At 34.8% G+C, this 72089-nt stretch overlaps 2 long non-coding RNA genes across 2 annotated transcripts; both read left to right on the top strand.

Annotated features, from left to right (window-relative positions):
- The first annotated feature begins 14573 nt into the window (after positions 1-14573).
- On the top strand, positions 14574-19156 carry LOC130047156 (uncharacterized). The gene is made up of 3 exons (XR_008796200.1): positions 14574-14726; positions 18503-18619; positions 19029-19156. It is a non-coding gene; the product is annotated as an uncharacterized LOC130047156 (long non-coding RNA).
- A 13239-nt stretch (positions 19157-32395) lies between these two features.
- Positions 32396-35228, top strand: LOC125645595 (uncharacterized). The gene is made up of 3 exons (XR_008796199.1): positions 32396-32500; positions 34773-34886; positions 35122-35228. It is a non-coding gene; the product is annotated as an uncharacterized LOC125645595 (long non-coding RNA).
- The last annotated feature ends 36861 nt before the right edge of the window (positions 35229-72089 follow it).

Here is a 72089-nt window from a genome sequence, read left to right as displayed (position 1 = left end):
TCATGCTAAAGGCTAAACGCGATCCCCAGATTCAGGAATGGCTACAACGCAAGACAAATAAGTATGTTGCTCCAGATATACAAAATGAAATTTTGCAGGTGATGGGGTTGCAGGTTCTGCGACAAATTGTTGCTTTCATCAAATCGTTTGAATTCTTTTCAATGATGGCAGACGAAACACGAGATATATCCAACAAAGAGCAACTTGTTTTATGCATTCGATGGGTTGATCAAAATTTTACCGCTCATGAAGATTTATTAGGGATGTACTGTCTTTCTGACATTTGGGCTAATTCAATAGCCCTAGCAATTAAAGATGCCCTTTTGAGGTTCGATCTGCCTATCAACAAAGTACGAGGCCAGTGTTATGACATGACTGCTTCTATGGCTGGTTCAAAGACAGATGTTGCAACACAAATTCATGCACTTGAACCCAGAGCCCTTTACATACACTGTTATGGTCATGCTCTTAAACTAGCTTGCAGTGATTCTATTAAGGGATGTAAGTTGCTTAGAGAAACCCTGGAGATTGCAAAGGATATAACAAAGTTGATTAAAGAATCTCAAAGAAGGGAGATGATTTTCAATACATTAAAGAATGCCCAAAATCTAGAGAAAACGTCAGCGGGAATAAGGGGTTTGTGTCCCACAAGATGGACAATAAAAGCCGACACATTTTTGAGGATTTTGTCAAACTATGAAATTCTAAGAAATGTTTGGGATGAAAGCCTCCAATACGTGCGTGAGGTAGAAATGAGAAACAGAATTAGGGGAGTGGCTGCTTATATGTGCAGGTTTGATTTCTTCTTTGGGTGTTTACTGAGTGAAAAACTTTTACGTTATAGTGATAATTTGACAAGGGCTCTGTAGGCTCCAAATCTTTCGGCAAGTGATGGTCAAAAAATGGCATCAACGACAATGAGTGTTTTGCAAAGTCTCCGAGATGAGACAATCTTCACTCAGTTTTACGAGGAAGTTGTTGAAAAAGCAAAACAGATGGACATCGATGATCCTGTTCTTCCTAGAAAACGCAAAATTCCTCGTAAACTTGATGATGGGACAGCAGCACATACTTTTTCATCGTGTGCAGATATGTATAGGAAATATTTCTACGAGGTATTAGATCTGCTTTTAGCTGGCATAAAATCTAGATTTGACCAACCAGGTTACAAAGCTTATGTTAATCTTGAAAACCTCGTAATTAAGGCTTGCACAGGTCAAACGTTTGAAGAAGAATTCAATTTTGTCACGACCCTATATGATACAGATTTGAAGCCAAAGGATCTTCACTGCCAGCTTATAATGTTAAAGACTTTTGCCAAAAGACTTTACGCCAGATAAACCAAGTGTGGTTGAATTTTTCAGACATTCAAATGAAAAAAGTCTGTTTGCCGAGATCCTCAAAATTCTCAAACTAATTTTGGTACTTCCTGCAACTAACGCTACCAATGAGCGCTCATTCAGCGCCTTGAAAAGATTGAAAACATCACTGAGATCAACAATGAGCCAAATACGAACAAACAATTTGCTTTTATTGCATGTTCATAAAAATGAGACTGATGAACTGAATCCAGAAAAAATAGTTGAGGAGTTCGTAAGTGAAAGTGAACACAGACTGGCGATTTTTGGAAAGTTCACCGAGTTCTAAATACCTTATGACTCAAAAATGATTGATAACAAAATGATAAAGATATAAACAAACAAAAATTTTTTAAAAAAGGCATAACACCCCCCCCCTCCAAAAAACAACAACCAACAAACAAAACTTTAAATTAAAGTTGAGGGGTTTTCTGGGAAACTAATTAGATTTTATGTACATAATTAGATTTATGTACATGACGTACACCTCAATGCTTGCACACATTTATACAGTTATCTTTTTACTAAGGTTTTGTCGATATCACTTTTTTGTCGTAAATTACTTTGGTGTGGTGCCCCCCCCCCCCCCCCCCCCCCCCCCCCAGTGAAATTATTTCCTACGGGCCTGTGTCTAATATAATTTCTCAATCTAGTTAGATCCGCTTTTTAGTGCCGTTTATGGCGTGTGAATATATAATTTGATACATTCCACGAACTGCGTGACCTACTTCAAGACATTGTTGACATCGTTGGAAAATATGTTTTCTGGTTTATTTTGAATAAGTATAATATATATTACAAAACTTTAGTGCTGGCGGTCATTGCGAATATAGGCCTATCATACCATAAAATATTGTGAACCTTGCACATGAACATTTCCGAGATCCGCTCCAGACAGAAAGAAGAACTGAGCAAAACAATAAGTCTCCACGTTTCGTTTGATAGATTTAATGAAACCCCAGTAACGTAACAAATGCGAACACCTTCCGGTCTCTCTCCATCCCCCTTTCATTTTATTTTCTGTTGGTTACAAATATCATGAAATTTTAAAGTTCAAATTGCACATTTTTTTCTGGAAATATACTTAAATACAGGAATAACTATGCGTTACTTACCGCTGTGCTATTCTTGGGTTTCAGTGACTTAGACCAGTTTTGAATATTTTAAAGAACAAATACCCCATATGATATAGCATGATGCTATGCATGGTCGAATAAACCAAACCTGTATTTGGTTAGAAAATTCGTTCAGTAGACTCAGAGTGTCAAGTCTACTTCTCATGGATGTCATGCATACGAAACTTGTAGCCATCATACCAACATTGAACTTCAGTTCTGTTGACACTGTGAATCGGTGATTCTTTACAGGGGAGGGGGTATGGCGTGTAAAACGTTGCACTATTATACTAATCTTGTTATTCATATTCGATAATTTTATCATTCATATTCAAAAACATGTCATTCTTATTCAATAAATTGTTATTCATATTCGATAATCTTATCATTCATATTCAAAAACATGTGATTCATATTCGATAATCTTATCATTCATATTCAAAAACATGTGATTCATATTCGATAATCTTATCATTCATATTCGATAATTTTGCTATTCGTATTCAAAAGCATGTAATTCATATTCGATAATCATGTCATTCTTATTCGAAAATTCAATATAATTTGCATTGTGGGTAATATTATCTTTTGTAAAGTCTCTGCTCATTGGGTACATGTATTTGAAAACGAAAGTAGATTATGGTGTTACCATATCTGATGGTAAGTGTACATTCTTTATGTTAGTTAGTGTAATACGATGAACATTTACCAAACGTTTATCAGTCAATAGACATTCATTACCTATGAATGTGCTGCGTACACGTGGTTCAGATATGGTAACACCATAATGTACTTTCGTTTTCACATACATGTACCCAATGAGCAGAGACTTTACAAAAGATAATATTACCCGCAATGCAAATTATATTGAATAAGAATTAAAAAATTATCGAACAAGAATGACATGACTATCGAATAAGAATGACATGATTATCGAATATGAATTACATGCTTTTGAATACGAATAGCACAATTATCGAATATGAATGACATGCTTATCGAATATGAATGATAAGATTATCGAATATGAATCACATGTTTTTGAATATGAATGATAAGATTATCGAATATGAATCACATGTTTTTGAATATGAATGATAAAATTATCAAATATGAATCACATGTTTTTGAATATGAATGATAAAATTATCGAATATGAATCACATGTTTTTGAATATGAATGATAAGATTATCGAATATGAATCACATGTTTTTGAATATGAATGATAAGATTATCGAATATGAATCACATGTTTTTGAATATGAATGATAAGATTATCGAATATGAATCACATGCTTTTGAATATGAATGATAAGATTATCGAATATGAATCACATGTTTTTGAATATGAATGAAAAGTTTAGAATATGAATAACAATTTATTGAATAAGAATGACATGTTTTTGAATATGAATGATAAAATTATCGAATATGAATAACACCTTTTCGAATATGAATGATATGCTTTAATATATGAATTACAAGTTTTCGAATATGAATAACAAGATTAATATAATAGTGCAACGTTTTACACGCCATAAGGGGGGTGTAAAGAGGAAACGAAAAATAAACCTCGCGTCTTACGTTCTTTTGTTCAAGGCCAATAAAATAATTAGATTACATTTACATAGAGTTTCACGACAAGAATATGACAATGACATTTTAAACAGGAAACAAACTATTCATTTAGATTAATGATATAAGCATTTAGATTAATGACATAAGCATTTGAACGAGATAAGAATATAAAGTAGGTATAATTAATACTTTTCAAATACCTGAAAAACATCTGTGATTATTGGTTAGAAAAATGAAATTGGCGGGAACAGAAATATGTAATTATAATTCGCTAGTAAAAATAATAAAATGAAAATCTTAATTCAGACTATATACAGAAATTCCGATCCCAAAACAATGTCGAGTGCATACTATCATAACAAGCATTAATTAGTTAATGCATGGTTACAGTCCATCGTGAAGAGTAGAGAATGGTTAAGAATTATCAAATCCTAAATATCAAAGTGCATTTGTTATGCATATTACCAAAAGCATTTTTTCAGAAATTTTATAATTTTAAAGGGTTACATGTACCTAAACTGAAACTCGATGTAAAATACCATTAATCAGGGAAAATTGTATATGAAGTGACAGAAGTGTAGTTGACCCTGTTTTTGGACGTAAACTCTTTCCCCATATAGATATAAGCTCAAGTTTAAAGGTTAAACCACAAAACCGCAACGGTTTTTTTGTAGACAAAACATCGGGGAATTTCAGGCTTCAAAAAAACCATAACATTATTGATATTCAGAGCTGAAAGTCATTAGCATAGATTTACATTTCCAATGTTTTTTGCCTTTGATATTTTTTCATTAGAATATTTCTGAAGATGATCCATCTAACACTAATTAACGTTTATTACTTATTTACACGCCTCTCAAACACCAATCCATGTCGGAATGATCTTAAATTTACCAAACAGTAAGAAATTTAATTCTTGGGACTAACTCTTTTCTACGGCTTGAAGCTTAACTTTAAACAAAATAAGTCAGTTTTTGGTGTTGCGATTAAGCACAATAGATTTCGTCAACTAAGAGCAATTTAAAGAAATTTCAATTTAACACAGCATCGTGCAATTGATAATGAAATCAAGACTGTCAATGAAAGCAACACATTTCTTGACATAAGATCAGTATATCTGCGATTATTCGCAAAGTCAACACAAAACTGCGTTTTACTCGCAAAGGGTGTATTTTTAGTGTTTTTATTTTATCCCCCTCCCCGTTTTTGATCGCAATGCATTACATTTTATTACAAGAATGTTAGAAACAATTGCCGATCGTTGCATTTATTTGTAATAAAAATTCATGAAAAGATAAATGCATTCATTATCCTTTATCTAAAACAGTTTGTTCGAAACCGTGGCTTACTTGTTCAAACCATGTCACTGGTGTGATAAGTGCCTACGCATGATAACGAAAATAGTTTCAGAGTGTTCTCCCCTTGAATAATGATAGTTAAGCATCTGAATTGGTCCCTAGAAAAGCAGCTAATATAAAAAGTTGTACAAATACTAATAATGTATTCCCTTAGATTTGGTGAATTGTTTGATCTTTGATATTATTATTATTAAACAGGCATTGCTTTATTTTTCAATAACGGGATTATTTTACAACTCCGCCGAAAATTCAGTCTCATATAACTCAAGATCTAAGTCCAGTTAAATGTATGTATGTAATTACATTTATTAACAATTGTAAACAAGGAAGAAAAAATGTGGCACCGTGACCTATTTGTTAAATATTTATATTCACTTGTTAGAGTTCAGACAATAACTCATCCTTAAAGGACACATCTCATGTTTTCAAAGTATACAACATTACATGCATTTCGTCTTCTTTATGCTTATAGTAATTAATTCTGATAGTTCGTTCGCCAAAATTTTGCGATATTTAACCACAATACAGACTTAAATCTAAGGCCCGATTTCAAAAAGTCTAGTTAATTAGGTAGACAGTCACGAGGTACAGTGACGTCACATGCGCCCTTTGGATTGTAAAAGTACTGCCTGATATTATTAAAAACTCAACTTTTAGGGGCCTAATTTATTTATTATGTTTATAACATGATAATGATACAAAGGATACAAACACATATGGAAATGTGAACTCCATTCAACTAATTCAACACAAAGCAGAGGCTGTGATCAAGACAGTCAAAGCTGGAATTAGCATTCTAGGCCACAGAAAAACCGTAATTACTGTAATAAATACTCTGGGAAAACAGAAAAACTGTAATTACTGTAATAAATACTCTGGGACAGAGAAAAATCGTAATTACTGTAATAAATACTCTGGGACACAGACAAACCATAAATACGGCATTAAATTCCTGGGGCACAGAAAAACCGTAATTACAGTAATAAATACTCTGCGGAACACAAAAACCGTAATAACTGTAATAAATACTCTGAGACTCAAAAATACCGTCATTACTATAATAAATACTCTGGGACAAAGAAAAACCATAATAATTGTAATAAATACTCTTGGACACAGAAAATCCGTAATAACTGAAATAAATACTCTGGGACACCGAAAAACCGTAGGTACTGTAATAAATACTCTGGGACACAGTAAAAACCGTAATTAATGTAATATATGCTATGGGACACATTTTAAAAAAAAACCTGTAATTACCGTAATAAATACTCTGAGATACAGAAATACCGTTGTAACTGTATTAATTACTCTGGGATACAGAAAAACCGTAATTACTGTAATAAATGCTATGGGACACAGTAAAAACCGTAATTACTGAAATAAATACTCGGGGACACAGAAGAAACCGTAATTATTGTAATAAATACTCTGGGACGCAGAAAAACTTTAGTAACTAATAAATAATATTGGATACAGAAAACCGTAATTACTGTAATAGATACTCTGGGATACAGAAAAACCGTAATTACTGTAATGATTAATCTGGGATACAAAATTACCATTGTAACTGCACTAAATACTCTGGAATACAGAAAAACCATATGAACTGTAACAAATAATCTGGGACACAGACTAACCGTAATTACTGTACTAAATACTCTGGGACACAGAAAAACCGTATAACTGTAATAAATACTCTGGGATACAGAAACACTTTATTTACTGTAACAAATACTCTGGAATACAGAAAAACCGTAAATACTGTGATAAATAATTTGGGACGCAGAAAAACCGTTTAAACTGTACTAAATGCTCTGGGACACAGAAAAACTGTAGTAAATGTAATAAATACTCTTGGATACAGAAAACCGTAATTACTGTAGTAAATACTATGGGATACAGAAATACCGTTGTAGCTGTACTAAATATCCTGGGATACAGAAAAACCGTATTACTATAATAAATAATCAGGGGTATAGAAATGCCGTAGTAACTGTAATAAATCCTCTGGGATACAGAAACACCTTATCTACTGTAACAAATAATCTGGGATACAGAAATACCGTAATTACTGTACTAAACACTCTGGGACATAGAAAACCTTAATTACTGTACTAAATACTCAGAAAAACAATAACTTCAAGGCAGAGCATCCCCTCACAATATGGCTCTTCTATTAAGCCCCCTAATAACCTTAGTCCTTTTGACAAAAAATGAATTTATAACAAAACTATATGTGAAACATCAAATCAATCAAGCCAAAAACACCGCCTACATATCCAGATTCCCCTCAAGCTGAGCGTTACATTCACACCCGTCCACTCACGAACGGTCCCGTTACATACACACCCACCCACTCACAAACGGTCACATTGCATACACACCCACCCACGCATGAAAAGTCCTGTTATAGACATCCCCGTCCACTCATGAATAGTCCCGTTACAGACACATCCGCCCACTCATGAACGGTCACGTTACAGACACACCCACCCACTCACGAACGGTTACGTTACAGACACATCCGCCCACTCACGAGCGGTCACGCTACATACACACCCACCCACTCATGAACAGTCACGTTACTATATCTCCTCCCGACTTTTGTTTTTGTCAAAGTACAGTTTCTTAAAATAGCAAAGTAGGTCGATTTATCGGCAGATTTCCCCTCCCTCTTCTCTGGCAGTCGTAAACGAGAGGAAACGGATGTCTGAACCGTTGGATTACATGTAAACCATCTATGGATGGATGGAAACCCCCTCCTCCCATTATTTTTGATTTTGAGGTTTCAATAAAAGTACTTTTATTGATTGTTCACTCTCATTATTTTCTTTTCTTTATTTTTACTTACTAATGTTGTAAACACATGCAACCATTGTTGTTTTAATTCTACTGGTCCCTCCGGGAAAGTACCAAGGCAAGAGTGTACGAAACAACAGCAACCACAAGAAAACAAAAACAAATATCAACAAAAGCAAACAAAAACTTTCCACCACACAGTAATGAATCAGGTAAAGGAGTGTCACCGAATTTTAACGTATTTTTGTGCGTTGCAGAATTTACAATTTGATTGTAAATGGTTGTTCTTGACGTGGGATCTTTATAACATGAGTAGAAAAACCTAATATAACATGTATTGTTATCAATATTGTACACTTATATAACACTTTATCTAATTAGTACAGTTACCCTAAAACGATTTACATGTAAAACAAACTATACACAAATAAAGAACAATTAATACCTGAAATAAGTTAAAGGCATAAAATAATATTAAACTGAGGTTAACAAAGTAACTAAGAATAGGTAAAACTATAGAAGTTTTTTTTTTGGCCCTCACCGCAACGCGGAAGAGAACATAAAATACTGGTGTCCATCCGTCCACCAGCTCGTCTGGCTGTCCGTCCGTCCCACTTCACTTTGGGGATGCAACTCCGACAAAACCGCCCGGCGGATTTTGTTCAAATTTTATTGGATTGTTTGTCACAATATGTACTTAATCATATTGCACCACCATTTTGATTCGACAAATGTTACAGGAGTTATGGGACTTTGTTGAATGTGCACATACTACAATATAGGAACACGTTGTGGACGCAACTCCTCAGAGACCGCTGAACTAATTTTGTTCAAATGTAGGGTTATTAGTCACTATAAGTAGTCGGTCATATTGCGCCGCCATTTCAATTCGATAAATTTTACACAAGGAAGGGGACTTTTGTGTTTCAACTTATTTTGTTGCGGTGGGGAACAAGGCTACACGTAGCAATCTTGTTAAAATGTTTACAAAAATATTGAATTACAAATTAAAGGCAAGGTTATATTTAGAAACAGCTAATGATCCAGTGGGAGACAGTGCCACAGGGTTGACGAGGACGCATGGAACCGTTTCACCACACGGTTTAGTAACATAACATAAACAAAGCAGGAACTTTCCGATGTGTTCAAAAGTCTCCTAAATTATATATCTACATGCATGATGTAAGCAAATCGAAACAAAATATAAGAAAAACTTATTTAAGAAGTCACAAAAAGTCTTAAAAGGAAGTAATTATCTAAAGTATATGTAATGTTGACTTTATTTATAACTCTCTTCATGAATGTCCATCCTCCATCATTCACTTTTCATATAATCTACAGCGTTTTGTTTATATTTTGTCATTTACTGTGTGTCGTGCTGTTGAGTCGTAAGGCTTAAAGCCAATAAACAACCACAATAACAAAAATAAAGACAGTCATTAATGATCTAATTACGTAGGTAAGCAGGTATGCTAAATACATGACAAAAAGAAAACCGAAAAGAAGGTAATCAATCATTGTGAAATTGATTTGAAAGTCTAATTGCACTTTTTTATGTTTCAACATTTTGTGGTATAAATATTTAATGAAGCAGGAAAATCCTTTAATTCGTCATTTACTTGGTCTTTGTTTACCAAACATTATCATTTGTAGTTTTGTTGAACAGAAAAGTTTGTTAGATATTCGTTTATGACCACACAATCTATTACCTACTTTCAAATATATGACAATGATACAAAAAAAATCAGTACAGGTTCCAAATGATTGTTTATTTTGGAATTCCATAATCGGAGAATGGAAGAAAATGTTGATATTAGTATTGGTCTAGATACTAGTTATGGGCATCAATTCTGTAATTTACTATTATAGAGTTTGTGACTAGACAGAGATGTACGTGCATTCCACAGAAACAAAACGGGCATAGATAATCTCAATCATTATACTTTCTATACCCATAGCTGCTACATATGTTGTAATAATAATAATAATACCATATTTATATAGCACCCTTTTCATACACTATGTACGCTCAAAGGTGTTTTACAATGCATATATACCTTACAAAAGAATGTTATACACATAATACATAGAAAATAAATAAAACATTATCCTCATTGTACATATAAAACATGAAAACACAAGTTACCATAAATATGCTAGATAAGAATAAACATCAGTTTCAGGGCGTATTAAAATAATCATGAAATACACACATGCACACACACCATATAATGTCTCAGGTATAATACATTAAAACATACCCCCCCCTTTTTTTTTTTATAAAACATCACAAAATGGTACTCAAAAGCTAAGACACACAGTCTTTAGTTTTCACAGTTTTTCACAGAATCTAACCTACACGAATGACTTAAATGATAGAAACTAGTCCTGGAAAACTTGATGGAAAAAATGTTGTAAATGATGTACGTACATATATGTTGTCTAACATTATACATTCTACTCACACCTACTACAAATGTTGTAAATGAACTAAGACCTATATGCAAGGTGAAGATAACGAACAGTGATCAATCTCATAACTCCTACAAGCAATACAAAATAGATAGTTGGGCAAACACGGACCTCTGGACACACCAGAGGTGTGATCAGGTGCCTACGAGGAGTAAGCATCCCTTGTCGACCGGTCACACCTGTCGTGATCCCTATATCATGATCAGGTAAACATAGTTATCCGCAGTCAAAATCAATGTGCCAAGAACGGCTTAACAGTCAGTATGAAACACGTCAGACAGCATTTGACCCAATGATAGGTTGTATTGACGAACTAGATCGTTATAACGACCATAGAATTTACAAAATGCTGACTTCAATCGAGACTGTTGAAACCCCTGTACCATCAACTTGTTTGTCAGTAGCTTACCTCGATTTAAAAACTTTCATTCATATGTCGATTCTATATATCCCCGTGAGCTCGAAATAAAAGACATCATAAAGTCCTCCACTTTTACTGCATACTTAGATATTTTATTGCAAGTAGACAGTAACGTCAAACTGAAAACTCAACTGTATGACAAGCGGGATGATTTCAGCTTCTCCATGGTCAACTTCTCATATTTATGTAGCAATATTCCATTATCACCTGCATATGGTGTTTATATCTCTCAACTGATTCGATATGCAAGAGCTTGTGTAAAGTGTACATTTATTTTTATTTTGCATAAATAAATACCCAAAGCCATAATCTACAGAAATTTGCACTTACAAAGATGAAAGGAAAGAACAATATACGCTTTTGGAGGAAATATGCTGCGTTTTTAAACTCCATGAGTTACTTTGCGAGAATCATTGCTAGTGATATTGAAAGTCTCATTAGAGTTGAAATAGACGGATTGTTTACATTAGAGAAAGCGTTTCCGTGCATGCTACAGGTTCAACACTGAATTTATATGCTTAAAACCGTAAAATAACTTAGTTTACAAAACAATCATAGAAAAAATACATCTTTGATATGTGATATTTGCTTTGTAAATCAATATAGATTTAAGTCTTCGTTAATCAACTAGTGCTTACGATTCTAGAATCTTACGAATATAATACATTGTATACAACAAACGCAAAATAAATAACCTAAATATAATTCATCAGATATTTAACAATTGAAATTGTTCATCTCTCACGTATGTCTGTCAGGGTTTGGACTGAGGCGTGAACTTTCCTCACGTGACAGGAATCATTAATTAATTTTGACAGATAATGACTATTAATATCTGTCAGGTCGAATGATAAATGGATACATAGATTCTTTATTTATAAATTAGGACCCATTCTGTAATATGAATGATCGCAGATCTATGACAACACAAAAACAAAATATTTATTCAGGGCTTTCCATCACTGAAAACACCATTGCTTTTATCACAGGGTTTTTTCTTTTAAAAAAAAGTTTTGTTCTCGATGAATTAACAAAAGAGGTATTTTCATTTCATCCGTAGACCACTCCAAAGTAGTATTGATGGTACAACAAAACTATTCATGTATGATGTACGTAACTCGGGAATTGATAATATTGGTAGAGTTTCTCAGATGTATTTGTAGATTTTCCCAATTTGGATGTCCTATCAAACGTTGGTTGCAGTTCAGTAACTTCATAAAAATAACACCTAACACCATCTGTTGACATCCCAGTTTATTCTAGGGAAGTTTTGACTATCTTCGTTTCGAGCGGCGATCTCAAAATGTGCAATGGTTTTGTTATAAAATAAAAATGATCATAAATTATCTCTAATGCATCTAACCCCTCCCTATTGATTTTAAAAAATCTCATCGAAAATCTGAAAATGTTATAAATTAATACCTGATGAAAGAAGTCTAGGATTAAAATATACAAATTGTACCAGCACGCAGATTTGATGTAGCATGCATGGTTTATATAAATCTTTAGGCATTTATGTTGTAAACCTACAGCAAATAAGTCTTAAATGATAAAGTGATGTCCATTTCAGTGCAAACAGTGAAAGAAAAGCAATGCACGTGCATGCATGCGCACGGAAGTATGACTCAAGACTTTTGTTTATATCATACCTATACACTGAAATTTTCGTAATGTTTTTTTTCATTAATAAGAGAGTTACGGGGATTTCAAAATCGTCCAATCAGAAATCAACACACGTGCATGCACATGTAAGTTGAAGAGAACGAACAGTGATCAATCTCATCAATCTCATAAGCAATACAAAATAGGTAGTTGGGTAAACACGGGCCCCTGGGCACATCAGAGGTGGGATCAGGTGCCTAGGAGGAGTAAGCATCCCCTGTTGACCGATCGCACCCTCCGTGGGCTCTATATCTTGATCAGGTAAACGGAGTTATCCGTAGCCAAAATCAGTGTGCTAAGAACGATGTAACGATCGGTATGAAACACGTCATACAGCATTTGACCTGTTTGACATGTTTCATTTTATAGATAAATGTAGGTAAAATTAATAACGTATAACATTTTGATGAGAAAAAAAAATATAGAAATTTTATTTGTGTCTTTGATTTTATTCTGAATTGAAAAACTCTATCTATTTACATGTATATGTAAATCCATCACTGACAGATGTGCAACTGCATTTTGACCCCTCGTCGATTCGGGTCCGATTTTATTATTTAATTCGCCGAAACAAATCTGTTCTCCGGCACATTTAAGCTCAGAATTTTGTGTCATTCTCATTCGTCGTTTCAGACATCTTGCAACAATCTGATAACGGACATATTAAACGATATTTTGAACACTCCCTCCATGGCCTGACCACCAGACCACGACGCCACGGAATCAGATCTCAGCACCTAATAATGTTATAGTAACCAAAACTGAAAACTGTAAAGAGTTAATCTATACAAAACCTCTTATTGTGAATGGTATACTGATATATATCCAATTATTTTTTCTCCACATAGTTTCTAATATAGGGTATCAGACCCCAGTTAGAAAAAGGTGAAATCAAACTTTCCTGATAAGGATATACCCTATGTAAAAATCATCTATAGATATTTTACAAAAATGGATAATACTTTTTATAAAGCTGACCTATTTGTTACAAAATCTCAACAAAATATATTGTAAAAGCTCTTTATGTGGCCTTCAAATCATGAAAAAGTCCAACAAATCTAAGCAGTAGCAGCATGACAAATATATGTGTGCAAACCTGACATTGACAGAGGAAACACGGTCTACCTATTATAGCACTGAATTTCCTAAGGTTTAATAGATTTACTTTGCAAAACAAAACGAAATATGGTGTACTGTAGGACAAAAGTAGTAATGTATTACAAAGACACTGAATCATACTACTACACCAAATGAACTGCACCGTTTTCGATCAGAATTGCTCCTTTCACACACCAAACCATTCCGTTAAAATCGTTCATATTTCCATTCCCAGACCTAAGTGTCCCGTTCTCATATTAAAGCATTCGGTTGTCACCTATAACAGTTCATTTTTGATCAACTGTTCGTTTCTTCAAAATATTTGTTCCCCAAAGGTCATTTGGAACTCAACTAGCATAAATTATCAGGTCATTGTAGATCAACATGTTTCTCGATTAGGGTGCAGAAAAATATCACTCTAGCAGTAAAATCAAGTTACTGGGTAGAAAAAAAAATGAAAAGAGTTGTGAAGTTTGAATCAAGTTTTAGAAGATCAGAACAGTAGTTCTGAAAACTCATAAAGAAAATCTGAAAGTACAAAGAAATTGGACGATGTCTCAAAATTCCCTATTTTCAGTTCTCTACCAAACATACAAATAAATACAATAACGGATATTGATTAGATAGGTAACTTAATTGTAATTCAGTGTTTTCCAGAACATTTAATGCATCTTAATTTATTGACAACTGAAATTAGACAAGAAAATAACTTTTAAATCGCATTGATTGGTGGATGTAGTGACTCCGATTGTATATAAAGACATTGAGTCGATCAGATGTTATCTGCAGCGTCTAGAATCAAAATGGGAAAACTGTTTGTTGTTCTGACTCTCCTCGTCTGTCTGGTTGCCCTGTCAGCCGGTAAGATTATCATAATTCATCCTATCTCTTCAAATTCATTAATCTGGGGTACCGGCATTTGTTTGTTTTATTATTATTATTCAAACTATACCAAATTTCAATTCGTGCGTTTATATTTCAATTCTTTATTTCGTAAAACAAATTAATTTTTACATAATCTTATCTATTCCTCTTTGTTTTTGTTTTTTTTGGTGGTAAATATTTGTCAGCAAAAGATTTGATAATTTAATACGGCTCTAGCTAATCTATTCAAACCTGATTTCGTTCCTTTGGGAGGGTGGATGGGGATATTCTGTATTTGACAAAAATACTCTGTTACACGAGTTGGTCCACATTAACCACTTTCCTTTGTCTTTTGGTCTCTATGCCTTAATTCAAATTAGTTCACATTACAAAATTAGGAATCTCACAGGTTGTGATTGCAGGTTGATTTTTGAACTGACCACCATCAATAATCCGCTCGTCCTCCTGGATTTATTTTGTCAATCAATATCACATTGCCCATTTTGGATCAGCTTATTGGGTGTATCGGACGTGTTCTAATTCGTTTACGAGTTAGCATATTGAATAGTAAGCCTAAATCAACATGTAATCCGTCTGTATCGTTAGTGTTCATTCAATGCTAACTCTTGCAGCACATTCCACTACCTTTATCCATCTAAATTAAAGATATTTTGTTGCCCTGATGAAATGACAGGTGCTTGTCTCAAACATTTGGCCTTCTAATTGTTCGTGTCGGTCACTTTAGTGCTTAATATAATTCTTATACGCCACTTTTTAGATGGGGATGTTATGTACTGTATCTGTATACATATGTCCGTCCATCCAGGAGTTCTGTTTTCATTTCTCAGTCACGTACAGAGCTAAAATTGCAGTGTAGTGTTTGGTGGGTTACTGTAAATTACATTGAAAGTTTGACCAATTTTGCAGGAGTTTTGCTCCTTTATTTGAAATAAAGGTACCAAATTTTTTCGTCTTATTCTCCCATAATTTTCAATTGAGAACTTTTATTATTCTACAGTGTTTGTATGAACATGTGACAAGGATTTTGATTTTCGCCCATTTCTGAGAAAATCAGTTTGTAAGAACTCAGTCAGTTTTGACGTAATATTACATAGATAGTATATGATTTGTCCGTCTAATTCCTCCCACAATTTTCAAGTGAGGACCTTATTTGTTAGAGTGTTTATATGTGTATTGAAGATTGCATATTGCAAGAATATTGAAAAAAATTAATGTTTGTTGAAGTTGTCTGTTTTTACGAAACATTACAAAGTGAGTACTTGTTTGTCTATTTAACTCATCTTACAGATTTCAAACTAAGGTTGGTTGTATTGTTTAACGTCCCGCTCGAGAATATTTCACTGATATGGAGACGTTACTATTGCCTGTGTAGGGCTGTAAACTTTAAGTAAAAAATCAGTGTTTACAGCCTCTGAACACCGGCTTGAAGATTTGCATATAACAAGGGTTTTGATTTCCAGCAATTTTCTGGTTGTTTTTTATGTTTGAATAAAAATATAGGATGTTGAACTTATACTAATCAAATTTAGGGAAGCACCTGACACATATATCTCTTGGTTTGTCTATCTAACTCCTGTTAATTTTTAAGCAAATGTATTTTATTTATAGGATGCTTCATGATAGCTGATACTACCTTAAGTAAAGTTCTACAACTCGTGCTTAAAGGGGCATAGAGACGATTTGAGCTGAAATTTTTTGAAATTTTATTTTCCCATTTTTACTGTTTACAATGCTGAACTAAAGTGTTTTTAATGGTCAACCAAAATTTGAATAGCAGTTGTTGAGTTACAAGTGAGATATATCACTCACAATTCTTTGTAGTTTAAACAAGGTTCGTGCCATGTTTTTATTTACATATGGATTACTTAAGAGAAAATAGCATGTTTAAACCAAAATGAGACGTGCCGAACACTAGAAACTATTCAATTGTGTTCAGAATTAACTTTAAACGAAACTTTTACTAGTATATTCAATCTATGTAAACAAGAACATGACACGAGCCTTGTTTACATAACAAAGAATTGTGAGCTCTGTATCTCCCTCGTACCTTGACAAGTGACACTCAAATTTTTGTTAACCATTAGAAATACCCTAGTTAAGCATTCTAAACATTAAAAATGAAAAACACTCTACCTAAGTTAGTGACGGGTGTACTGTGAAATTTTCCAGTACATTTGTTGTGTCTACTTTGTGGGTCCGACACTTTTCCCAGAAAGCTAAGATCTGCAGATAAAGAATCATTCTCTTCAATTTAGAATCAAACTTCGAACTCGAAGTGCTTTAACGTCTTGAAACATGTAATTCCGGAAAAAATCCCAGAAATTTTATAACTGTAATATTATAACTCCGTTTACCTGATGCGGATATAGGGCTCATGGCGGTTGTGACCGGTCGACAGGGTATGCTTACTCCTCCTAGGCACTTGATTCCACCTCTGGTGTACCCAGGAGTCTGTGTTTGCCCAGCTGTCTATTTTGTATTGCTTGTGGGAGATATGAAATTGATCACTGTTCGTTATCTTCACCTTTCATGATGATCATTAGATTGATTTAATCTTAATATTGTAAAAATATCTTCCTAGCCTTTCCTTTTTTTTTTTTTTTTTTTTTGTCCACCGATGTATATTTTGTAGTTTAGTCTTAAAATCAAACACAATTGTGTTTTTTAAACATTACCCAATACATTTGTTAAATACTTTTTCTAAAACATGTAGCACTACACATTTATCCCTCCCACAAACGAGGTGTCTTTTTGTTCAGTATGTTTCCTTAAGTGAAAGCGAGGTTTATCATAAGACGCGGATAAGGAGGGATACGTCAAGGGTCTGTGTTTACTGTATCCACCCCCCCTAGGCATCTAGTTCCCCTTCCGGTACATCAAAGCGTCCGTATTTACTCTATTCTAAATTTTCTATTCTTTATAGAATTACGAGATTGATTGATTGGTCACTGTTCGTTATTTCCTCTTTTCCACAGACGCTACTTTGAATCGAACTCTAGAGATCTGAAGGATAAATTTTACATTAAAAGAAAAATACATTCAGTATTTATAAAACAAAGTTGTCTTTTGACTCTTTCTTCTGTATCTTGTCTATCATATACGTCGTCTGACGCATGGGGTGACCCACTATTGTTTCACCACAGGGACTTGTGTAGAAAAATCAAAATACTCCCTATGAAACATAAACAGCTCAGTAGGTTAGCACGTCGACTTTCGAACTGTAAATCGCGTGTTCAAGTCAAACGGGGGTTTCTAATTTTTTAAAGATTGCTTTTTACTAAAACTGCATTTTTTTTTTTACAAAATAAAGTAAATTTGAAAGTTTTCAATTTCAAAATATTGTTGTACATATCATCCACTTTTCATCCATTTCAAGTTTACTCTGGTGTGTATTTAGACAGTTGCCTTTGATTTTTATACCTCCTGTTCGGATTCCCCTGACCCGCGTGGGGCTATTTATAGATGCAAATTTATGCGTACCGCTACTATTTACTTTTTAAATAGTATTTTCACTGTTTTCTTTTACATGCACATGTTTTCAAGCATTTAATTAAGGAAGAGTTAATAACTTTAAAAACTAATTTAACTGTGTGCAAAAATAATACATGAACATCGGATAATACAACTTTAACTATACTATCAATGATTTAGGTTTTAGTCACGAAATTCAAACCATATTCTGTGTGCTCTGTATGATCTGTATGATCTTTGAAATGCATTAAGATGCTGTTTAATACTGGCCATCATTTCAGGTTATTATCAAAACCAAAACTACTGTTTTCCTAGACAACATTGCAATAATTGGAAGCGTTGTTACTCTCCACAATACTGTGACTACAGATTCGGGTATTCGGGTTGCTGCGTGAAGTGTAAGTATCTTAGAATGTATAATTTACCTATAAATAATTGTAGTTATAAATATTAGGATACTACAAGACTCCTTTGACCTTTACCGAATAGAGTGTAAGCTGATACGATGTCGTGGTAAATTTATACAAATTACACCCCTTCTCTTTTCTTCTTTCTTTAACAACTGATTATTGAATAGATGCATAGCTCTTATACTTGGACGAATTCGGCTCAACTTTTTTGGCACGCTGTTTTTGGCTATATTTAGATCTAAAACTTCATAGTTATTTCGGATTTCAAACATTTCGGTTGAGCATCACTGAAGATACATTAATTGTCGAAATGCGCATCTGGTGCATCAAAATTGGTACCGTATAAGTTTTACATGGTGAATATGTTCTGATTACATGTATATTATTCAAATTTCAGATCATGGGGGTCATTACTGACAGTGACGCCAGATCATCCGGAAATGACGATGCAAGCATATTTCACAGACATCTTTAGAGATTTCAGTCATTTTCCTGTCTAATATTAAAACATGCATATAACATTAACCTTTGTGTTGTCTAACATTATCCTCATCCCGACACAGGCAATTGTGGGTCATATGAATACAAGGTGAAGATAACGAACACTGATCAATCTCATAACTCCTACAAGCAATACAAAATAGATTGACAATTGTGCATCATATGAATGTATTTTTAAAAAAAACTGAAATTCGCCACAAGGTTTTAACATGAACTTCAAACAAACGTGAAATTCGTGGGAGGTTTTCGCGTTAAATTCACGTAACACAACGGAGTTGTGTTTTATTAATACCCTGCATTCATATTTTTAAAGTCTACTAGACATTAACTTGTGCATACGCGGATGGATATAAGATAATTATAGTGAATTTGAAACTACAAACCCAGACAGATTTATTAAATGATTAAAAGTATAAAATACTTACTGACAGGTGAAGATAACGAATAATTATCAATCTCATAACTCTTATAAGAAATACAAATGTATAGTTGGGCGAACACGGACCCCTGGACACACCAGGTGGGATCAGGTGCCTACGAGGAGTAAGCATCCCCTGTCGACCGGTCACACCCGCCTTGAGCCCTATATTCTGATCAGGTAAACGGAGTTATCCGTAGTCAAAATCAGTGTGTCAAGAACGGTCTAACTATCAGTATGAAACACATCAGATAGCATTTGATCCAATAATAGGTTGTATTGCCGAACTAGATCGTTATAACGACCATATAATTTGCGAAATGCTGACTTTAATTTAGACTGTGGAATCCCGTATACCATTAACTTGTTTGTCAGTAGCTTGCCTCGATTTAAAAACTGACCATACGAAGAACATGCTCTTGCATATCGAATCAATTGAGAAAGATAAACACCATATGCAGGGTTAGTGCATAATGCATAAATGTGAAACGAATTAAAGATAGGTTAAATTTGAGGAATGAATGGAGATTTGTTCAATTCAATTAAAAATACAAATTACTTACTGAAATAGACCCATCATCAATAGAATGTATCCCTTTAAATTCTTTAATTTATTCAGAGATAGGCTAATAAATCGAAGACTGTGTCAAATATTTAGTTTAGAAATATTTCATGTTCTGTAATAATTTAATTAAGTTTCGATTTATACCCATCTTCAAATAATTGGATATAAGTATATAAAGATAAATTTTGTTCAATAAAAATAGCTTCAATTATATAATTTCGTGTTGGTTCAATTGAATAGAGTTTTACATACGGTAGTGTCAAGTGAATTAGATATGTCCAAGTCCATTGTAGTTAAGTTCAAACTAGTGGAAAACTAAAGACGAGTTTTAATTAAACGTTGAACGTACAGCGAATTCAATTAGAGATAGTACCGTGGGAATCCGGGATACAAATGTCCTCAGTATCCCTTGCTTGTCGTAAGAGGCGACTAAAAATGAGTCAGCCCTACGGATGAGACCGCAAAAACCGAGGTCCCGTGCCACAGCAGGTGTGGCATGATGAAGATCTCTCCCTGCTGAAATTTTGCCTACTTTACGGCAATGGTCACCAGGGAGAGATCTTTATATGAGTTATCCATATGAGTGAACAATTATCGAACGAGACATGAAACAATAAAAATCAATCAATCAATTATAGATAGTTCAAATCCTTGGACCTCAGGGACATCAGGAGATCGAGCTCTCAAAACGAAACATTGAAAAGAGAAAGAGAGTAGCAAAATGTTTACTAATTACTTGGTTTGTAAATAAACATGTAATTTACACAAAGTGATCCCAGACAATATACATCTAAAATACTAATAATATAAAAAAAGATCGTGCACAAAAAGGCAAGACCGCGTCATAATGCAAAAGGATATATACAATAAGACGATTTTACATATAAATGGTATATTAAGCACAAAAACTATAAATAAACCCAACTGAATGGGGCAAAGGGGTTGTGGGGGTCGCCTACAAATTCAGGGTTGTTTTTTTTTAAACAAATGGCGAAAGCTTCAAGTGACCGTATCATTGGTTTCGGATTGGCTGAAAATTGAGAGGCACTTCTAGGGAAATTTGTAACACAGTGATATTGAGGTATTTGAAGGAAATACTAACGAATTATAAAATTGTGAATATAAAACAATTTAGTATTCCATTAAATACCTATTTACATTCAGCAATTTTGAGGTAGAAAAGCCACCTGAGAAAATAGCTCTGGCATATAGTAGTTACTGAATAATGATTGCATCGTTGGAAACCCACAGTCGATCGCAATTCTTTTACCTCCAGTGGGACACAACGCCGATATCTTCGGTAGAAGGTGTGTCTCGGCTTCTTTATCAGATTGATCCCTTTACCATTCCTTATTGTGATATTCAATCGATGAAAAATCCTCCCACCTCTAGTGTGCAGGAGCGTATAAAAACATGGCTTTTAAAACAAAGACTTTGACAAATTACAACAAAATGCTTTACAACAGTTTGTTTTGAAATTTATTTTTATTCCAAATGTAAACATATCACTTTTCCCTTTCCTCCTTCATCTGGTCCACTTTCGTGACCATTGACTCGTTGAGTTTGCATGCCCGATTTAGTGTATTCATACAAAGGCTGCACGCAAATAATACGTCTGTTGGGTAAAAGTTGAGTCACTCTAGAGCATAGATGTACTGTTCAAGTAAACGTTTTGACGACAGAGCTTTGTAACCTCCATCTTTAATAGTGGTACAACAAAACGCACACTTTCATGAACGCCGCCATTACTGCTGACGCTTAGAATTGCGGGAATACTTATGGTGATTCCCATTGGTCCTCGATAGGTCACGTAAAGTCATGTATTTCAATTTGAGTTATGCAAAAATATTGGAGTTTTGTCCCACAGGAGGTAAAAGAAGTGCGACCGACTGCGGGTTTCCGACGATGTAATCTTTGAAGTGTCTAATGTAATAACAAAATTAAACTCGTTTTAGTAAACATCTCATTTATGATCATGATCAAACAAAACACATAATAAATCAAAATCAAGCAAATAGTATATATAATTGGCAGGAACAACATAATAAATAACTCTTTACTAATGACTAAGTTTGCAAATGAGCAAATAAAAACTTAAATTACACAAATTGGTCCAGCCAATATACATGTAACAAGACTTACCTTGGCCTGCCATTTTTCAGCTGTTGTGATTTAAAAACACAAACAAATTTATCAATCTTTATACCCATGGAAATTCATTACCACATATTATGACCACACCGTAGCTCCAAATGATCATAACATAACGGAAAACGAATTCACATAACCTTAACACCAATATCACTCACATAATCTTGCTGTTCTAGATAAGACCAAGGTCACAAGGTCATTGATCATGTCATGATATTTAGACCTTGTTATAAGAAATTCATATAAAGAATTTGAAAACTCTATCTTAGATAATTCAGGAGATATCAAATAGGTAAGATTTTCATTAAAAGTGTTAAACTTTCAAGTTAAGGTTACAAGGTCAAGCTTTACGAAATGATAAAGTATCACCATAAAGAACCTACATACAAAATATGAAAACCCTACCTTAAATAGTTCAGATATATTTAATAGGGCAGATTGTTTTCAAAAGTAGGTCAAACTCCAAGGTCAAAAATTTAAGCATCGTTATACAAGGTGAAGATAACGAACAGTGATCAATCTATGTACAGGTCTTGCCACAAAGAATCTATATCCAATATATGAAAATTTCACCTAAAATGGGTCCGAATAGAGCTGACAGGTTATTCTTAAAAAGTATATCAAACTCCGAATTCCAAGATCACAAGGTCAAAGATCATGATATGAAATGTCTTACCATAAGAAATATATACAGAAGATATGAGAGAGATACATGTACCTTAATAGTTGAAGACATGTCGTATATGTAAGATTTTTATTAAACGTAGGTCAAACGTCCAGGTCAAGGTCACAAGATCACACACCATTCCATCACATGATTGATCGTTCCTTAAAAGACCAAGTATAAATGATGTCACGTTTGATTCAATTTTACCTTACGTTAACAGACAATTAGGTCCACATCATATTCGCACAAAACTTTACTCTATTACAGTGAGAGTTTTGCATACGTTATTTGAAGAAGCCACATCTAGTCTATACTTGGATTTTTCAACGCTTGAATACAGACTGAACTCTATGATTATGGATGTTGCCAATCACAGGCTCTTTAAACTACCACGGGTTATAAATGATATTACTTCCGAGTCATGCAGCCAGTTCCTTAAGGTCAAATTACAAACAAAGGAATATATGCCGTCAACATAAACAAATGAATGTTGTCTTCGTCATAAAAGATTTCAATCGTGTATTCCAACTTATTTCAAGTTCGAGTCTACACCCAGTATTTCCTACAAATATACTTTTACTATTGCATCTGAACTTTTAATCATAAAAACATTTTGCAGAGCCTAGATGATTATACACAATCTTCTACTTAATCCACCTACGTGTTTTTAACTGTAGTCCAGCCAGACATGTCATTAACTGTCATAGTTTATTATTTTTTGTTATTACGATATGAATTGAAAGAAATATATTCCAATTATTTATGACTATCAATTATCACTCATAGTGGAGAAAATTCTAAAGTATGAAGAGATGGTCTAGTGCAGTGGATTCTGTTTAAAGCGGTCATGATGAAAATAATTGTAATTGTTGAATGACCGCTGAACTTAGATCTTCATGCAAAATAGCCCCTAATCGCTACACATAAAATATTACTTGGTTTTATTTCACATTCAAGATAATAGACATTAAAATAAAAAAGCTACTGAAGCATGATATCACTACATTACATGTATATCACATTTAGTTAATGCTCTGTGTAATTTATATATTAAACATATAGGCAACAATATAAGTTTTAGAATCGTTGGCTGAGAAAATTCACATATAAGTACTAAATAATGAATTAAGAAACGTATATAGTTTATGTTTTTGATTTTAGCTGTGGTGGCGTAAAAAATCTTTGAATTAAAATGTTTTTTCTCAAGTACGACCGTGAGTTAAAGAAATTATATGTTTTAGGTATATAAGGAATATTGAAATCCTTCAATACTATTATCAACATATTGTAATAGGTATCAAAATTTCGTTTTGTCTAAATTGCTTCTAAATTTACAAAATTTCTATCAGGTTTTCCGTTTATCGTGAAGATCGTTTATCGTGTTTTGCGTTGATCAAGTCTATCGTGAAGATCGTTTATCAAGTTTTGCGTTTATCAGGTTTACCGTGTATCCTATCGTATCGTGCATGTATCCTATCCAATCGTGCGTGTATCCTATCCTATCGTGCGTGTATCGTGTTCTATCGTTTATCATGTCAATAGTAAGAACTAATATGTTTTTCACACTTGTCCACGCAGCAACGACTGTGACGGAGCTACCGTTAGCGTTCAACTTAACAAAGTTCCCTACAAATTACGCATTTTCACGCACTTTGAATATTATTTTCTCAGTGATCATAGATTTTTTTAATCCAATAATATGCAAGGTGAAGATAACGAACAATGATCAATCTCATAACTCCTACAAGCAATACAAAATAGATAGTTAGGCAAAGGCGGACCCCTGGACATATCAGAGTTGGGATCAGGTGCCTAGGAGGAGTAAGCATCCCCTGTTGACCGGTCACACGCGCCGTGAGCTCCATATCCTGATCAGGTAAACGGAGTTATCCGCAGTCAAAATCAGTGTGCCAGGAACGGCTTAACAATCAGTATGAAACACGTAAATAATATATTAAGATATATATAAAGTATACATTTATCTTTATTTTGCATCAATAAATACCAAAGCTTATAATCTACAGAAATTTGCATTTCCAAAGATTAAAGGAAAGAACAATATACGTCTTTAGAGGAAATATGCCGCGTTTTTAATCTCCATGAATCTCATTGTGTATGATACAATGCAGAGAGATGAATCTTAAATCTTTATCGATGACACGATCTTTAATTCACACTATATGTGGGCGAACTACAGAAAACCAGTGACACTGAGATTTACAGGTTGTTGTTCAGGTGAGCTTATATCCACTAACCTGTCAAAGGTAAAACATTGACACTGAGATTTACAGGTTATTGTTCAGGTGAGCTTATATCCACTAACCTGTCAAAGGTAAAACATTGACACTGAGATTTACAGGCTATTGTTCAGGTGAGCTTATATCCACTAACCTGTCAAAGCTAAAACATTGACACTGAAATTTACAGGTTATTGTTCAGGTGAGCTTATATCCACTAACCTGTCAAAGGTAAAACATTGACACTGAGATTTACAGGTTATTGTTCAGGTGAGCTTATATACATTAACCCGTCAAGCATGCAACTTTGTACTCTACTGTGGTAAATTCCTCGTGGAATTTACAAGAAAACTAAATAAATTTGTTGTACGCTTATGGTTCATTTACTTACATGTATATATATCATGTTTGATTTATCAATATTCGCATTACTTTGAGAGAATCATTTAAAAGTCTCACTATATAACAATTTCAATATTGTTATTGTTGTTATTTCATAATTTCCTCTATTCCACTTAGTGAGATTCCATTTGTTTAAAACCTTGTAATTGAAATCGACTAATTCTTTACATTAGAGAGAGAGCGTTTCCGTGCATGCTACAGGCTCAACACTGAATTTATAGGCTTAAATAACTTGGTTTACAAACAATCATAGAAAAAATACATCTTTAATAGGTGATATTTGCTTTGTAAATCAATAATAATGAATTTAAGTCTTCGGTAGTCAACTAGTGCTTGCTATTTTAGAGTCTCACGAATAGAATACATTGCATACACCAAACACAAAATGTATAACCCAAATATAATTCATCAGATATTTAATAATTGAAAATGTTCATCTCTCACGTATGTCGGTCAGGGTTTGGACTGAGTCGTGAACTCTTCACACGTGACAGGAATCGTTAATAAATTTTGACAAATAATGACTGTTAATATCCGTCAGGTCGAATGATGAATAGATACATATATTTTTTATTTATAGATTAGGATCCTTTCTGGCGCACCATGTAATATGAATGATCGCAGATCCATGACAACACAAAAACAAAATATTTATTCTGGGCTTCCCATAACTGAAAAAACCTTTGTTTTTATCACCGGTTTTTTTTTTTAAAGTATTTGTTCTCGATGAATCAACAAAAGATATTTTCTCAGATACCTTTATTTCATTCGGTAAACCATTCCAAAGTAGTATTGTTGATGGTACAACAAGACTATTTATGTATGGTGTATGCAGCTCGGTAATTGATAATATTGGTAGAGTTTCTCAGATGTATTTGTAGATTTTCTCAAGTTGGATTTGCTATTAAACTTTGGTTACAGTTCAGTAACTTCATAAAATTAACACCATCTGTTGTCATCCCAGTTTATTCTAGGGAAGTTTTGACCAATTTCGTTTCGAGCGGCGATCTCAAAATGTACAATGGTTTTGTTATATAATAAAAATGATAATAAATTATCTCTTATTCCCCCAACCCCTCCCCATAGATTTTAAATCATCTCATAGAAAATTTCAAAATGTTATAGATCAATACCTGATGAAAGAAGTTTAGCATTAAAATGCACAAATTGTACCAGCACGCAGATTTGAATTAACATCCATGGTTCATATAAATCTTTAGGCATTTATATTGTAAACCTACAGCAAATAAGTCTTAAATGATAAAGTTATGACAATTTCAATACAAACAATGAAAGAAAAGCAATGTACGTGTATGCATGCGCACGAGAGTATGACTCAGGACTTTTGTATATATCATACCTATACAGTGAAATTTTGAAATGTTTGTTTCATTCATATGAAAGTTATGGTGATTTAAAAATCGTCCACTCATAAATCAACACACGTGCATGCAGATGCTGGTCAGTTTAGACTACAGCAAATTGAAAAACAAAAACGTTCTGGTCCTTAAATCAAACCTTCAAATCAAACTCTACCATGAAAACAGTGGCAGAAAAAACACCTAAAAGTCCACAGACCTTACCATCTTAGTATTAGTTAAAAATATCACTAGTTTCATGTTTTATTGGTCATACAGTTGATGCATGAAAGGTGAAGATAACGAACAGTGATCAATCTCGTAAACCCCATAAGCAATACAAAATAGATAGTTCGGTAAACACGGACCCCTATACACACCAGAGGTGGGATCAGGTGCCCAGGAAGAGTATAAACATCCCCTATTGACCGGTCACAAACGCCGTGAGCCCCATATCTTGATGAGGTAAATGGAGTTATCCGTAGTCAAAATCAGTGTACCACGAACGGTCTAACAATCGGTATGAAACACGTCAGACAGCATTTGACCCAATGATAGGATGCATTGGCAAACTATATCATTATAACGACCATAGAATTTGCGAAATGCTGACTTTAAACAAGACTGTTGAAACCCCTGTGCCATCAACTTGTTTGTCAGTAGCTTGCCTCGATTTAAAAACTGATCATACGCAAAACAAGATTTTGTGTATCGAATCAGTTGAGAGATAAAATGCATGTGGGGTGTTTTAGGGATGAAATAGCCATAGTCAGAACTCTATAATTTTTAATCCAATTCATAGACATGTATATATTTTAAATGTCACATTGTCCCGTGGGGATCCGGGTTAGAACAGGACCTCAGTATCCTCTTGCTTGTCGTAAGGGACGACTAAATGTGCCGGTCTTTCGGATGAGACTGCAAAAACGGAGGTCCCGTGTCTCAGTAGGTGTGGCACGATAAAAATCCCTCCCTGTTCATTGACTATAAGCGCCGAGCATAGACCTAAATGTTGCAGCCCTTAACTGGCAATGGTGACTTCTCCATATGAGTGAAGTATTTTCGAGAGGAACGTTAAATAATATTCAATCAATCAAATGTCACATTGGGTAGAATGCTGTTTGATGTGTTTCATACCGATTGTTAGGCTGTTCTTGGCACACTGATTTAACTACGGATTACACCGTTTACCCGAGCATAGGGCTCACGGCGGACATGACCAATTGACAGGGTATGCTTACCCCTTCTAGGCACTTGATCCCACCCCAGGTATATCCAGGGGTCCCTGTTTTCCCACCTCTTTACTTTATATTCCTTATAGGAGTATGTTCGTTATTTTCACCTTTCATGGTAAATTTGGAATTATCAAAACAACCAAGAAAATTCAGTATTCCGTCATCGAATGCGTAGTTTGCGTAGTTTCGATATAGTTAAAAACTTCCAAACTGGGTCACCGTCTTTGAACAAAATCTGCAAATGGAACACACAAACAACACACCGATAGAATATTCGTATCTGCATTTTAAATACTTAGATTAAATCTTAGATTACTGAAGTGGATTTCTACAGTCTGTGATCGAATATCGTCAACTGCCGCTATTCAGATGTGATACCTTTACAGATTTTCTATCGGAACACGATCCCGATGAATTCAAAATTGCAAAATATAAAATTTAATTTCTTTAAGACCTGTCCATTAAACGTTTCATAATTCGAACTTGGTCTGTAGTTTGCCGCTCTGTAACTACATATACATTACAAGTTTCCACGCAAGCAAAACGGGGAAAGTCTGAAAAACCAATGGGACAGACTGACAGACAGACAGACAGACGGACAGACAGGGGGACGGACAGACAGAGAAGAGACCTATCGCCCCTTCGGTTTTACCACAGGTATCTTAATTCTAATCAAAAAAGAAAACAGAAAGAAAATATAGTCTTGGTAGGATTGCAGGTTCCTCCGTTTTCTAACTTTTAGTGCTCGTCTATAGGTATTGTACCTAAAAAGGAAGGTGGTGCATTTGGGTGTTGCTAAAACATGGAACGGAAAACTGAAAGGAATTTAAGAATTAGAATGATTGATATAGCTCAGATAACACCAAAAAATCGGGAAAATATTCTTTATTTCAAGATAGTATTAAACAGATACGAAAAAGTTTTCCTAAAATTAAATTTCTTTTTAGGTCACGATAAAGAAGAATGTTACAATAAAACTTGGATGAGAATGCAAGATGAAGATAACGAACAGTGATCAATCTCATAACTCCTACAAGCAATACAAAATAGATAGTTGGGCAAACACGGACCCCTGGACACACCAGAGGTGGGATCAGGTGCCTAGGAGGAGTAAGCATCCCCTGTTGACCGGTCACACCCGCTGTGAGCCCCATATCCTGATCAGGTAAACGGAGTTATCCGCAGTCAAAATCAGTGTGCCAAGAACAGCTTAACAATCGGTATGAAACACGTCAGACAGCATTTGACCCAATGCGAAGTCGTATTGACGAACTAGATCGTTATAACGACCATAGAATTTACGGAATGCTGACTTCAGTCGAGACTGTTGAAATCCCTGTACCATCAACTTCTTTGTCAGTAGCTTACCTCGATTTAAAAATTGACTATACCCAGAACAAGCTCTTGCATATCGAATAAGTTGAGATATATAAACATATAATGAAATGGAAAAACTGTTTGAATCCTGGAAAAGAATAACATTAATACTTTTTTGGTAAAGCATGCATAATAAATACACTTGCCATTTCAAAAATTAACATATATATCATCAATTCTATGTCTTCCTGATAAAGATTTTATGAAAAAAGTACAACGATTAATCTTTAATTTCATTCCGGGATAAAGAAAAAAGAATCAAACGAAACATTTTGATTGGAGATCTAACAAGAGGTGGTCTTTCAATAGTAGATGTAGAATGCAAATTAAAAGCATTAAAGGCAGCATGGATACCGAGATTATTAAATTCAAAGAGAGTCTTACTTGAAATTTTAAATAATTATTGTAGAAAACTTAACTTTGATATATACTATATGTTAAAATGTTCAACTATTGATGTGGAGAATTTAAACAAAACTAAATTGCCATTATTTTATAAAAAAAAAATGTTGTGTTGCTTTAATGAATGTAAAAGCGAACTTAACTTTGATAAAAGATTACCTGATGATATTTTACAACAACCATTATGGAATAACACAAATCTGAAATATAAAGGAAAACCCATTTTCTTCGATAATTGGGCAAAATCTGGTATCTTATATGTTAATGATTTGTTTGATGATGGAATTTTTAAACCGCTAGAACATTATACAAATATTAATGACAAATCTAACTGGCTATGTGAATACAAAATTATTCTGACAATCACGAGAACAATTCGAGGACTAAACGATTTTTCAAATTCAAGCTGTGCAAATAAACAAAATGTCACTAATTTTAACTTCCTTCTTGGATTTACCAATATACTTAAAACATCAAGTAATATCTTTTATAAAAATTTAGTTGAAAAAAGGTTTTGCAAACCCAATTTTCAGGTATTACTGTCTGAAGAATTCAGAATATTCGGTGATTCAAATTGGATAAACATTTATTAATGTAAAATTAAAGATTTGAAAGACAAACAGATAGCGGAATTCAGTTATAAGTTATTGAATAACATATTATGTAATAATGCATATATTAGCAAATGGAAAAAAGATGTAAAGAATGAATGTACACATTGTAACCAAGCTGAGACTACAAAACATTTGATTTACGAGTGTGATGATGTTTTAAATATATGGAACACTGTTAGCAGTTATCTATCCTTCAAAGTTCAATGGAAACACGTTGTTGTTGGATTTTTTCTAGAACAAAATGATAAAACCAAATCTTTAAATTTACTTATTACTTATATAGCCTACAGAATATACAAACATAAAATGTTATGTAGATTAGATTCTTTAAGAGAAACGACGTTTAATATGTATAACCATGTTAAAAAATCATTATGTTTTTATACATCAGTATTGAAGCATATAAATGCAAAAGAGCATAATTTTTTGAACAAATTTGTAAATTAATGTAACTTGATTGCTGTGAAGAGACCAGTATATACTATCCTTAAATATTTATCATTATAACTATACGGTCAACTTAGGACTACATTGTTTATATATTATTCCTTGAGTAATTTCTATGTTATTCTACTGTTGATAAATCTACATCAACGTTGTATATGATATTTTTATGACTTCGAAAAATATTTGTTATTATACATATAGTAATATTATGTATTTTCATATTGATATATATGCCTTATATAAAATAATAATCTTAATAAAATACATTCAATCCAATGGGCCCCTGGCACCATTGGTGAGAATTAAGAGGGAGTATCCGAGGATATTTTATCCCAAATAGTATGTATACCTTTTAATAAATGATGAAATTATTTTTAAAAAAATCTTTGAAACTTAATGTGAATGATATAATGAAATATATCCAATTATTTTTTCTCCAAATATAGGATATCAGACCCCAGTTAGAAGAAGGTGAAATCAAACTTTCCTCATAAGGATATGCTCCATGTAAAGATCATCTATAGAGATTTTACAAAAATGGATAATACTTTTTTTTTTTTAAAAACTTACCTATTTGTTACTAAATCTCAACAAAATATATTGTAAAATTTCTTGATATGGCCTTCAAATCATGAAAAAGTCAAACAACAAATCTAAGGTAGCAACATGACAATTATATTTGTGCAAACCTAAAATTGACAGAGGAAACACGGTCTGCCTATCATAGCTTTGAATTTGCTAATGTTTATTAGTTTTGTGCAAAATAAAATATGCTGTATTATAGGACAGCATTAGTAATGTATTTCTAAGACACTGAAGCACACTGCTACACGAAATGAACTGTACCGTTTTCGATTAGAATGGTTCCTTTCACACACCAAACCATTCCGTTAAAATCGTTCATCTTTCCATTCTCAGATTATAGCATTTTGTTGTCACCTATAACAGTTCATTTTTGATCAATCGTTCGTTTCTTCAAAATATTCGTTCCCAATAGGTCATTCGGAACTCAACTGGCATGTTTCTTGATTAGGGTGTAAAAAACTATCACTCTAGAAGTAAAATCAAGTTACTGGATAGAAAAAAAATGAAAAGAGAGTTATGAAGTTTGAAACAAGTTTAAGGGGATTAGACACAGTAGTTCTGAAAACTTATCAAGAAAATTTGAAAGTATAAAGAAATTGGGCGATGTCTCAAAACTCCTTATTTTCAATTCTCTTTCAAACTTACCCATAAATTTAATAACGGATATTGATTAGATAGGTAACTTAATTGTAATTCGGTTTTCCAGAACATTTAATGCATCTTAACTTATTGACTACCGAAGTTAGACAAGGAAATAACTTTTAAATCGCATTGATTGGTGGATGTAGTGACTCCGATTGTATATAAAGACATTGAGTCGATCAGATGTTATCTGCAGCGTCTAGAATCAAAATGGGAAAACTGTTGATTGTTCTGACTCTCCTCGTCTGTCTGGCTGCCCTGTCAGCCGGTAAGATTATTATAATTCATCCTATCGCTTCAAATTTATTAATCTATGGTACCGGCATTGGTTTATTATTATTATTCAAACACTGTCAAATTTCAATTCGTGCGTTTACAATTCAATTCTTTATTTTGCAAAACAAATTACGTTTTACATAATCTTATCTATTCCTCTTTATGTTATGGTAAATATTTGTAAAAAAAACCTTGATACGGCTCTACCTAATCCATTCAAATCTGATTTTGTTTCTTTGGGAATGGTGGGTGGGGATGTTTTGTATTTGACAAAAAATACTCTGTTACACGAGTTGGTCCACATTCTTTACTTCTCTTTGCATTTCGGTCTCTAAGTCTTTATTCAAATTTCTTCTCAGTGCAACTTGACGAATCTCACAGGTTATAATCATTTGATTTTTGAATTGGCCACCATCAATAATCAGCTCGTCCTCCTTGATTTATTTTGTTAATAATTATCACAATGTCCATTGTGGATCAGTTTTTTGGACGAATACGATGTTTTCTAATTCCTTCCCGAGTTAACATATCAAATTGTAAGTCCAAATCAACATGTGATAAGTTTGTATCATTATCGTGCGATCACTACTAAGATGAAATGTGTTTCTATTGTTAGCGTGCGTTCAGTTCTAGCCTTTTCTACATATATTTTGCTACCTTTATTAATCTTTTTTAAAGCTATCATGTATCATATTATGTAATATAATTCTTGGACGCCCTTCTCTAGTCGTAAGGTACTGTGTACTACATTGTATACTGTATTATGTACTATATTATCGTACAGGGGTGTCTGCATACATATGTCCGTCCGGGGTTTTTAAATTTTCGTTTCTCTCTCACCTACAATGTATTAAGCTGAAGTTTACAGCGTAGTTTTCTGGTGGGTCACTGTAAATCATGTTTGAATTTTGATTGATTCTGCAGGAGTTATGACCCTTTTATTCGAAATAAGGGTACATGATTTGTTCATCTTATTCCAAAATAGTTTTCAAGTGATAACCTTGATCATTTTACACAGTGTTTGTATGGGTATCAAAGATGAACAGGTGGCAAGGATTTTGATTTTCGTCCATTTCTGAGAAAATCACAGATTGCTGAACTTCGTCAGGTTTGACGTAATATTACATAGAGAATATACCATTTGTCCATCTAATTCATCCCATAGTTTTCAAGTGAGGACCTTATTTATCAGTGTTTTTATGGGTATCGAAAATGTGCATATTACAAGAATATTGATTTTATTCTTTTTCTGAGAAAATTTCTGTTTTGCTGAACTTAACTGTTTTGAGAACACACTACAAAGTGAGTACTTGTTTGTTTATTTCACTCATCTTACAGATTACAAGCTAAGGTTGTTTGTATCTTAATTAACGTCCCGCTCGAGAATTTTTCTGTCATGTGGAGACAACACTATTGCCGATGAAGGGCTGTAAAATTTCGACCTATGTTCGGCGCTTATGCCCTCTGAGCACCAGCTTGAAGATGAGCATTTAGCAAATAGTTTGATTCCTAGCAATTTTCTGATTGTCTTTGATGTTTGAATAACAATGTAGGTTGTTGAACTTGTAATAATGAACTTTGGGGGAATATTTTACAAATAAAGCTCTTGGTTTGTCGATCGACCTCCTGTCAGGTTTTTAAACAACGACCTTTTTATTTATATTCAAAATGCAAAAGAAAGTATACTGCTTCATGATAGCTGATACTACCTTAATCAAAGTTCTATAACTCGTGGCTTAAGAAAACACTCTACATTAGACAGTGAAGGGCACACTATGTACTGTACCTTTCTGGTACACGTGTATCCATTTTTTTTTATTGAGGAACTCAACAGGATTGGGCAACAGGCATAGCCTATGTAGGCCCAACTATATATTTTGTATTGCTTGTGGGATTTGTGAGATTGATCACTGTTCGTTATCTTCATTTTTCATTGATATACATGTATTTACCGAGAATATGAACTTGTATGTGGTTGATCCTCATGCAAATAACTTTTTATAACCCGTTTTAACAATACTATCAATAAATTAGGTTTTTGTCCCCCAAATTCACACCATAATGTGTGCTTTTTTATATCTTTGAAATAAAAGTAATACATGTGCATGCATTACATCTACAGGTGTTAGTTAATTGCGGTCATTGTTTCAGGTTTCTACTATCCCCAGCGCCACTGCTATGACAAATAAACATGCACTGTTTGGAATCGTTATTGTAAATATGGATACTGTGACTTAAAATACGGCAATTGGTCATTGTTTCAGGTTATTCCCAGCGCTACTGCTATAAAAGTCGAGAATGCAGTGTTTGGAATCCTTGTCACTATCCATTCGTCTGTGACTACAGATTTAACCGCAGTTATGGTTGCTGCGTGAGGCGTAAGTATTTTATAATGTATAATTAGATTCTAATAAAAGTGATACCTATAAGCTATTGTAATTATAAACATCAGAATACTACAAAACTACACGGACCTTTTCCAAATATAAGCTTTTACGATGTCGTGGTTAATTTATACAAATTACTTTTCCCCTTTCTTCTCTCTTTAACAATGGTGGTTCTGATTATTGAATAGATGATGAAATATATTCTGATGATATTTTTAAATTTCAGGTCATGGTGGGTACGGATATTGACGATAGATCATCGGGAAATCACGATCAGCTTTATAGATTTCGGTCATATTCCTGTCGAATTAAAGGCATGAATATAACTTTAAACTTTGTGTTGTTTAAATATGAATACGTTGGGTTGATTTATTATCATCCTCATCATTACACAGGCAAATGTGTGTCAATGGTCGTATAGCAAGCTCATTTAGTGAGTTGAATTTGTAGCAACACGGTCGAAATTATTGATTTATTAAGCGAGGTTGAGAAGGCAACATGTGTATTTAGGACCGAAGGACAAAAATTTTGCCTGGGGTTGAAAACAACAATTTAGTCCCAGGGTCCCCCAAAACACATGTTGCCGACGTCCCAGTCAATAAAAAAATTATATTCTGATAATTTATAACATAGTAAATGACTATCCTTTTGCTAGATGTCATTGGTCGAAGACATAAAGTTTGCAATGTTCCTAGAGGGGTAGGAGTATTCGAAAAATCATCCGAACATAACAGGAATTACACGTAACTAGCTTGGCTTCGGATGAACATCGCGGGTGATTACGAGTCAACCCGAGTACCAGATGAAATATGAAGATAACAAACAATGATCAATCTCATAACTCTTATAAGGAATGCGAAATAGAGATGGACAAACACGGACCTCTGGATATATCAGCGGTGGGATAATATAATAATAATTCTTTATTTAGACAGAATAGCACAATTAGTACGAATGAATAGTTTACATTGTGGTCTTGTATAAAACATATTCACAGACAGATAAATGAGAGAATAGAAAAATAGATAACATAATATAAAATATATACATAAAATATACACACGATATCACTGGGGGGAAAATAAACAGATATATATTGATATATCACTTATTTGAGTAATAATGCTGCAAATATGCTGATTTAAAAAATGTAATAGAACCACAGCTTCTGACAGACTCGGGCAACTGATTCCATAAAATTATGGAGGATACCTTAAAAGATCGTTTATAATATTCAGTTCGAACTTTTGGTAAATATAAAATGCCACTATCGCTACTTCTTGTTGTTCTGGAACTAACTTGGGTGACAAAACTAAAAACGTTCATGTATTCTGGTGTCATGTTATTAAAAACCTTAAAAACCAGCACTAGTTTTCTATATACAAAATAATCATGAACAGGCATCCATTTAAGAACACTAAAATTATCAGCTATAGAAGTCGGAATTACTTTCACTTTCAATATAATTCTGGCTGCCCTTTTCTGTAATTTAAAAAGTCTGTCAATAAAAACCCTGTTTTTGGATGAGCACCAAACTGTACAACAATGAATAAAATGAGGAAATATAACAGTGTTATAAATTTTCAATAATGCTGCATTTGACATAAAAGTTTGCAGACAACGTAAAATGCCTATTTTCTGTGAAAGTTTCTTGCATAAAGAATCAATGTGTACAGACCAGGTTAGACATTCATCTATTTGTACACCAAGAAGTTTGGCCGGTTAAACAGTATCTAAAACAATATCTCCTACTTTGATACACATTTTTCTACACTTTGAGAGTTTTTGTACAGTACCAATTAACATACATTGTGTTTTCTTTAAATTCATCGTAAGTTTATTACTTTCCATCCATTTCATAGAGTTTAAAAGATCATCATGTAACCTTTGCTCAATAACATCAATAGATTGATGTGAAACATCCTGAGATATATCATCTGCATATATAGATACATAGATAAGGTGCCTAGGAGGATTAAGCATCCCCTGTTGACCGGTCACACCGGCCTTTAGCTCTTTATCCTGATCAGGTAAACGGATGCCTCCACAAAGGGTATAATTTAAGATCCCTACCCCTTTTCAATATACAATGTACATTTGCATCATGCTTAGATATTTTATTGTACATAAATGTAAAGTAAAAACTCAACTTTAGGACAACCTTCAGCTTTGAAATCGTCAACTTCCGATATTTCTATCGCAATATTCCATTATCACCCGCAATTAGTATTTACATCTCTCAAACCAATTCGATACACAAGAGCTTTTTCCGCTTATGATAAGGTTTTTTTTTTAAAATTAAGGCAGTCCATTAAAACAGTTTTTTTTTATCTTTTATTTAATTCAATATCAACAAATATATAAATAATTCATCAACATAATGCAATTTCATGCAATAAAGTTTACAATAGTTAGATTGAATTGTCAAGTCATACTATTCATAAATACACACACACACACACAAAAACACTATTATGTATCACATGAAAGGCTACCCTTGTTTACCTGTAAGGCACACTACCACATATACAAAGAGTCCAATTGCCTCCAGGTAAACAAAATGTGAAGGAGCCGCCTCCTTCCACATCGGACCTCTCATATACAAAATTCTAATCAAGAAGTATCAAAAGTTGTACAGACTTTCTTAAATATATTTTTAATACATACATTTGAATACGATTTTTCTGCAATGTATTGATATGTATTTAAAGCCCGTTTCACTGAGATATATAAATTTTCACTGTTACAAGAGGTTTCAATTAGTCTACATTTCATTTTATATTTATAAATCTTCAGTGCAATGAAAGAAATAAAAATATTAAGAGTCTCTGATAGATTTGTTTCATTATAAAAACCTATGACGATATGTTTTCAAGAAATATCAAGATTTAGTACATTATTAATCCTTTTCCATATTCTTTTAGACGATCTGCAGGCATATATAAGGTGTTCTATGTTTTCAATTTCACCGCAGTTTTCACAATATTTTTGTATGTTTGGATTCCATTTGCTTACATTCAGATTATTATTCAACTGTTTATGTAACAATTTATAGTTAAACTCTGATATTTGTTTATCTGAAATTTTTGCGACTTTTAAGAGATAAATTGTCTTCCATAAAGATTTCGGAATGTCAAACTTTTCCGTCCAAAAGTTTTCTGTGATTGGTTTATTGAACTTGTTATCAACTAATATGTTATAGAAGAAAGATGATTTGATATTAAATATGTTTACAAAGTTATTTCCTTTAAATAATACATGCATGTTGTCTTTAATATTAATATAGGGAGCTTTTTTGCAATCAAATATACGAGTAAAGCGGTTGAACATTGTTTTTAAAATATAGAATTCACAGATAATATTGTTTTTATGAGAGATTAAATCTTGAAAATATTTTAAATCTCTAAATACACCATTGTTATCATCTAAATCTTTGGTGTATAGAACTGACTTGACCCAATTGGGAAAATAAATTGGATGGTTTTTGAACTGAAATAGGTTATTTTTCCAAATTGGTAAACATAAGAATTCGTTCGAGGTAGTCATAGAGATATCTTTAATCATTTTGGTTTTGTTAAAAGCGCAAATTACTTCTTTATAGAACAACGGCAGAAATGGAATATCTTTATATTCTTTTACATCTCTTAAGTTTGTTTTAATTATATACCTCAGCGATATATTTTCTTTTTGAAATTTATGTTCAAGAAATGTTAAGAGACTGGATTTAGTACTTAGCAGACGTGCAATCCAAGACGCTTTTAGTGAGAAAAAATTGGATTCAACATCAATAATATTTATTCCACCTTTCAATTCCTTTCCAATAAGTGTATTTCTTTTGATTCTTTTCCTGCTATTACATACGAAATTAAATATCTTTCTGTTCAGTTGCTTAAATATTTCATCAGACGGATTGGGAATTATCGACGCATTGTATTGCAATTTAGAAATAATGAGATTATTGATTATTTCTTTTTTACCAAAAATTGTTAAATATCTTTTTCCCCAGTTATCGAGTATGCTAATAATTTGATTAATTTTTCTTATCCATTTTATTTCTTGATACAACATTTTGTTATGTCCTATAAATATACCAAGTGTTTTAACTGGATTATTTGTTGTAATTACATCTTCAATCTTTTCACATGTGTTTTTTAAAGAACCTAGCAATATACATTCTGATTTCCTTAGATTAAGCTTTGGACCTGCGACTCCAGAGAATTGTTTTACTGTTTTAATTACTTGTTTTACTGATTGCACGTCCTTTAGGAGACTCGTGGAATCATCTGCATGTTGTATAATTTTTATCTCTTTGTTAATTCCAATTTCAAAACCATGTATTATGTCAGAAGATCTAATTCTTGTAGCTAACATCTCTACTGTGATGATGAACAGTAATGCTGATATTGGACACACTTGACGAATACCTCTAGTCATTTTACAAGATTTAGATATGTAACCGTTATTTTTTGCTCTAAATAAAGGTTGATTGTATAAGGTTGTAATCCAGTTGATAAAATTTGTTCCAAAATTTAAAGCTTTTAAGGTTTCAATCATAAAACTCCATTCTACGGTATTTAAAGGCTTTTTCGAAATCTAAAAATAATAAAATGCCATCTTCGTTATGATCTTCACAGTAGTCAAAAATATCTTGAATTAATCGAGCATTATTCCCAATATATCTGCCTTTAATATATGCTGATTGGTCTATATTTATAAGTTTTGATATGACTGTTTGTAAACGTTTAGCCAAAAGAAATGCAAGAATTTTTTAATCGCAATTTGTTAGACTAATTGGTCTATAATTTCTAACATTTGACTTTTCACCTTTTTTTTTTTTATAAATAATACTTATTATTGACATCCTCTGCGATTTTGGGAGCTTTTTACTTTCAAAAGATTTTATCAAAGAACTGAAGAAGTAATGCTTAATATCATTCCAGAAAATTTTGTAAAATTCAACTGGTATACCATCTGTACCTGGAGATTTATTGTTTTTCATATTTTAATTGCGTCTTCGCATTCGGATAAAGTTGGGAGACTCTCGCATATATTTTTTTCCACATCGTTTAGTTTATTTTCAATATTCGTTTCCGCGATGTAATTTTTGATTTGATCTATGTTTGGCCTTTCTGAAGAATAAAGGATTTCATAAAAATCACATAGCTGACCCAAGATTTCGTTATTAGTATATGATGTGTTATTACCCTCTACAATATTTTCAATTACATTATTGTTTTGATGCTTTTTTTTTCAAGATTAAAAAAATAAGATTAACATTTTTCTCCCTAATTTATCCAGTTAGCATTTGATCTCATATAGGCTCCTTTTGATTTATTTTCATAAATATCGTTTAATTCCTTTTCTAGATTTATTTTTTCTGTATAATTTATTTCCTCCGGTGGACTACTTTCAATTATCTTTATTTTTTCCTCGATTTTCTTAGCCTTTTGTTTCAAACTTTTACTTCTCTTAATTGAAAATTCTACCGAAACCTGCTTAATTAAATACTTAACGTTTTCCCAACGTTCGTGTGGACATTCGATAGCATTAATTTCTAATTCTTTTTCCATTAACATTTGTTTTATGTTTGTACAGTAATCTTTATCTAATAAGATGGAAGTATTCATTTTCCAATATCCGGATCCTCTCTTATTTTGATTTATAATTAGATCTAATCTAAGTCCGAGGTGATCACTTAATCTATTATTATTTACTTGGGGGCAATTTCGTAGTGTTAAAGAATCAATAGAATAGCTAAAGTTTTCTGATATGAAGGCGTAGTCAATTCTGCTGTATGGTACATTATGTGCATTTCACCATGTAAAACCTGATTTATTTTCGTTCATTTTAGTCCAAATATCACTTAATTCAAGCTGTCTAAGTAGTAGAACTAATTTATGTTTACTAGCGTCAAAATCTTGATTTTCATCAAGTTTACAATTAAAATCTCCAAAAACGCGTAAATTTTCGGTATTAGATGCTTTTTTTTTAATCCAAGATTTAGAATTTGTAAAAAAAAAAGATTTTCTATCTAGTACTTTGTTTGGAGCATATAAATTAGCAATAGTAAAAACAGTGTCATTGAACTTAATCGTCAACTTCCCACATTTATGTAGCAATATTCCATTATCACCTGCATATGGTGTTTATATATCTCAACTGATTCGATATGCAAGAGCTTGTTCTGGGTATAGTCAGTTTTTAAATCGAGGTAAGCTACTGACAAACAAGTTGATGGTACAGGGATTTCAACAGTCTCGATTGAAGTCAGCATTTCGCAAATTCTATGGTCGTTATAACGATCTAGTTCGTCAATACAACCTCGTATTGGGTCAAATGCTGTCTGACGTGTTTCATACCGATTGTTAAGCCGTTCTTGGCACACTGATTTTGACTGCGGATTTACCTGATCAGGATATGGGGCTCACGGCGGGTGTGACCGGTCAACAGGGGATGCTTACTCCTCCTAGGCACCTGATCCCACTTCTGGTGTGTCCAGGGGTCCGTGTTTGCCCAACTATCTATTTTGTATTGCTTGTAGGAGTTATGAGATTGATCACTGTTCGTTATCTTCACTTTGCATTCAATAATACCTTACGCCCATCAGTGGATCTATGACAATTAATAAATTCAAAAGCAAGGTTTTGTCTAATAAGAATTGACACACCTCTGCTCGAGGACGAGTCTGAAAAGCAATGATAGCTGGTTCCTCGCCACCTTGTATTATATGGGTATTCCCTTGTTTCTATAAAATGAGTTTCTTGTAACAATACAATATCTATATCTAAATCTTGTAACCAATCATACAATGTATTACGCTTATTATAGTCATTCAAACCTCTAGCATTTAAAGAGAAAAATTTTAACAAAGGACTTGTGGTCATTTAAGGGCTAGTGTTCTAATACCTTAATCACTGTCCATCACCTTAATCACTGTCCATGTTTGACCTATAGTCTCCATCATCAGTGGTCAGGTTGTCACGTGAACGTTTGTTATTACCATCTTTCAACTGGTTAACAAAAGTCGTGATCTCCTGCTGCTTGTTTCTGGATGATTTTCGGGCTGGCTGCGTAGGTACAGAGTTGTTCCGTGGCTTTTTAAATTGTTTTTTAGCAACAGTTTTAATGATTTTATCCAGCTTGTTTAAGCCCGGCCAGGCCTTTGGGCGTGTATTAAGCGTGGCAGCTTCATCCAAACCGCTCCCCCAAAAATCGTCCTGTGTAGCTTCTACCACAGTTGTGTTAGGGTCAAACTTTTGTACTGTATCTCTGAAAGATTTCACCTGCTTGAATTTCGCTTCAATAATTGTTGTCATGACCTCAACTTTCTCTGTTTCCCAAGACGAATTAGTCTTCACGACATCACCAATACGCTTTGCTACTAAAGCATTAGATGCGGAACGAATACGATCAGCCGCTGATATGTCGCCATTCCGTATTGCTTTTGTGAGCTGGAAAGCATGCTCTGTAGATTTATGTAACTCTCCATTGACATTTACATCACAGGCATGGAAATTTGAAAGGACATTTTCGTGCCCTCGAAAAGCAACTACGTTTTCTTGGTTTCGTAGAATTCACAATCGACGGAACCGGGCTCATGCCCAGCTTTCTTGCAGACTTTGCAGCACTTACCATTCGGACAATTTCGAGCAAAATGACCGGATTTCCAACATTTATGACACTTAACCTCAGGTTTTGAGATGTTTTGGCCATAATGATAGATACGGCATTTTTTCCCGACACAATATCATGTTCTAGGCAGAGTGACACCCTCTGGTAATGGTGAAATATAAATGAAGCGATTTCCATTTTGCACGCTTGTCATTTTACCCGTAACTGGATTTCGAATATTTTCATATCTCAATTCGCTTTTAAGTTCTATGTTGAATTACTTTAACATGCCAATGATTTCGGCGTCCTGAACTGAAAGTGGAACTCCAGCAACGGTAACTTTCAGAGCTGGATCTTTAGGGTGTAATGCTCTGGATGTAAAGGGATTAGAGTCATAGATTTGCACGGTCTGGTTCTGAAACTCAAAACCCTCCTGAAGCAACTTTTGTCTGGAGTCTCTGTTCTTCATATAGACTCGTCATAAACCTCTGTCTAATTGCAGACATTTTACATCGTCTCCAACGGTGTTGATGATCGCACAAAGAATGTCATAATCTGCTACTCTTGTATTACCCTCAAGAAGTTCACTGTTCTTAAAATAAACTGGTTTTTCTGTTCTGTTATTCATTGTGTTATTCATTGGCCTTGTACTTGTACACGGGAGTGAGTAAACGTTCACCCGTAACAATAGCGATTGATAAATACACTCCCAGAAGTGAATTAAAGCACACAAAATGGCACAAAACTCACCGAAAAAGTTTGGGAAACATATCCAACACATATATACACAATATACACTATATACACGAATGCACTGAAAGTCTTATGCATTAATTTTGGTCAAAATCTCAAACTTCTCTAAAGTACGTCTACCTTGGAGCTTGTCCCGTGACCTTCATCTCTCTCCATTAAAACAAGTTGATATTTAACATTGGTATGTTTTAAATTTAATAATGAATGTTGTTAAAGAGGCATTCCCCTCTAGTAATTGTAGATAAAAGCTATTTTAAACAAAAACAGAGTCCATTTTCACATATAGCTTTTAATTCACAGAAAGCTGTTGATGTTTGATAATTCTAATTTGTTTTTATGGCAACTTCCCTGCTATGAGAAACTTTTTAAAAATCTTATTATATGCTTAGCATACAAAATCCCCTTTTCTTATTTTGAAATGAATGAATATTTACTTGCATGTTCTTTTGATTTTCTGGCCCCAATGGGTTTTCTACTTTAGGGGAGTATCATTGTTATTTTCATCAACGCATGCCTTATGTTCAATTTCCATATTGTTTATTTGAAAGCATTAAAATTATGAAGATCATTTATATCGATGCTTTCAAATACACGCAATGTCTACGACTTCATCATCATAATTTTTCTGTCTTTGTACAGTTAAATGATACACAATGACCCGTACTTTTAAGTAAGACATCAATTTCCAGACAAATCGGAAAGACTTGAAGAAGTACAATGTAGTATGGCAAATATAAGTGAAGATATTCTAAAATCAAAATTAAATGAGAGACTGGCTTAGGCTATCACAAGAATATTATATGCACTATTGAGAAGCATACAGAATATACCTTAAAGGATAATTATATAATTTATATTCATAATACAACTTTACAATGACTTATAATCCATTTAATAAAAATGAAGATAACGAACAGTGATAAATATCATAACTCCTACAACCAATACGTAGATAGTTGGGTAAACACGGACCACTGGACACACTAGAGGTGGGATCAAGTGCCTAGGAGGAGTAAGCATCCCCTGTCGACCGGTCACATCCGTCGTGAGCCCTATATCCTGATCAGGTAAATAGAGTTATCCGTAGTCAAAATCAGTGTCCCAAGAACGGCCTAACAATCGGTATGAAACACGTCAAGCAATGTACCCAATGATAGGTTGTATTGACAAACTAGATCGTTATAACGACCATAGAATTTGCGAAATACTGACTTTAATCGAGACCTTTGGAACCCCTGAACCATCAACTTGTTTGTCATTAGCCTGCTTCGATTTGAGAATTGACCATACGCAGAACAAGCTCTTGCGTATCGAATCAGTTGAGATATATAAACACCATGTGAAGGTGATAATGGAATATTGCTACATAAATAAGGGAAGTTGACGATGAAGATGATGAAATCATCCCGTTTGTCAGAAAACTGAGCTGTTAGTTTGCCGTTAATATCTACTTTCAATAAAATATCCAAGTATGAAGCAGAAGTGACCGACTGTCTGATGCTGCCCGTAGGAAGCAATTTCACTGGGGGGGGGGGGGGGGGAGGGGGGAGGCAACACACCAAAGTAATTTACGACAAAAAAGTGATATCGACAAAACCATTAGTAAAAAGATAACTGCATAAATATGTGCAAGCATTGAGGTGTACGTCATGAACATCAATCTGATTATGTACATAGAATCTAATTACTTTCCCAGAAAACCCTCAACTTTAATTTTAAGCTTTGTTTGTTTGGGGTTTTTTTTGGAGGGGGTGTTAAGGATATTTTTGAATCTTTTTTTTTTGTTTATATTTTTATCAATTTGTTATCAATCATTTCTGAGTCATAAGGTATTTAGTATTCGGTAAACTTTCCAAAAATCGCCAGTCTGTGTTCACTTTCACTTACGAACTCCTCAACTATTTTTTCTGGATTTAGTTCATCAGTCTCATTTTTATGAACATGCAAGTGGAAGATAACGAACAGTGATCAATCTCATAACTCCTACAAGCAATACAAAATAGATATTTGGGCAAACACGGACCCCTGGAAACACCAGAGGTGGGAACAGGTGCCTAGGAGGAGTAAGTATCCCCTGTTGACCGGTCCCACCCGCCGTGAGCCCCATATACTGATCAGGTAAACGGAGTTATTCGCAGTCAAAATCAACATGCAATAAAAGCAAATTGTTTGTTCGTATTTGGCTCATTGTTGATCTCAGTGATGTTTTCAATCTTTTCAAGGCGCTGAATGAGCGCTCAATGTTAGCGTTAGTTACAGGAAGTACCAAAATTAGTTTGAGAATTTTGAGGATCTCGGCAAACAGACTTTTTTCATTTGAATGTCTCAAAAATTCAACCACACTTGGTATATCTGGCGTAAAGTCCTTTGGCAAAACAGTCTTTAACATTATAAGCTGGCAGTGAAGATCCTTTGGCTTCAAATCTGTATCATATAGGGTCGTGACAAAATTGAATTCTTCTTCAAACGTTTGACCTGTGCAAGCCTTAATTACGAGATTTTCAAGATTAACATAAGCTTTGTAACGTGGTTTGTCAAATCTAGATTTTATGCCAGCAAAAAGCAGATCTAATGCCTCGTAGAAATCTTTCCTATACATATCTGTACACTCCCTCGTAAAACTGAGTGAAGACTGTCTCATCTCGGAGACTTTGCAAAGCACTTATTGTCGTTGATGCCATTTTTTGACCATCACTCGCCAAGAGATTTGGAGCCTGAGAGCCCTTGCCAAATTATCACTATAACGTAAAAGTTTTTCACTCAGTAAACACCCAAAGAAAAAATCAAACATGCACATATAAGCAGCCACTCCCCTGATTCTGTTTCTTATTTCTACCTCAAGCACGTATTGGAGGCTTTCATCCCAAACATTTCTTAGAATTTCATAGTTTGACAATATCCTCAAAAATATGTCGGTTTTATTGTCCATCTTGTGGGACAAAAACCCTTATTCCCGCTGACGTTTTCTCTAGATTATGGGCATTTTTTAATGTATTGAAAATCATCTCCCTTCTTGGAAATTCTTTAATCAACTTTGTTATATCCTTTGCAATATACAGGGTGTCTCTAAGCAATTTACATCCCTTAATAGAATCACTGCAAGCTAGGTTAAGAGCATGACCATAACAGTGTATGTAAAGGGCTCTGGGTTCAAGTGCATGAATTTGTGTTGCAAAACTTGTCTTTGAACCAGCGATATAAACAGCCATGTCATAACACTGGCCTCGTTCTTTGTTGATAGGCAGATCGAACCTCAAAAGGGCATCTTTAATTGCTAGATTTTGATGAAAGCAACAATTTGTCGCAAAACCTGCAACCCCATCACCTGCAAAATTTCATTTTGTATATCTGGAGCAACATACTTATTTGTCTTGCGTTGTAGCCATTCTTTGAAAGACATTCTCCAACATCTTTAACCTCCTCCTTTATCGTAAACTCCCTTTCCATTGCCTTTTTATGGCAATCACTTTTCTCGTTGTGCGGCGAATTTTGTGGTTGCTTTTTTCCAGTTTTTAAAACCACTTGATATGAAAGCTTTTTCTTTCTTGTGATAACTGAGAGCCTTCTTCTGAAATGATTTTATGCAAGGAAAACAGAATACAACATCTAACCCTAACCCTAACCCTAACCCTAAACCCTAACCCTAACCCTAACCCTAAACCCTGATTTTAACATAATGTAACCAAGACCACCGATCAAACCAGGAGGCATTGAAATATCTCATCTTTTTACCAAACTTATTTGCTGGAAAGAAAATATTCCGTGGCTGATTTGGAGTACTACCAATCTCTGGTGTATGTCATTTTTCATGTACAACCTGGGCCTTTTGAACTGGTATTTCTGAGATATCATCTTCTGAAGAAGAAGAATCAATAAAGGAAGCAACCTTAACATGTTTGTCTTTTTCTTTGTTTGTAGTTTCCCCAAATTTACCTGTTTCAATAGACTCCTCATTTGTGTTAGACTCCAAGAGTGGGGAAGGACTATCTTGTGATTGTTTTGGTTCAAATGAGCGATGAGGTTCAGAATCCTCAAAGGATAATCTCGAACGCTTTGAAAGAGGTTCCTCATGCTTGTGAATACAGGCAACAAAATTATTAGGTGTCCAACCATCTATTTTTGTAGCAATTGTTTGAGTCCACATGATGTGGATAGCATCCTGATATTCGTTAGCATCAGGACAGTCAAGAGGAACAATAAGCTGATTATGATCTTGTCTGTTTACACCAGGGTTTTGCACCTCGGGGAAAATCGACATGATTGGTTTCTGCAAAACGTTAGAAGCTTCGAACATATGTAAAAGGCTTGAATAGTAACCGTTCTGGGTTGTTTTTATTGTTTCCTTTTATAACGAAGCAATCAAATCACCAGTAATTAAACACTCTTCTGACAGGGAACTTTCAAAGTCATATTGAAGTGAACTTTTGTTTGTGGACATGGTCACAGGCATGGTCACAGGCAATTGCATCGCTTGGGGTCGAATTTACTACAGGTGTATATAAAGAGTAAAGGTATAGAACTCTAAATATAGGGTACCCAAGTCAGCCGATGTAAAAACAATAAATTAATTGATATAAAATTCTACTTTGTATATTAATTTATTCATACATAATCAGTCTACATTACTACCAAAGTTCATCCCGAAATTCCGTATGCTTCCCAAGATATGCAGAAATGAACTCCGAAAAATGCCTATTATTTTTTGGTTGACATTTAGCTGGGCCCTGACACTATACGACTACACAGAGTGTTTGAGCATTGCAACAAGCTATCAAATAGAATGTGCAACATAAAATATCATTTCTAAAATGAATTCCTTACCCCAATTCATAAAATGAAGTCCGTAATAGCTTCAGGTGACTGAAATGTTTTAATCCGTAATATTTAGAGTTCTATACCTTTACTCTTTATATGGTAAATTCAACCCCAAACAATGCAATTGCCTGTGGACATGGTCACAAAGGTGTTTTCATTCGTGGAGCGCTTCAGGTTTGAAACAAGTTCAAACACAATTCGTACCCTCATTTCCTTAAAATTGTCTTCATATCCAAACACAAAAAAGAGAGAGTTCTGAATAAACAATTCCCATCACCATACATCTGAATCAGGATAAGCTCAGAAGGAGCATCATTTGGATAAAGCTCTGAGGAAACAGCATCTTTTGGAATATTCGAAGTTGGGATATTAGGTATGCTTGTTGGAAGAGGATATTTCTTAAAAATTTGCCCTTTGAGTCTAACAAGAAAACTTATTACTCCCCATCCCTTTTCCCCTGCATTCCTTGCTTCTACGTGCACTTTTTCGAAAAATGCCTTTCTTTCGTCCGTCTGGGCATACATTGTGAAATATAATCAAAGTTAAAACTGTGCGGAAGGTTGATCTTACACTGATACGATAGTGTATACTCTTGGACCAAGAATGAAACAGGTATTGACAGCCTGAGACTTTACAAGCTTTGAAAAAGTTGTTACATGACCTACGTCACATTGGGGGTGTTACGTCACTGATAAATAGTACTTCACACATCGTCGGGTTTACCTTTACCATAAAAACTGTGATGATAAAAAAGTCAACAATTCATCATATTAGCTTTACAAAAAGATTTTAAATATATACAAACGTTGAACTGGTATTAGGGCAGTTGGGCATAGACATTTTTGCATCAAGACGAAGTTTCTATGTACAAGCTATCTAATGAATTATCAGACCTTGAAAGTTAGTCAAGGTCACACACATTAGATACCTTTGGATTAGTCGTCCCTTGCGAGATTTTTTCACTTGTATGAGTCGTCAACAAATACCGGCAAAGGACTTTAAACGACACTAGTGCCGGGCACTTGGCAAAGGAACAATCACTACATATCATAGGTTTGACGCCAGATGCGGAGCTGGGAACGAGAACCGAACCATTACCTCATGATTACGACCTTTTGGATGATGCCCTCAGAAATGTTAAGGCATTAAGTGCTTTTCATTTATTTAAGCTAAAGGACAGTCACACTGACTGACTCCGAGTCTCATTGAATTAAATGAACTTTCTGCTTAAAAATAATTATACATTACACTATATGTGAATTTTACTATATGAATTTTTTTTTTGGGGGGGGGGGGGTGAGTATTGGCCCCCCGTCCCATGGTTCCTACAGCCATGTGATGTGTTTTATTTCGAGTTAACTGGAATATATCGAATCGACATATGAATGAAAATTATTATTGTCCAAATTTAATACGTCGTCGAGATAACAAAATATCGAACTGAAGGCCACAGCAAGAGATTTTCTCTTCTCGCGTAGAAGTTTTGAATAAATTCTGCTTCATAGGAATATAAAAACAGATCACCTAAGAAAGGAGCAAAATTCAACCCCATGGGAACTCCCCAACAGACTGTTGGAAGACCTGATAACCAAAGACCACGAAGATATTCTCATATGGTGTGTGTGCATGCTAAAATCACCCTTTAACTCGCCACTGCTTCAGTTGAATTAAGACGTCAAAATGTAGACCATGGCGTCACACATCTGCCCTGCTCGGTAATTACAACATTTGTTATTCTATTGAAGGTTTACCGTAATTAATACAATGCACTTCGTGCTGTAGGGGATCAAATGACTAGGATAAAATTCAGATATTCTATTCATGTTCATTATCATTATTTGTTTTATGATAAAATGAAGTAATAAGTCATACAACTTGATAGATATTTATTACTTTGTAAAATACATGACCTTTTGTTATCATACCTATTCACATAAAAGAAAAGAGGCACCCTGTTGTGATTAAGCCATTACCTAATCACATAATAGAAAAGAGGTCTCGATATGAAGAGTTATTTTAAGATTATGGAAAAAAATTCAAATTTTGTTTTGCAGTGTAACGGCACTCTATGATTTCAAAAGGAGCCTTCTTGCTTAACTAAAGTATAATTTTCCTCAATCACTGATTGGATATATATCTATTTATTTGAATGTCCTTACCTTGGGTAGAAATCAAGAAGTAAATTAATAATAAATGAAAGACTTGAAGAAAGTAAATAGTATGTTTCCTTAACTAAATAGACTAGTACCAGGAACAGGTCGGCTCTATTCGGGCCACTATCCCCAGCACTAGTTATTTTCCCTGACTTACTGTTAGTGCTATGGTCGGTCACAATGGACAACCACTCCGGAAAACAAGAAGGCGAGAAAACAACCAAAACAGCTTCAGCTCTATTGTGGCCACTGAATTGATTGTCTCTTTACCTTTCCTAATGCTAAAACCTTTATTTATCCTTACTTCTTATTAAGCTCCTTCTCTGTTCGATCAGCTTGGAAGAAAGACACAGAATCATAGCACCCCGGGTATATATACACACAGTCTGTTATAATTATAAGGGATGTCTTGTCATTCCATGTTAACATGATAAATATAGTCATTAAAACGTTTGATTGAATTGAACAAAAACATTACAGTAGAATATTACTATACTTTATATGTCCGCCTGTGTAGCTTAGCAGTTAGATAGCCTAACTAGAAATACAGGAGTCCCGGTGTTGTAGCATATACTTTCCTCGCATAGACCCCCGCCCCGAAAAAGCGAGCCCAGGATAAGATTTCCCCGGGGAAAAAGCACCCGAGCGTATAATTTCCCCCTATGTACAAAGTCAGTATAGAGTTTTCTTCATGGCGGAACAACCGCCCTGGTATAGAATTTCCCCCTCCTAATTCCGGATTTCATCGATCGGAATCTTTTGTTATACGCTTTCCTTACTTTATATATCAGCAATAAACTAGTAATCGGATGAATAAAAAAAAAAACTTCCATTAATAGATATTTTATTCTTCGTTCCATTTTATTACTCGTTGTGTATGTTGCGCATAGTGCTGTGTGTTTCTTTTGTAATGGGTAGACGAATTATACACATTTATTTTTCAATGTCTTCAAAAGGCTGAATGCTTTGCTGACAAAACATTGATACAAAGATTAGGTTAACCTGTTATATTATGAATGAGTCAAATGATAAATATTTAATTTCCGATTCAATTTCAGTGCAATATTGATGATGAATACTCTCTTTTCTGCATCGATTACCAGAATTTATGGTATATCAAATGATGACTTTCAATATATGAATAGAGATATTATGTTACAATGTGTAATAAGTGTTGATCTGTTCAACTACTGTATCTATTTAGGTGTCGTTGATAAATGCATTAGAATTTCATTTCATTTTTCTACATGATGTATTAAAATGTGTTTTGTTCACTGTGAAATTTATTTTATAAAATTGATAAGTAATCAAACTATTCAATAAAAATGCTTATATCAAAATTGTTAACATCATTCGAAAAATATATAGATTTTGGAGGAGTATCATGACAGTAAATGTATCTATTTTAGCGCATTGCATGTCATCACCATTCGTTGACGCTAATCTTGAACTATGTCATAATTTTTATAACAGTGTATTTATGAATAACTCACCTTGCACTGACTCCAATTTTACGATTTTGTCTGTACTTGCGTACCGCATTGATGAAAAAGTTTTCCGTCCAATTTTTTCTTTGATACATGCATCAAATAAAGAATTTTGTAAGTTTTATTTCTTATCATTTAATTATTTTTTTAAAATAGAAAAACATATAGTTTCTGTCATCAAAAAGGTTGAATTAACTTTTTTTAAAATGGCGTATAGAAATACCTATCCGTAATGTTCAATGAAAACTCAACAAAACAGGCTGTGCGTTTAGGGCAGGTGGAGTAATTGTGCAGATTGTAATGGAGTATACGCCAGATTAAAGGTACATTCGTTAAAAGCTGAATTATATGTAAAGAAAGAGAACAAGTGGTGCATTCGAGGAGACTGGTTGAGTCGTAGGAACGATGAAATATCCAGTAAAAAGCTCAACACCTCTTTATCTAAATTGTGCTCGTTGACTGAGCCCCATATAACGCAGTTCAATTTTATTAACATCTCCCAGGTCAAACATCGCTGCTTGTTCCATCATGTTATCGAACTTGTAAAGCAGACGATACATACGGAAACTTGTATAATCTCTCTAGGCCCTACTTCTACCAATCAGTGCCGTACGTCATCAAGTTGACTATATTATGCCACGTCATCGTTAGGCCTAAGTGTGTTGTGTCTTTAAATTAATTTGTATTTTATTCTATCTTTGGCTGTGTTTAGTTTTGGTAGCATCAAACGAATACATTTCATTTCCAATGCTTGTGTGGAGATTCCCGTTCTACAAATAGCGCAAAAATTAGAACGGGGAAGACGCATTCCAGAGAAAAGCAGTCTTGCGTGATTAGTGCAGATGAACTCCGGACGAGAGTAACTAAGAAATCAAACAAATTTTTCATCCAATCAGTATCGTTGTTAAGTCATCACTTTAAAAGTTATTAAATGATTAAGGTATCATTTTAAAATATTTATCGGGATATAAATACGGGGTGGTCACCTGATCAATTTCCATAAAGCCCTTTGGGCAACAAAACCGCCACGGTGGTCTAGAGTTAGAGCGTTCGCCCTTCCTGTGCAAGGTCAGGGTTCGAATTCCGGCGCCAATATGTTACAACACAGATGCCATAATAAACAGTCAAAACCTTTATCTATAGAGTTCACAGCAAAACAACAACGTGCACACACAATAATAGACAATTCATTCCTCCTCACCATTACAGTTAATTAACTCGTTCACGGTCACTTCGATAAAACACACATGATATAATGGCGTAGCTTCCTTTTGCTTCTTTGAAATAATAAATGTTCATAATGGTAATATAAGAAACATACGATAGGCACTACAAACGTATTCAGTCATAAAAGTACAAAATCTTTTAGATATTTAGGCGGACGGCGGTCACGAATTGGTCGCTGCGATTGGAATTCAGAATGTTGTGGTGCGACTCCCTCAATCTGGTCCTCAGGAACGGGGGTTACCACGGTGCATTCGGTTGGTTCATTTTCGTCGCTGGGTGGTACGGATAGAAGTGGAGGTATTGTACTGTAATCTCGTATTGGTTCTTGTGACTCCATCCCATCGGTATCATGCCTTCCTTCGATACAGTCCCGGTGGTCCTCATGTTCCTCAGTGTCGTTATCTGGGTATTTTGGTAGCAACTTGGGCTGAGGTATTTCACAAGGAACACTATAGCAATCCACTAGTTTGACATTGTAAGAATTAGCGCGAATCTGTCGACCAGCGAACTTCTTGATGTAGCCCCATTCTCCATCAATTGCTGTGAGATGTAGCGGTTCCTTGCTTTAGATTTGTCACGATCACAATATAAATATACTAGGTCGCCTACTTGGAGTGACTGTTGATGTTGGGTCTTGTTGCTTTTCCACTTAGATAAAGCACTGGAAGAATGGTTGGCTTCCCGAAGGGTCTACTTGGAATTCATCGTATAGAAATCTGACACTGGAATTTGTTCATTGGTGTACTGACTTCGCTTAGTCCACAATTCACGAGCTGAGAGTCCAGTGAACCGGATTCGAGAATTGAGTCTTGCCACTGCTATTGTCAGTTTCAGATCAGTCACAGGACCTCCACCTGGCTCTTGTCGAAGTATTTCTTCTTCCAACTCCCCTATGGCATTTTCTGCTACTGGATTTTTGTTCTTATTTTTTACCCGACCGATTTCTAAGGTGATTCGATACTTCATAAGGGTGTCATCATCACGAAGCCCCATAAACCCAGGAGCAGGATCCACACGAATTACAGCTGGGGGTCCATCCAGAGGTCGTAACTCAAGAGCCAGACGGAGAATAGCTTCCCGTAAGGTATCTCGTTTCTCATCAACTATGAAACAGGCGGCGGTAAATGATGTCACACATTCTCTGAGCAGAAGGATGAGTTGGCGATTTCGCTTAAGTACGTCAGAAGCAAACATTATGCCAAATGTTTCAGTTCGTTCTTCAGAAGACTGAGGAAGGAACTGGACTGGGAATTTTTTCAAGGAAGTACATACGTGGCACGTTTCACACACATTTTCGATGGCCTTCATCAGGTCGAGAGCATAAAAATGTCGTTTCATGACTTGCTACATCTAGTTACACGTAGGGTGGTCAAGTGAGACATGCAGTGCAGTAATTATTCCTTCCAATACTGGTCGGGGCACTATGATTGCTTCTGTAGTAGGTTGAAATGGATTTGAACGACGTACAACTAAGAGACAATCTCTAGCAATGTTAGGAACGCTAAGGTAACGCTTCACATCTCTAATGTTAGTTAGTTTCCGGGATGGACGAGTTCCTTGTTTGAGATGTACATGGGTTCTTCGTAAGTCAGGGCACTCCGACTGGATGGATACCCAAGCAGAGCGTGTTGTAAAGGGTAAATTGACTTTACTATGAAGCACATCTTGTAAGCACACTGACCTTACAACAGAGTCTTCTGTTTGAGCAATAAAACTGCATATCTGGCATCTCAGTTCGGAACATTCTGGGGCATTCCGACTTGCGAAATCAGAGGGTACATAAGCTGAGCCAGCCAGGTGTTGTATAGAAGTTCGGTACCGACTAGCCACGGACAAAAAGGATGTGACTCTTGGACTTGATGAGAACTCTCCACGACGAGGTTTTTCCAAAGCTTCCACACATGGTTTACTGTCAGTAAGTACATGAGTTTGTTTTACAGATTGAATTATGAATGGACTAAAGTGTTTAATTGCTGCTGCGATACATAATGCTTCAATTTCACACGGCAGACATGTTACTTGATGCTTTCTTAATTTGGCACTAAAAAATCCAGCAAGATTTAGTTTTCCATTGCGCATGGCATACATAGTAGCTCCTAGGCCTCGTTTGCTGACGGAACCATCTGTAACAATCCAAAGTTCATCAGACGGAATGGGTAAGATAATTGCTTTGCTTAATGACAGCTTTTCTTGAGCGTTCTTGAAATGTTGCCGCAGCTCATCAGTCCACTGTACTTTGTCTTTGGATTGCATTCCTCCAATCGAGTTTTCTAATGGGTTAAGTATATCAGAACAGTTTGGAATTACCCGCCCAAGAATCTTATATGCACCAAGAAATGATCGAAGGCCTTTCACTGTATCGGGAACACTGCATGGTGATAATGTGGAGACCTTGTGTTTGCTGGCCGAAATCTTACCTTCCGTCCAATTCCATCCAAGTATTGTGGTGGAACGGGGGCATATGCTGGTTTTGGTAGGAGACAAATGAAGTCCACACAGTGCAAGTGACTCAAGCACGCTTTCCCAATTGTTGAGTAATTCCTCCACTGTTTGCCCTCCACAACATAGGTCATCAGCTAGTTTAGCCACACTACCTTCTCCGAATAATCTGCACATAAGTTCCTCAAGAGCAGTTTCTGAGCCTGGCATGCCCATAGCACACCTAGTGTACACACGTACTCCTCGATAAGGCGTCACAATGCCACAGTACTTTAAGGATGGTTTCGAAAGAGGAATCTGATGGAATGCTCTGGTCAAGTCGGACACAATAATGTATTTCCATCTGCCGATGGTTCGAAGAGTTGAATCAACATCCGGCATGAGTGATGGATGTGGCTTACTGTAGCGTCCCACGTCTTCAAAAGCTGTGACGAGTCTGTAGCCTCCGTTTGGCTTTTTGACGAGAAAGGATGGATTCAGATATTCAATAGAGATGTTCAATTCTTCCAGTTTTCTAAGAACTCCTAAGTTCTCAAGTTCATCACATTTTTGTTGTAATTCCTGTAATTTGTCTCTCGAATACTGTGATAGCCTTCCTTTTCGCTGTGGAGGTTGAACAGGTCCCATGTTTATATGACATTCGAATTTGCCAGCTGTTCCATTGTATCCTCCAAAACTTGGGTCAAATATTGAGTTGTACCTTTCAAGTAGTTTGTTGAACTTCTTACGATCGGTTTCGCTCAGAATATTTTCTGGATCAATACTAACTGTGTCTGAGTGGAAACTTGATGTCCCTGTCATTCTGACAGTGGAGAGGATAGGATCTGTTTCATAGTCTGTACTCCCATCTAAATCAGTGTAATTTGTAGATGTAAGGTGAAGTTGACACAAGTGATCATTTTTGTGTATTACACATGGCTCATCAGTGACATTCAAGAGTCGAACTTTCCCACCAATAGCTTCGATCAGGTTTCCTGTTGTGGTCCGGTTCACTCGCGGTTCCATGGAAAGAGTTGATTCAGGGTGTAAAACATCAGGAATTTTGAGCTACATGTATGATCCAGGCCAAACGGTTGTTGTTGTTGTTGGTTCCGCTCGGAGGATGAAGGCCTGGGCTCGTCGCACATGATGAGGTATCGTGGACTGACCATCAGGTATGTATTGGATAATAGTAGAATCGCCAATGGTCACTTGGTGTTTGGAGGGACGTATGCCAATGTCATTGCACTTAATGAATGGCATTCCTGCCAAAATGTCAACATCCAAATCGTTGACGGCTAGGGCGTCAAGGTGAAGTATTTTGTTGTTTCGGTTTAGAGTGAAATGTACTTCCCCGACATTCTCAAGAGGTGTCATGCCATCGGCTTGAAGAGCATTCTGCGATGTCTTCTTGATAGGAGCTCCGATCAGCTCTGCAAATTTGGTCCTAATCATGCTAATTTCAGCTCCAGAATATATAGTTAAATACACAGAGTGGTGCTTATAAAACACTTTAATTTGAACAGACTTGCTAGTGCTGACGCGGCGAGTTGATGGAATAAATGATGGTGGGTCTTCATCATCTACTGATGAAGGATCACAAAAGTCACCTGAGAATTCTTCACTTTCCGAGTCCTCCATTTGAACTAGTCGTCTAGACTTGGTCATGAAACGTCTGTCTCCAGGTAGATATTTACAAGTACTGAGGAAGTGGTCGATTCTGGTCCGTCCTGCTTGTTTGCACAATGGGCATTCACGTTTCAGTGTTGTTGTAAGGACTTCTTATTTGTTACAATGTTACAACACAGATGCCTTAATAAACAGTCAAAACCTTTATCTATAGAGTTCACAGCAAAACAACAACGTGGACACACAATAATAGACAATTCATTCCTCCTCACGATTACAGTTAATTAACTCGTTCACAGTCACTTCGATAAAACACATAATATAATGGCGCGGCTGCGACAGACCTAAGTCGATAAAACAGGTAATGACAGTTCCATCTCCAAACGCTCGGCATCAGGTGTGAATGTCACGGGTCCTCGAAGATGACCTAAAAAACGGATTACCCGTGTCACAATAGGTGTGGCTCGCTAAATAACCCTCAATGCTCAATGGTCGTAAGCGACGAGCATAGGTCTACCGGTAAATTTGAAGCCCTTCATCGGTATTGGTGACGTCTCCATATGAATGAAAAATTATCGAGAGGGACATTAAGCAAGTTACAATTAATCCATTGATTATTAAGAATCTACAGTTTTACGAAAGTGTTGAGAGATAGTCTTCATTGGGGGAATGTATTGTGCAGGCGTGGTGGATGTCGTTTTCAACCTTGCACGTATTGCTGATGATGAATTGAATTTCAATTTCGCGGTCTCATTAAATCATTATGTATTGTGGTAACGATATGAAGGAGAAAAATCAAGTTGAATTGAAAATTAGCCGTCCAAATGTTTTGTTATGTAATCATGTAGGTTATCATGTAAAACTTATACGATACCAATTTTGATGCACCAGATGCGCATTTCGACAAATAATGTCTCTTCAGTGATGCTCAACCGAAATGTTTGAAATCCGAAATAGCAATGACGTTTTAGAGCTATTATAGCCAAAAACAGTGGAGTCAAATTCGTCTAAGGATAAGAGCTATTCATGAGGGAGATAATCCTTAATTTTGAAATGAATTTCTAAATTTTATAACAGCAATTAAATATACATTCGTATTTTCAAGCTAGTAACGAAGTATTTAGCTACTGGGCTGTAGAGACCCTCGGGGACTAACAGTCCACCAGCAGAGGCCTTGACATATATCTTATTTAAGGAAATGAACTGACACATAAATAGCCTGTCTATTATTAGGTAATTCCGAAAACCTTTGGACAGTTACGGGTAAACTGAAAATAAGAGAAACAATCAAAAGTTAATTTAATTTCCTAACAATATTCCCACCAGTTTGGCGATAGAACTGTCTCTACCAGTTTTAAAGGGATACAATTTGGGCTGAAAAATTTAAAAAAAAAAAAAATCCTTTTTAATGTTAAAAATGCTTACATGTAACTAAAGTATTTCTAATGGTCAGCAAAAATTTGAATGTCAGTTGTCGAGGTACATTGAAGATACAGAACTCACAATTCTTTTTGTTATGTAAACAAGGCTCGTGTCCTGTTTTTGTTACATATAAGCTAGATATATCAGTAAAAGTTCGTTTGAAGAAGATTTTTCAATTTACAAATTAATTGTAAACATAATTTAATAGTTTGTAGTGTTTAGCACATCTAATTTTGTTTTAGAAATGTTATTTTCTATTAAGCAATATATGTGTATACAAAAACATGGCATGCGCCTTGTTTACATAACTGCGTATCGTGATTGTTGTATCTCACTTGTAACTCAGAAACTGATATTCAAATTTTGGTTGACAATTAAAAATACGTTAGTTAAGCACTGTAAACAATAAAAATGGAAAAATAAAATTATTTTCAGTTCCACTGTGTCCATGCCCCTTTAATGGCCAAAGTCTGTAGCGGCTGGGATTCGAACCCCGACCTTCCGCTGCGGTTCAACAAAATGGAAAACAAAAGCAAAGTAGAACATAACTTTCATGCTGAAGGCAACAAGTGGTGATTTTAAGAGAATTTAGAGAAATTCTCATTATGCGGTCTACCACCAAACACTAAGGAACTGTTTCCACCAAAATAGCTATTCATTTGATCATTCAATGAACTCTACCGTTGTGTCTTTGAACTCTTACATTGTATATGTAATCACACAGAATTCTTACATCCCATGAAAGTTCATAACATTGGAACCTCTTATTAAAACGGTTGATTTTATCAATTAATTCATTTTGAGGCTGTAATGGCAATGAAAATATTTTAAAGTTCTTCCCTTTTTATTTTCGACCATTGGCATATAAAGCAAATTGTTCTAAATGAATTACATGTAACCAATAACCATATTTCCCTTTAGGATTAAGGTAAATGGAAAAATATAGCCCAGGGGGAGGGGTCAATAATTTCCGTGCATACTCTAGTAGATTTTATATCACTTGTACTTAAGTACCAGGGGCCATGGTTTGAACAAACCTCAATCTTCCTTTCAGTGTACCTCTGTAAAATTATGGCAATTCTGTTTCAGTAGTTCTTCAGAGGGATCTAAGTACCCCATCGCATTTCAACGTTTTCTCAACCCTCTTTCTTTTGAAAGAGTTTTAGTTGAAAAAATTCATTGAAATCAGCACAATGGTTCTTCTGAAGAAATCGAATATGTGGACGTTTTTACAGATATGCCATAAACAAAATTTCATTAGAAAATTTCGGGTGAGCTTTAAGATATCCGTCGTATGTGGATTCATTTTCTATCGTTATAAAACATTTGGTGTATGAAGATGAGTTACTCTTTCTTATGAAAGGCGAAGATAACGAACAGTGATCAATCTCATAGCTCCCACAAGCAATTCAAAATAGAAAGTTGGGCAAAAACGGCGCACTGGACACACCAGAGGTGGGATCAGGTGCCTAAGAGGAGTACGCATCCCCTGTAGACCGGTCACACCCGCCGTGAGCCCTATATCCTGATCCTTATCTATTGTTGTAATATTTAAATTAAAATGGGACCTGGAAACTAGAATTATATGGTACTATATTTTCAGTGGAATCAACCACATAGTAAAACTATCACTTTTTTCCTTTACTTGAAAAATACTATTTTAAGTGTACTAACAGGAAATCTGAAAGTAGCTGAGTATAGTAAATAAAACGTTCTACTCCTCTCAGGCAGTCTACAGTCCTATCCCTTATGCTTTCGAAAAGAAAAAAATTAAGACAATCTTATATACTTCAGCAGTCTTACTTAAATTGTTTTATCAATGTTATAATGAAAAAGTTCAAAATTTAAAACTCCAAGCATTAAAAACATGCTCAAAATATGTACGCTCTACCTTATGATTGATTCTGTTAATGCTTATTAGTTTATGCTGTAATATACGACAAAATTTGATTTTCAATGTATTTCTTCAGACACTGAAGCATACTGGTACACGAAATGAACCGTACCCTTCTCGATTAGAATTGTACCTTTCACACACCAAACCATTCCGTTAAAATCGTTCGTCTTTCCATTCCCAGACCTAAGCGTCCCGTTTTCATATTAAAGCCTTCTGTTGTCACCTATAACAGTTCATTTTTGATCAACCGTTCGTTTCCTCAACTTGTTTGTTTCCACACGGTCATTCGGAACTCCCCTAGTATTATATCAACATTGAGCTTGGTTGGGATGGAGAGAGATTTCACTCTGGAAATAAGGTCAAACTACTGTGCAGAAAAAATAATTAAAGGCTTTTCAAGTTTGAAACAATTTAAAGGGATTAGACACATTAGTTCTTTAAACGCATGGAGAAAATTTGAGAGTCTCAAAACTCGTACATTCCGTCCTCAGGCAAATTGAATACCTGTAACATATACTGATTATGTAACTTAATTGTAATTCAGTTTTCTGGGACATTTAATGCATCTTAATTTATTGACAATTGAAATTAGACAAGGAAATAACTTTTAAATCGCATTGATTGGTGGATGTAGTGACTCCGATTGTATATAAAGACATTCAGTCGATCAGATGTTATCTGCAGCGTCTAGAATCAAAATGGGAAAACTGTTGGTTGTTCTGACTCTCCTCGTCTGTCTGGTTGCCCTGTCAGCTGGTAAGATTATCATAATTCATCCCATCTCCTCAAAATTTATCAATCTGCAGGTACCGGTATATTTGGTTTTGTATTTTCAAACAATGTCAAGTTTCATTTCGTGCGTTTACAATCTATTTCTTTATTTTGCGAAACAAATTACCGAAATTTACCTAGTCGTACTTTTTATCCCCTTTATTTGTTTTTGTGGTGGTAAATATTTGTCCAGTAAACATTTGATTATTAGATAGAGCTCTAACTCATCCATTCAGAACTGATTTAGTTCCCTTGGGAAGGGTGTGTTGGGTGTTGGTGGTAGCATACTCTGTTTCATGAGTTGATCCACATTAATCACTTTCCTTTGTCTTTTAAATTTCGTCTCTGTGTCTTAATTCAAATTAGTTCGCATTGCAACATTAGGAACCTCACAGGTTGTAAATACGAGTTGATTTTTGAACTGACAACCATCAACAATCCGCTCGTCCTCCTTGATTTATTTTGTCAATTATTCTCACATTGTCCATTGTGGATCAGGATTTCAGACGAATCCAATGTGTTCTAATTCGTTCCCGAGTTAACATATTGAATAGGAAACCCAGCTATTTATGTAATACGTTTTTATTGTTAGTGAACGTTTACCTTTAACAATGTAGCTGTCTCCTCCGATTTTTATTTATCTGACGTTCGGAGGATCTTCATTACGGTGCAAAATATTTCTACGAATAAACTAAAATAAGCTCCGTGTATTTGTCTCTAATGGTGTTTACATTAATAGAGTAACAACTTTGCGCTGGCTGGTGTCTAATAAAAGTGTTTTTCATTAAATAACATGTACAACATGCAAAATTCTTCGTCTGCTCCGACATACTTGTTATCCACGTTTATAAGATATTAATAGTATTCCAAATTATGAAAAACTCAAAATTGCAGTGAAATTATTATTATGTTTTGTTGTGTTTTTTTTCCCACAAAAAACGTTGCGTTGATACGTTGTGATGTCATCAGTTTCAGAGGATACTGATACGGAATCGGAAAACCAGTGTGGTGATCCGGAAAATCGTATCAAAAACCGAAACATTGATGGGTATATAATAAATATCAATGTCTAATCAAAATATTTATTTCGTACTAAAAGATAAAACTAAGTTAAATAACCACTTTAGTGTAAAGAAATATTGATGAAAGAATGACAGGATTGTGAACCAATAATTATCCAATCACTGAAATTGCACATTCGTGTGCCTGCTTTGATTATTACTAAGGCATATAAAATGGAGCAATTTTCTTTGAATTCAATTTCCCGAACATGTGGCTTCTAATTGTAAGTGTCTGTCATTTTAGTGCTTATTATAATTCTTATTCTTTAGACTGGCGGTATCGTGTACTGTATTGTGTACTATATTATCGAACAGGGGTTTCTGTATACATATGTCCGTCCATCTGTCCGTCCGGGTTTTTGTTTTTTAATTTTCGTTTCTCTGTCACATACAGTGTATCAAGCTGAAGTTTACAGTGTAGTTTTCTGGTGGTTTACCATAGATCATGCTCAAATTTTCATTGATTTTGCAGGAGTTTTCCCCTTTATTCGAAATAAGGGTACATGATTTGTTCATCTTATTTCCCCCTAGTTTTCAAGTGAGATCCTTGATCATTTTACACAGTGTTTGTATGGGTATTAAAGATGAACAGGTGGCAAGGGTTTTGATTTTCGTCAATTTCTGAGAACATCACAGATTGTTGAACTCAGTTTGGATGTAATATTACATAGAGAGTATATCATTTGTCCATGTAATTCACCCTACATTTTTGAAGTGAGGACCTTATTTGTCAACGTTTTTCTGGGTATTGAAGATGTGAAGAAGTTTTAATTTTCTTTTTCTGAGAAAATCATTGTTTGATGAACTTGTCTGTTTTGAGGAAACATTACAAAGTGAGTACTAGGTTTGTCTATTCAACTCATCTTACAGATTCCAAGTTAAGGTTTGCTGTATCCTGTTTAACGCCCTGCTCCAGAATTTTTCACTCACGTTAAACAAGATACAATCAATCAATCGAACTCGAAGTACTTTAACGTCTAGAAACATGTAATTCCAGGGGAAAAACCCAGAAATTATATGATCAGTTAATTGATTTAATCTTAATGTTCTAAAAAGATCTTCCAAGGTTTTCTAGTTTTCTATTTTATTAGGCGGGGGCTTGTTTTTTGTTTTGGATAAGAAAATGTATTGTGCACCGATGCACATTTTGTAAGTTTACCCTTAAAATATCAAACATGATTTTCCCCTAAAACATTATCCAATGAATTTGTTAAATACCTTTTTTTAACACCTAACATTACATGATTAAACTCCTCACAAACTTGTGGTGGTTTTGTTCAGTATGTTTCCATAAATAGTTTTATGAAAAGATGCTGATTGGCAGGCTCAAAAATATACTACCTGCACCCGGTCAAACGGGAAAATGTGTTCCTTTTAGGCATCTAATCCCACTTCTAGTATGTCAAGGGGTCCATGTTTATTACACTCTTTAAGTTTGTATTCTTTGGGGGGGGGGATTATGATATTTGTCGCTCGTGCGATCTCGAGGTAGGATATAGGGCTCACGGCGGGTGTGACCGGTCAACAGGGGATGCTTACTCCTCCTAAGCACCTGATCCCACCTCTGGTGTGTCCAGCGGTCCGTATTTGCCCAACTATCTATTTTGTATTGCTTGTAGGAGTTACGAGATTGATCACTGTTCGTTATTTTCACCTTGCATTCATGGAACACTTCAATATCTTCACTTTTTCACAGACCGCCGTAAAATGGCTGAAATAATGCCAAAACGGCGTAAAACCAATCCATAGAAGCTATTTTCAATCGACTTCTCGATATCTGAAGGATAAACTTTACATTAAAAAACTACATTCAGTGTTTAGAACTTTTGTGATATAGAAAAGATGTGTTTTGACCCTTCCTTCCGTATTTATTATGCTTGTCGTCTGCCGCATGGTGTAATCCACTATCGTTTCACGAGGTTGCGTAGTCAGCGTCTAATTCAAGATGGCTGTCTGTAAATGGCTGAAATATTGCCCAAAAAGGCTTAAAACCATAAACAATCAATCAATCATTCTACCAATTTTCGCGAATGGTGACACAACTCACTTCTCACCGAACAATTAAAGACATCTTCATTATACAGAGATCTAATATGAAATTTGTCCTTAAAAAGTTTCAAAATGGGGTTGAAAATTACCGATTTTTGATTTCCTTAGTTTTATCCATCGCTCTTGAATTGGAGAATGAGTTTTCCTTGAAATGGTTGGGTTTTTTGCGAAGAGAAAAAATCAGTTTATCTGCAATGTTTTATAAGTTAATCTAGACAAAAAAAGGAAAATGTATACACAAAGAAGTATTCATCTTATACCTAGTAACCACTCGTGTATTCATCAATTGTTGATCTCGAAGTGGATTCTGGGAAGAAACGTTGTTCTTGTGCCTCTGTTGGGTAACTATGCTAATCAATTAACACATGTATCAATATCAAATGTTTACTGGAGTGTTATGATTGAGGGTTTTGAAGGCATCTTTTTTTTTTCTTTTATCCGTCTTAAATCTCTGTTTTACAAGTCAGTCAAAAGGATTTAGTGCATGAAGTTCACCTGCTATATTTACTGAGGATATGAAATTCTATGGATTTGATACCCATGCACGTGTCAGTGTATAACTTACCCCAAAATTCATACCAGACTCTATGTGCTCTTTATCTTATCTTTGAAATGAAAGTGATGGATGTGCATGTATTACTTATACAGGATATAATGTCTTAGTTAATTATGGTTATGGTTTTAGGTTTTTCTTTTTGCCATGAGGGAGGTCAATGCCATCATTATAAGCATTGTCACCATGGATACTACTGTGACTACAGATACCACTATTGGGGTTGCTGCCTGAAGTGTAAGTATTTTAGAATGTGTAATTTAGATGCTAATAAAAGTGATACTTATAGACTATTGTAGTTATAAATACCAGATTAATAAATTACTACTCTGACCTTTTCTAAATACAATGTAAGCTAATGCGATGTCGTGGTTAATTTATACAAATTACATTTTCCATTTTTTCTTTATGTAACAATCGTTGTTCTGATTATTGAGTAGATGATGAAATATATTATGATGATATTTTTAATTTTCAGATGCTGGTGGGTATGGTGATTATCGCAAGCACTATGGATAGATGATCGGGAAATGACGATCAGCTTTAGAGATATCAGTCATATTCCTGTCTGATATTAAAGACATGAATATAACTTTAAACTTTGTGTTGTTTAAATATGAGTACGTTGGGTTGATTTATTATCATCCTCATAATTACACAAGCAAATGTGTGTCAATGGGCATATAGCAAGCTCAATTCGTGAGTTGAATTTGTAGCAATTATTGATTTATTAAGCGAGGTTGAGAAGGCAACATGTGTATTTAGGACCCGAGGACAAAAATTTTGCCTGGGGTTGAAAACAACAATTTAGTCCCAGGGTCCCCCAAAACACATGTTGCCGACGTCCCAGTCAATAAAAAAAATTATATTCTGATAATTTATAACATAGTATAACATAGTAAATGACCATCTTTTTGCTAGATGTCATTGGTCGAAGACATAAAGTTTGCAATATTCCTAGAGGGGTAGGAGTATTCAAAAATCATCCGAACATAACAGGAATTACAAGTAACTAGCTTGGATTTGGATGAACATCGCGGATGATTACGAGTCAACCCGAGTACCAGATGAAATGTGAAGATAACAAACAATGATCAATCTCATAACTCCTATAAGGAATGCGAAATAGAGGGCTGGACAAACACGGAACTCTGGATATATCAGCAGTGGGATAATATAATAATAATTCTTTATTTAGACAGGATAGCACAATTAGTACAAATGAATAGTTTACATTATGGTCCTGTATAAAACATATTCACAGACAGATAAATGAGAGAATAGAAAAATAGATAACATAATAAAAAATATATACATAAAATATACACACGATAACACTGGGGGGAAAATAAACAGATACATATTTATATATCACTTATTTGAGTAATAATGCTGCAAATATGCTGATTTAAAAGATGTAATAGAACCACAGCTTCTGACAGGCTCGGGCAACTGATTCCATAAAATTGTGGAGGATACCCTAAAAGACCGTTTATAATATTCAGTTCGAACTTTTGGTAAATATAAAATGCGACTATCGCTACTTCTTGTTGTTCTGGAACTAACTTGGATGACAAAACTAAACAGGTTCATATATTCTGGTGTCATGTTATTAAGAACCTTAAAAGCCAGCACTAGTTTTCTATATACAAAATAATCATGAACAGGCATCCATTTAAGAATACTAAAATTATCAGCTATAGAAGTCTGAGTTACTTTCACCTTCAATATAATTGTGGCTGCTCTTTTCTGTAATTTAAAAAGTATGTCAATAAAAACCCTGTTTTTGGATGAGCACCAAACTGTACAACAATAATTAAAATGAGGAAATATAACAGTGTTATAAATTTTCAATAATGCTGCATTTGACATTAAAGCTTGCAGACGACGTAACATGCCTATTTTCTGTGAAAGTGTCTTGCATAAAGAATCAATTTGTACAGACCAGGTTAGACATTCATCTATTTGTACACCAAGAAGTTTGGCCGGTTTAACAGTATCTAAAACAATATCTCCTACTTTGATACACATTTTTCTACACTTTGAGAGTTTTTGTACAGTACCAATTAACATACATTGTTTTCTTTAAATTCATCGTAAGTTTATTACTTTCCATCCATTTCATAGAGTTTAAAAGATCATCATGTAACCTTTGCTCTATAACATCAATAGATTGATGTGAAACATCCTGAGATGTATCATCTTCATATATAGATACATAGATAAGGTGCCTAGGAGGATTAAGCATCCCCTGTAGACCGGTCACACCGGCCTTTAGCTCTTTATCTTGATCAGGTAAACTGATGCCTCCACAAAGGGTATAATTTAATATCCCTACCCCTTTTCAATATACAATGTACATTTGCATCATACTTAGATATTTTATTGTACATAAATGTAAAGTAACAACTCAACTTTAGGACAACCTTCAGCTTTGAAATCGTCAACTTCCGATATTTCTATCGCAATATTCCATTATCACCCGCAATTTGTATTTACATCTCTCAAACTAATTCGATACACAAGAGCTTTTTCTCCATATGATTAGTTTTTCTGTTAAAAGTAAGGCAGTCCATTAAAACAAGTTGATATTTAACATTGGTAAGTTTTAAATTTAATAATGAATGTTGTTAAAGTGGCATTCCCCTCTAGTAATTGTAGATAAAAGCTATTTTAAACGAAAACAGAGTCCATTTTCACATGTGGCGTTTAATTCACAGAAAGCTGTTGATGTTTGATAATTCTGATTTGTTTTTATGGCAATTTCCCTGCCATGAGACACGTTTAAAAAATCTTATTATATGCTTAGCATACAAAATCCCCTTTTCTTATTTTGAAATGAATGGCTATTTAGTTGCATGTTCTTTTGATTTTCTGGCCCCAATGGGTTTTCTACTTTGGGGGAGTATCATTATAATTTTCATCAGCGCATACTTTATGTTCAATTTCTATATTGTTTATTTGAAAGCATTAAAATTATCGAGATCATTAATATCGATGCTTTCAAATACATGTAATGTCTACAACTTCATCTTCATAATGTTTCTGCCTCTGTACTGTTAAATGATGAACAATGACCCGAACCTTTAAGTAAGACATCAATTTCCAAACAAATCGGAAAGACTTGAAGAAGTACAATGTAGTATGGCAAATATAAGTGAAGATATTCTGAAATCAAAATTAAATGAGAGACTGGCTTAGGCTATCACAAGAATATTATATGCACTATTGAGCCGCATACAGAATATACCTTAAAAGATAATTATAGAATTTATATTCATAATACAACTTTAATATGACTTATAATCCATTTAATAAAAATGAAGATAACGAACAGTTATAAATATCATAACTCCTACAACCAATACGTAGATAGTTGGGCAAACACGGACCACTGGACACACTAGAGGTGGGATCAAGTGCCTAGGAGGAGTAAGCATCCCCTGTCGACCGGTCACATCCGTCGTGAGCCCTATATCCTGATCAGGTAAACAGAGTTATCCACAGTCAAAATCAGTGTCCCAAGAACGGCCTAACAATCGGTAAGAAACACCTCAAACAATGTACCCAATGATAGGTTGTATTGGCAAACTACATCGTTATAACGACCATAGAATTTGTGAAATGCTGACTTTAATCGAGACCTTTGGAACCCCTGAACCATCAACTTGTTTGTCATTAGCCTGCTTCGATTTGAGAACTCTCCATACGTAGAACAAGCTCCTGCGTATCGAATCAGTTGAGAGATATAAACACCATGTGAAGGTGATAATGGAATATTGCTACATAAATAAGGGAAGTTGACGATGAAGATGATGAAATCATCCCGTTTGTAAGAAAGCTGAGCTGTTAGTTTGCCGTTAATATCTACTTTCAATAAAATATCCAAGTATGAAGCAGAAGTGACGGACTGTCTGATCCTGGCCAGTAGGAAGCAATTTCACTTGGGGGGGGGGGGGGGGGGGGGGGGGCAGGGGGGGGGGGGAGACAGCACACCAAAGTAATTTACGACAAAAACGTGATATCGACAAAACCATTAGTAAAAAGATAACTGCATAAATATGTGCAAGCATTGAGGTGTACGTCATGGACATCAATATGATTTTCTACATAGAATCTAATTAGTTTCCCAGAAAACCCCTCAACTTTAATTCTAAGCTTAGTTTGTTTTGGGGGTTTTGGAGGGGGTTTTAAGGATATTTTTGAATCTTTTTTTTTTTTTTGATCAATTTGTTATCAAAAATTTCTGAGTCATAAGGTATTTAGTACTCGGTAAACTTTCCAAAAATCACCATTCTGTGTTCACTTTCACTTACGAACTCAACTCCTCAACTATTTTTTCTGGATTCAGTTCATCAGTCTCATTTTTATGAACATGCAACGTGAAGATAACGAACAGTGATCAATCTCATAACTCCTACAAGCAATACAAAATAGATAGTTGGGCAAACAGGGACCCCTGGACACACCAGAGGTGGGATCAGGTGCCTAGGAGGAGTAAGCATCCCCTGTTGACCGGTCACACCCGCCGTGAGCCCCATATTCTGATCAGGTGAACGGAGTTATCCGCAGTCAAAATCAACATGCAATAAAAGCAAATTGTTTGTTCGTATTTGGCTCATTGTTGATCTCAGTGATGTTTTCAATCTTTTCAAGGCGCTGAATGAGCGCTCAATGTTAGCATTAGTTGCAGGAAGTACCAAAATTAGTTTGAGAATTTTGAGGATCTCGGCAAACAGACTTTTTTCATTTGAATGTTTGAAAAAATCAACCACATTTGGTATATCTGGCGTAAAGTCTTTTGGCAAAACAGTCTTTAACATTATAAGCTGGCAGTGGAGATCCTTTGGCTTCAAATCTGTATCATATAGGATCGTGACAAAATTGAATTCTTCTTCAAACGTTTGACCTGTGCAAGCCTTAATTACGAGGTTTTCAAGATTAACATAAGCTTTGTAACGTGGTTTGTCAAATCTAGATTTTATGCCAGCAAAAAGCAGATCTAATGCCTCGTAGAAATCTTTCCTATACATATCTGCACACTTCCTCGTAAAACTGAGTGAAGACTGTCTCATCTCGGAGACTTTGCAAAGCACTTATTGTCGTTGATGCCATTTTTTGACCATCACTCACCAAGAGATTTGGAGCCTGCAGAGCCCTTGCCAAATTATCACTATAACGTAAACGTTTTTCACTCAGTAAACACCTAAAGAAGAAATCAAACCTGCACATATAAGCAGCCACTCCCCTAATTCTCTTTCCCATTTCTACCTCAAGCACGTATTGGAGGCTTTCATCCCAAACATTTCTTAGAATTTCATAGTTTGAGAAAATCCTCAAAAATATGTCGGGTTTTCTTGTCCATCTTGTGGGACAAAAAACCCTTATTCCCGCTGACGTTTTCTCTAGATTATGGGCATTTTTTAAGGTATTGAAAATCATTTTTCTTGGAAATTCTTTAATCAACTTTGTTATATCCTTTGTAATGTCCAGGGTGTCTCTAAGCAATTTACATCCCTTAATAGAATCACTGCAAGCTAGGTTAAGAGCATGACCATAACAGTGTATGTAAAGGGCTCTGGGTTCAAGTGCATGAATTTGTGTTGCAACACCTGTCTTTGAACCAGCCATACAAGCAGCCATGTCATAACACTGGCCTCGTTCTTTGTTGATAGGCAGATCGAACCTCAAAAGGGCATCTTTAATTGCTAGATTTTAAAAAACATCAATTTGTCGCAAAACCTGCAACCCCATCACCTGCAAAATTTCATTTTGTATATCTGGAGCAACATACATATTTGTCTTGCGTTGTAGTCATTCCTGAAGCTGGGGATTGCGTTTAGCCTCTAGCATGAGAAGTTTATTAAAGTTCGAGTTTTTCTCGTCTTTGGCATCCTGAAGAGCAATTCCTTGTCGAGCAAGAAACTTCAAAATGTTTTTGATTTTAAGCAAATTCTCTCTGTTAGACTTCTTCTCCACTTCGTGCGTCTTTGAAAGACATTCTCCAACATCTTTAACCTCCTCCTTTATCGTAAACTCCCTTTCCATTGCCTCTTTATGGCAATCACTTTTCTCGTGTGCGGCAAATTTTGTGGTTGCTTTTTTCCAGTTTTTAAAACCATTTGATATGAAAGCTTTTTCTTTCTTGTGATAACTGAGAGTCTTCTTCTGAAATGATTTTATGCAAGGAAAACAGAATACAACATCTTTGATTTTAACATAATGTAACCAAGACCACCGATCAAACCAGGAGGCATTGAAATATCTCATCTTTTTACCAAACTTATTTGCTGGAAAGAAAATATTCCGTGGCTGATTTGGGGTACTACCGATCTCTGGTGTATGTCATTTTTCATGTACAACCTGGGCCTTTTGAACTGGTATTTCTGAGATATCATCTTCTTCTGAAGAAGAAGAAGAAGAATCAATAAAGGAAGAAACCTTAACATGTTTGTCTTTTTCTTTGTTTGTAGTTTCCCCAAATTTACCTGTTTCAATAGACCCCTCATTTGTGTTAAACTCCAAGAGTCGGGAAGGACTATCTTGTTATTGTTTTGGTTCAAATGAGCGATGAGGTTCAAAATCCTCAAAGGATAATCTCGAACGCTTTGAAAGAGGTTCCTCATGCTTGTGAATACAGGCAACAAAATTATTAGGTGTCCAACCATCTATTTTTGTAGCAATTGTTTGAGTCCAAATGATGTGGATAGCATCCTGATATTCTTTAGCATCAGCACGGTCAAGAGGAACAATAAGCTGATTATGATCTTGTCTGTTTACACCAGGGTTTTGCACCTCGGGGAAAATCGACATGATTGGTTTCTGCAAAACTTTAGAAGCTTGGAATATATGTAAAAGGCTTGAATAGTAACCGTTCTGGGTTGTTTTTATTGTTTCCTTTTGTAACGAAGCAATCAAATCACCAGTAATTAAACACTCTTCTGACAGGGAACTTTGAAAGTCATATTGAAGTGAACTTTTGTTTGTGGACATGGTCACAGGCATGGTCACAGGCAATTGCATCGCTTGGGGTCGAATTTACTACAGGTGTATATAAAGAGTAAAGGTATAGAACTCTAAATATAGGGTACCCAAGTTAGCCGATGTAAAAACAATAAATTAATTGATATAAAATTCTACTTTGTATTTTAATTTCTTTATACATGATCAGGCTACATTACTACCAAAGTTCATCCCGAAATTCCGTATACTTCCCAAGATATGCAGAAATGAACTCCGAAAAATGCCTATTATTTTTTGGTTGACTGTTAGCTGGGGCCTGACACTATACGACTACACAGAGTGTTTGAACATTGCAACAATATATCAAATAGAATGTGCAACATAA

This window comes from Ostrea edulis, chromosome 6, assembly GCF_947568905.1.
Source record: "Ostrea edulis chromosome 6, xbOstEdul1.1, whole genome shotgun sequence".
NCBI classification, from domain to species: domain Eukaryota; kingdom Metazoa; phylum Mollusca; class Bivalvia; order Ostreida; family Ostreidae; genus Ostrea; species Ostrea edulis.
The sequence above is the reverse complement of the archived record's forward strand: the minus strand, read 5'-3'. Positions and strand labels throughout refer to the sequence as shown.